The 64966-nt window shown below is 43.9% G+C and overlaps 1 protein-coding gene across 1 annotated transcript; it reads right to left on the minus strand.

Annotated features, from left to right (window-relative positions):
* Nucleotides 1–16972: 16972 nt before the first annotated feature.
* LOC147684545 (extracellular calcium-sensing receptor-like) lies at nucleotides 16973–51718 on the minus strand. Its single transcript, XM_086939704.1, has 4 exons — nucleotides 51071–51718; nucleotides 37388–37615; nucleotides 24963–25086; nucleotides 16973–17892 (listed from the first exon to the last, which is right to left on the minus strand). Exons 1-4 carry the CDS (start codon nucleotides 51716–51718, stop codon nucleotides 16973–16975), a joined length of 1920 nt encoding a protein of 639 aa, XP_086795830.1.
* Nucleotides 51719–64966: the final 13248 nt, after the last annotated feature.

Genomic DNA, 64966 nt, shown 5'->3' on the forward strand with positions numbered 1-64966 from the left:
TCAAGTTTCTATAAAGTTGTATTATTTCTTTATGAAATGGACGTAAGTCTGCTTCTGGCATTGAGTCAATGTCTGGATGCAGTGTGTAAGCCGCTAGGACTAGCCAAATTGCTCCACCTCTTCGGAGCGCACTGAGTCTAACTTTATGTGTTGTGCGTGGAAGGGCACCTTTAAATCAGTTTATAGGTTCCTGGGAAGTGAGCGAAACTTCAATGTCCTCAAACGGACAGTATTCGTCTGGTGTTTCATCTTCAGTGTAAGAATTAAGGGGCATATTACCAACAAGTAGCAATATTTATTGCTAAATAGGCTTAGCAGCGATTTTTTTATCGCTGCCTATCACTGGATATGTTAGCGGAGAAAACCTGCTATTAGCAACGTTTTTCTCCATTGGGCTAAAATATCGAGCGATAGCGACTAAATGCTCTTAGCCATGTTATCCACCTCCCATTGGATAACATGGCTAAGAACTGGTCTGAGCAGGCGTTCGTTTTTGGCGATAGCGGGAATATTTCTATCGCTACGCCTGCCTTGCTAATAGCCGATAGCGACGTTAGCGACTGCTTTCAGTCGCTAACAGGTTGGGTACGCCCACTTTGCATGTCATTAGCGATAAATATCGCTCACATGCAAAGCGGGCCCCAAACCGCTCGCTAACGCCTAAAAGCTGTCGCTAACATCAGTTAGCGACAGCTTGCTAATAGAGCGATAGAATTGCTGCTTAGCGGGCGAAAACGGCCGCTAAACCGGCGATAATTGCCTATCGCCCCCTTGGTAATATGCCCCTCAATGTATTTGTGCGTGCATCTGCTGGTGCAATACAATACCTCTATTCTGTATGACTTTCGTGCCTCAATCACGAAAGTTACTGTCCCACCCCTAGCTGTGACTCCTTATTCTGCTAGTTTTAAAGTAAGGACAGTTCTTAGATTTTCTGAAATGTTTATTTCACCCTCCTGCTCTTCCTCCCTTGCTCTAGTTACACGTTGTGCTGGCGCAGCGGCGTCTTCATCAGCCATCATTGAAAAAGAAGTTTCAAGGAAACTGAGATAAGGTTTTATATACAACAGGAAACTATTTGTCAAGCTTAATAGATAGGATATGTCTACTTTGCTGTGGCGGATTGTTCCCTTCCCACTCCGGACTTCTCTGGGTAATTGTGAGTAGGGGTCTCTGAGAGAGCACGACTGAACTATTCAGATTTGACAGTTAAATAAGTACCAAATTAACATTGGCGGCGCAATGTCGGTTAGTACTTATAAACTTATATAGGATCTGCACGTTTAGACAACATACACTGTGGGATTGGTGTCCAGACTAATTCCAGACACCCCCACAGAGTGTGTTAGCCTTAAAACCAGCTAGCTCACAGTGCCACTATAAACCCCTCTTACCAAGGAGAGAATAGTTCTTGGCAACTATTGAACATGACAACTCTGTCCAGTCAGGGGTCGTGGAACCAGTACAGTACTTTTCGCTCTTGCTCACTTCGTCCCAGAGAATACACAGAATAAACTGAGGGGACATTTTTCAATAAGCATTTATTGAACCAGTATCATTCTAATGTAAAATAGGTGTGATGAAACAACAATAAGACAGAGACAGATATAAATGATTTTTACATACCAATAGAATGAAAGGTTCCTACCATAGTGCTAAAACACTGAATACAGGCAAGTGTCATTTTGGACTAGGATAACGGAAGGAATGACCCTTATACGTAGTTAATATGGTGGTTATGGTAGTCCTGCTGAGATTCCAAGAATCCTCATGTCATTTAGGCATTACCGTAACCTGGTAAAAGGTCAGTACTAAGAACCATTATGTAGTGTACTGGCATGCGAAATGTAGGTGAAAGGTTTATTTACTACCTGAGCCTATATCGGGGCACATGTATGCAACTTAACAGATTGATAGAGAAAGGGGCGGGCCACGAAGACGTCTCAACAATCCCATAGTGTAGGACTTACTGAAGATAACAGGTGTAGTTGACCCATAAGGATGTCCTTGGATGGATTATGGCCCTGGGGACCCCATCCCCCAAGGCAATTATTTTTCTTTTTGTAATTATTATTTTTTAGTAAAGGAAGGGAGGCCTCATGGCCCCATTTTCCTTGGCCGATTTTGCCTCCGGGGATCTCATCTCCGGGGCCAGCCCTTAATTACTTTTTTTTCCACATGGGGGGTTCATGTGACCCCTCCTCCCAGGCCAATTTCAGACCAGGAATCCCATCCCTCTCGGCCTTGCCACCATACTGGGTGTCCTGTCGCACCAAGGGCACCCAGTTGCTCATGTTGGGGACTGCAGGGGAGCCTGAAGGATTCAGTGTCCATATCGGCTCCCAGTGTCCTGCGAGAGCCGGCATTGCTTTTGGACAGAGCAATCTGCTAAACATGCAGCTCCCTCTGTCCAAAAGTAATTCTGCTCCATCTATGCAAGCAACAGCTTTTTTAATGCTCTTGCTTGTTCAAAGCAGAGTGGAGCAAAGTTTGCTATGGTTTGGTGGGAGTGGTGCTCCTGCCAAGCCATAGCAAACTATAAAGTCCCAGGGGGAGTTCACCCTGGGACATTGCAGGAGTTTGCCTGGGTGGTGGCGGTCCCCAGGGCCATCTATGGCTCCAAGGAGGGGGGCTGCACAGCCTCCTCCTTTGTTAGAAGTTTGCCCATAGATATGGGGGTCCCTGGAACCGCAGGGGTCCATACCACATTTTCTCTAATTAAGAATCCGGTAAGGTGGTGGTCCCTGGTGCTGTGGGGGGTCCACGCTTTACCCCGCATTATCTCTAATTAAAGCCCTGGGTAGGTAGTGGGCCCTGGGCTGTGGGGGGATCTACAAGTAATGCCCCGGGGAGGTAGCGGACACAAGAACTGGAGGGGTCCAAGATGCCCCCCATTTATAAAATTATAAGAGATGGGGAGGTGGTGGTTCTCGCCCTCATTGGCATTCTCAATAAATAGCATAAAACCTATAAAGTATAGTCAGGCACCCCTGAACTACTCAAGGAGGAAGTGGGCAAAATTCTCCTTGGAGGATTTTACTCTAGCACTGACAAGGGAAGGCCAGCCTGGAGGTGTGGACATTGAATCTGCTGTTTTTAACCTGAACAGGCGCATCACTGAGGCGTTAGATCAGACAGCGCCACTCTGCCGTACATCTGAGGGTGGTCGCAAGGAAAGATCTGCTCCTTGGTTTAATGGAGAGCTGCGGCGGACAAAGGCAGAGTGTAAGCGTGCTGAACGAGCCTGGAGGGTATCTTATGATGCTCAGGCCAGGGAACTGTTCTTAGCAAAGAGGCGGCTGCATCACAGACTGATCAAAAAGTCGAAGGCAGCCTTTTATGCAGGGAAAATTCTAGGGGCAAAAAACTCTGCTAAGGAGCTCTTCAGTATCTATAAGTCATTGACCACAATCGATTCGTCCGCTGACCCGAAGAGCTGTTCGATTGAAACATGTGACCGCATCGCCAACTATTTCTCCACCAAAGTCGAGAAAATCTACTCGACCTTCCCAAGCCTCCTCCCATGGGAGTTGAGTTTGAAGTTACTGCACTGGGTATGGAGATCCCGGGATCCCTCACAAATGTCATCACGCCACCACCTGAGGAGCTGGTCAGGACGTGCCTCTCGGTAAAATCCGGCTCCCCTATGGACCCGGTGTCTCCTAAGCGGTTGGGGGACAGTTTGAGCGTCCTGGAGCCTTACATAAGGCACGTCTTGGATATCTCCTTCAAATCTGGCACGCTTCCTGAGGGGTGGAAACAGGCGGTGGTACTCCCCCTCCGAAAGAAATCTCACATTGGTTTTGAGGTGTTGGAAAATCTGAGGCCCATCTCACTCCTACCTTTTCTGTCCAAAGTGGCTGAGAAGGTGGTGAACACCCAAATCATGAAGCATGTAGAGGAGGTGGGTTTGCTCCACGACACGCAGTTCGGTTTCAGACCGCGTCATTCCACAGAGTCCGCCCTTCTCATGGCAACCGAATATCTGAGACAGGGCATAGACGAGGGGCAAACCATGGCCTTGATCCTGCTTGACCTCAGCGCAGCGTTCGACACTGTAGCACATTCCACCTTGCTGCAGTGTCTGAGCAAAGGTGGCATCGCCAGCACCGCGTTGAGGTGGATCCAGGCCTTCTTTACAGGAAGGAGCTTTAAAGTGAGGCAGGGCGACTACTACTCCAAAGGGGTACCTTTGGGTCAGGGCGTGCCTCAGGGCTCGTCCCTGAGCCCGACCCTTTTTAACTTGTATGTGGCGCCCGTTGCATCGATTGTGGAGAGTTATGGCCTCCAATTGGTAACTTATGCTGACGATACGCAACTGGCCATCTCCCTGTCGCACACGCCCTGTCTTGCTGTGGATGGCTTCCAGTCGTGCATGAAAGATCTTGCCGATTGGATGGCCATGAATTGTTTGAAGCTAAACGGCAGCAAGACAGAGGTGCTGGTGGTAGGGAGAGCCCAGTCGGCTTGGTCGTCAGCCTGGTGGCCATCCTGTCTTGGACCAACTCCTACCCCCTGTCAGGAGGCCAAAAACCTGGGCGTTTGGTTCGATGCGGCTCTGACCTTTGGGCCTCAGATCAATCGGGTGGTAGGAGTATGTTTTGGGGTCCTGAAGAGACTTAGGAAAGTTCTAGACCTTCTGCCATTGGAAGCTCGCCAAACCTTGGTGCATGCCTTGGTGACCGCAAGGTTTGACTATGCGAACCTGCTGTACCTTGGGGCACCGAGTAAAAGCGTGGCACGTCTTCAGGTGCTGCAGAATGCGGCGGCACGCCTGATTCTTAGGCTGCCCAAAAGGGCGCCCTCGAAGCTGGCATTACAAAAATTACACTGGCTACCGGTAAAGAGCAGAGTTGAGTACAAAGCTCTCTGCACATGTCAGCGGATTCTGTATGGTAGGGCGCCCCGACCTTTGCAGAAACTGATCGAAGCCTATGAACCTCCTAGAGCGCTTAGATCTGCGGGTGGAGGACTGCTGAGGACTCCCAGGGTAAAGAAAGCTCGAATGGGAGGCAGGTCCTTCAGGCACCTGGCCCCCAACCACTGGAACAAACTTCCAGTGGACCTTCGCTTGGAATCAGCAGAAATGAAGTTTCGAGCTAAGTTAAAAACCTACCTTTACACCAGATAATTTTGACCTGCTAGCACTGTTTTCCTTGTCTTATGCTTTTCTCACTGTCAGCGCGGGGACACGCCGGTGCGCGTAACTCAGCGCTTTACAAATGCCCCTATTATTATTATTATTATTATTATTATTTCTCAAAAGGAGCCCCGGGAAGGTTGTGGTCCCTGGGGCATTAGTAACCCCCAGGAGGGGGCCATGCTCTCCCTCTTATATGTACATAATCCCCCCAGGACCTGGCCCACTCGGGGTACAATAATAAATGAATTTGCAATTGTATTTCACAGTTAATCTTCACCTTTATCAAATATAATCCCAACATGAATAATGACAATTCATTTTGTGTGTGACAAATGTAATCAAATTTACACAAGCAATTCATATTACTTACCTCTCACAGATGGGCATTAATTTGAGGGTGAGTTTGCCATCTTTACCACATCTGACATTGGCTGTGGTATCCCAATGCACCCTTTGTACCAGACCTATTAGGGCCAGATCAATTCCCATACTGGCCATAATGGCCTTAAGCTTGACTCTGTTAACCAAATCAGAGGTGCATAAATGCAAGGTGAATGGAACCTCTCTTGCCCTTGACGTATTTATCAATAATCAACTGGAGGTTTAGGCACTTTTCTAATGTGCCAATCCCTGGTTGGAACCCATAATGGACTCTTGAGAGGGCCTGATTTTTCTCAATCCATGCCTCAAGTTTGGCTGGGAGCTATCCAGGAGTGAAATTGGATGAAAACAGGACAGGAAATATCTGTTCCACTTTTTAAAAGTGGGAACAACTTTTGTTTCTCCAAGTTGGGATGAGTTCCCCCTCTATAGAGGCCTTTAAAACATTGTTTAAAATCGGAGCCCAAAGTTCAACATTGTCTTTAAATAGGTCCAATGCTATTCCATCAGGACCAGGAGTCTCCCATTCACCATCCTTGAGTCCTTCCAGATCGTGTATCTAGAGACTTCTCAATTGTCTCAGGGCATCAGCTGTTTTCTGGAGTAACTTCTTGTATGTCAGAGATGTGGCTTTGCATGGTGTATATTCGTCTGTCCTCTAGTGGTGAAGACTCCAGTAGCATTGCATCCATTAGCAAAGCTGCCCTTAGTGCATTGCGGACCTGCATGTAACAATATGTTTTGGTAGACTCCTATTGGCAGTCTTGTTGTAGGTCTTCAAAGGGAATGATGTCACCCTAATGCCATAAGTTTCCTACCTGGGGGAGACCAATTAAGTCCCACTTATCAAAGTATGGGATCTGCACCAGGGTCCCCAGGGCAGCTGTGTCCCAAAGGGGTGGCCTGTGTAATTTTCCCTTTCCAGCCCAAAGCTCGAGTGGCTGCATGCCAGCTGTCAATTACTATTGCTGTGGCTCTGGATTTTCAGATGCTTGGGAGAACCACAGAGGGCCCTAATGTATCACCCCGGATGCAGTACGAGCCTGTGCATCTTGTAGTTGGTTGGATCATCCAGGGGGGTGGAAGACTCAGCCATTGATGGTGGATACCTGCACCACCCACTAATACTTCTTGTTGTAGGTCTTCAAAGGGAATGATGTCACCCTAATGCCATAAGTTTCCTACCTGGGGGAGATCAATTAAGTCCCACTTATCAAAGTATGGGATCTGCACCAGGGTCCCCAGGGCAGCTGTGTCCCAAAGGGGTGGCCTGTGTAATTTTCCCTTTCCAGCCCAAAGCTCGAGTGGCTGCATGCCAGCTGTCAATTACTATTGCTGTGGCTCTGGATTTTCAGATGCTTGGGAGAACCACAGAGTGCCCTAATGTATCACCCCGGATGCAGTACGAGCCTGACATCTTGTAGTTGGTTGGATCATCCAGGGGGGTGGAAGACTCAGCCATTGATGGTGGATACCTGCACCACCCACTAATACTTCTGAATATCTGGTAGGGCCACCACACCATCATACCATCTCCTCATTAGTTAATGGTGGGCAATTCGCTCTGGGACGCCATCCCACATGGGTGCTCCAATCTCAACCTCTATAGACTTAAAGTACTATTTGTGCACCAGGTATGGCATGTTCTGCAAAATATCAAGGAAATGGAGCAGGGACATCATTTTAAACAGGGCCACCCTCCACAAGAGTGCCGCATATAAAGAGATTTTGTCCTCTAACTGATCAGTCCAGAGCAGGCCTCGGCGTAGTGGGTATTGACTGATCCAGGCCGTCAATGGCTCCAGGGCAAGTGCAAATATCAAAGGAGACAAGGGGCAACATTACCGCATGCCACATTGCAGCCGAAAGATCTGGGAAGTCCCACCATTTACCTTTAACTGTGCAAGCAGGTTGGCATATAGAAGTCGCACCCAGCGGATAAAGTACAGACCAAAGCATATTTTAGGCTTGCACCTCAAACATATTCACCGATTCCATGGAGGCAAATGCCATTCTGGCCTTCAACGAGAAGACTTGGCAATCCTCTTATATCTGGGTAGCCCTGCCCAGCACATTATGAAGGTGCCTCAAGTTTAGGGTGATGCTAAGATAGGGCATAAAACGAGATTGATCCAGATGGATCAGGCCCATGATTTGGTGAGGCGGGGGGCCAGGACTTTGGCCAAGATGTTGGCATCAGCATTAAAGAGAGATATTGGCCTATAGGAGGCACAATCCTCAGGTGTGTTTCCCTCTTTAGTTATTACCACTATGTTTGCCAATCCATCGGCTCTGGCCAATGTGCCTACTCGAGGTCTCTCCACAACCATCTTAAAGAGATGTTGGGCCAGTTTCAAGCCCTGTAGTTTGTAAAGTTTGATTGGTATCTCCTGTTAGGGCCAACCGTCTTGCCTTAAGTCAACTTTGCCCACATTGGTGAGTGATCCGTCATGCCTCTTACCAGGTGATGAGAGTCTGAGAAGAGGTGGAATTGATGTGCAATGGTGACTTGATAGTCAATGTGTGAAAGACTGCCATGTGCCCTGGAGTGAACAGTGAATTGCTGCCCGTGGGGGTTATTATAGGATGACCAAATATCAGTAAACTCTAGTGCCATAAGGAAGTCAGACAGTGGGCATCGAGGAGTAGGTGCCTGTTTGGGAGGGCAAGGATCTCGTTCCTCACTCGTCAGATTGAAGTCACCCCCCATTATGAATTTTCCATCTGGTAGTCTGAGGAGAAAGAAGCCCATGTCAGGCAAGGTGATACTGGTATTCGGCTGTTTTAGTGGCCCCAAGGAAATGTTTTGTTTGTATAAGGAAAGTTTTCTAGGCCTAAAGAGAAGCGTTCCATGCCTAAGCCAAGTTTTATATGCCTAATGACATGTTTATTCTCGCCTGATGAAATGCCTATCTTGGCCAGATGAAAGGTTTTATTCTTGCCTAATAAAATGTTCATTGCTGAGTAATGAAATGTTTATTCGCCTAATGAAATGGTTATTGACACATGCAGTATTGATGATTGAAGTGCTCCCTTTGCTCCCCTGATGAAATGCTTTATGAGTTATTACTACTGTGATTATTGCTTTGCTCTAAATGATTTACCAGCCGTGATTTTGATTCTAGATAAAAGAGTATTGTTTTAATCAACCTCACTGGTGTGGTGTCAGTCATTGTGTGCGTTTCCAGTCTCAGTGGATGTGAGTGCTGTATGGTCGCTTCACACCTAAGCTTTCGGGTGCCTACCTGCTCGCGCCAAGCTACCCCCCGGGGAACTGGTGACCCCAGTTCCTACAAATGGCCACTAGTTTGAACTTATTGCAGATAACTTTAAATCCACGAGCAGCACCATTTGAAGATGAAAGTATATCTGGTCTAGAACAATAGATCAATACTTAAGCATAACCAATTATCCGAATCTGGCAGCACGCTATAAATCGCAAGAAAATGTGCATTTGGAAATAATGAACAGTAGGTTAGGAAATGACAGATTACAATGCATACCCCTACCAGGATCTGTAGGTAATAAAGCAACAGAAGCCAAAAGTTACTACGAATTAATCAATGTATTTCCAGATCTGAATAGTTACAAAGTACTATAGAGCAGTTGAATACTAAATCTTTTTCATATGGTTCCAGCATTACGAGTTATTACATCAAGTGTTGGTACATTAGTATCACAACATCTGAATGATCTCCATATAATGGGTATGGTCATTCTCCCGCTTAATAATATCAAAAACATAAAAGAAACAGCAAAGCCATCCAATAGTTGTATTCGTAAAATAGAAGTGACACATTGGCAACTTGGGAGAGATAAAACTAAGCCCATGGGAACTACAACCAAAGACAAAATGTTTGCAGCTGAAGGATTTGAAAATGTAAATATTACCATGAACCATTGTGATCCATGATTATTTTGCCACCCAAACTTGAGTCAGGTGACTGAGGAGCAAGCAACAAGCATCAATCAAGATTGGGGATAGTTATGCCAGGAAATGGGCGGTAGATCCTCAAGTAAAGTTCTGGAGGTAAGAAAATTAATTTGACAACATGGAGTTATCCATAACAAGGCTGGGCACTGTCATTGACCGAAAATGGGCCTGAGGGCTATCATGAGTATTGTACTGCAGCTATACGTCAAAAAAGGAGTGGATCGAATCGGGACCTGGCAATTTATGTTGCATGTAATTTAAAAATGGGAGGTAGTTCAATGTTGTACGACAGTAGTGGGCTCTTATATATTGCATGTTAGGCTTTTTAAACCAAATGAGGAAGTTACTTCAATGGATATAATTAAGATATATATTCCACCAGGATGGGGGGAAGACGTGCAGCTGATATTGCACAATATGATGAAATATCTGGAGCCATTAAAAAGCCAAAGCTCCACTAAATCTGAAGCAAATGAGGGTGAAACATTTGTTTTTGATTTCTGGGGTTTTTAATGTTTGCTCAATGGATGAAATGGCAAACAATGCGAATTTAATGGATGATAGCTGTTTTTTCAATGTACCGGACCCCAATATTGTTTGGGTCAAGCCAGGTAGAAAAGAAGGAAACATTAGTAAAAGTGTTATTGTCACTGGGACTGGGAACCCAAAACGGCAGAACCACCTCTGATAGTCCAGTGAAAAATAGATACAGAGCTGGTTAAATGAGCTCACTTATTGACTATGTCTTAATTACCCTTGAGAATTGGATCAATGTAAGTGATATGCTTGTAGTGAGATGGGCCGAAAGTGACCACGATCCTCTCACAGTGAGTCTTGTTCTCAGCCACCGCAGCAACTGGACCCAGACATATGCACGGAATGTTTATCTCGTTTCAGTTGAACCATCTAATAAGAGGAGAAACATCCGCTGGAAGCCTGATAAATATCTAGCTAAGCTACCACAGTTAGTAGCCCTCCTAGATAGGGCGGGAGAGTTTTTTTTTCTCCAGGCAGGAAATAATATTAGACACATGTGAAATAATATTAGACACATTTCAGGCACTGCTATCAGAGATCAAATTAATGTGAACATGCCCGGTCAAACATAATAACTGAGGGCAAGTCAATAAGCCCATGTTTGCTTGGTAGAATGAAGAATGATATTTATTGCTTCCTAAGCTCTTATCCATATCCACTCAGATTGGCAAAGTAAAATGTATTTCCAGACCCACAGGTGGGCCTACAAAGTAAAATGTATTTCCAAACCCACAGGTGGGTCTACAAGCAACTATTGAAAACTAAGAAAACTAGTCGACAAAACTTGTTATGGGAGGAATTGAAGGAGGCAAAAGATGAGAAGAATATTAGTACTTTTGGAAATTAGTTAGTAATGTTGAAAGGGCAGGGGCGGCCTTAGGCATGTGCAAGCTGTGCACCTGCACAGGCCCGCCAAACCCCAGGGGCCGCCATGCCAATATATATCCTTAATATAATATTCCTCTGAGGATGGATACATATTTGCATGGCGGCCCCTGGCAGGGATTTGGCGGCCTCCGGCTCTGTTCCACTTCAAAACACCCAACCCCCCCCCCCCCCACCCCCCTCTTTACTGGCCTCCGCACCTGCGTTCCTCCTGGTTCCTGATTGGCTTCTTTTTTTCCCTACCCACTGCTGGCCCGCTGGTACAGGCGTATATAACATTGCCAGCAAAACTAAGAGAATTCGAGTACACAAATCTGGTTATTCGAAAGTAAAGAGAAAGGCAGCTCAGCAGGCTTTTGTAGAGTCACAGGAAGGAGCAATCCTGAACTTTATCACCCAAGGGAAACCTAAAGATGGAGAATCCTCCGGCCAGAGTACTGCTGATCCACTAGGTAAAACAGGCGCTGACGATCATAAACAAGAACAAAAAAATGATGATGTCCATGAGCAGAATGATACTCGTGTCGCCCCATGGCAGGTATGTTTCCGGGCAAAGAGCCCACTGATTCTTTCTCTGTGGGGAGGCTGTGGGTCCGGAGCCCCTGTCATGGCCCTGCACTGCAGCCATCTGTACCAGTCCCTCACGTCATGTGTCACAATATACCCTCCTCCTCCTAAATGTTATTGTTCTGAGACAAATTCAGAAGGGTAGGAGCAGCCGCAGGTATTGGTCATCTAACACCTTTTGTGGACGTTTTATTAAAACACCTTCCTGAGCTCCGGGGCCCCCTACCTACGCTCCCTGCCCAGTGCCGCCATGAGCCTACAGCTGCACCTGGAAAGGGGAACCACTAATCAGCTAAGTTATCACAGAGATAACTGGCCAGTTGATGATAACATCAGTATGTTTTGTTATGATAGCTTATGTATGCATATTATTTTAATGGCACCACCCTTAGGCACCCCAGTCTCATGAATGCCCGGTTTCTAAAGTATTCTTCTGTTGATGGTTAGCAACCAAAGTGAAGTTAAAACAGTATAATTTACCGAACGTGATTTCTTGGTTTCTTGGTGCCATATTATTGTAAAGACCACATATGCCAGTGCACACTGAAGTCTATTGAGATAACTAGAAAATCAAATCGATCACTAAGTTTCCCTCTTGTATAAAACTCTGCAGTTGATTAATTGATTAGATGAATAACTGAAGCTGGTACAGCTCTCTCTTTAATGCATGCACTGCACTCTTGCAGGAGAAAAATATCTCACATTACCCCTAGAGCTTTGGAAGAAAGACCTGCCAGCACAGAATCTGCAACATTTATGGCAAGTATCTTTTTTTACATTATGGCGTGTAATTAAATCTGCACCTCTCAGAAAAAAACATCTTTTTACATTATATAGGTCATACTGGACCCCAAAAAGACTAACAAGGATGAACAAACAAGTGGTAAAAGTTGTCCAAAATGTGGTGAAATTAGGGCTGATGACATCCACATGTTTTAACAGTGCCCCAATATCAGACGTTTTGGTCCAATGTGGGTAAGATTAGAAGTAAAGCCATGGGACAAGACATTGAGGTAAGCACAGATATAATTAGCTTCAGTACCATAGGAGAAAGTGGGTCCCCACCCTCCTTAAATGACAAGCAACAACATCTATTGTTTGTATTAATCCTACTTGCCATACAGGTAGGTATGAAATGGATACTTGTTACCCCCGACACTTAAGGAATGACTGTCCTCAATAAATAAGGTTAAAAAGCTGAAAAAATCCAGAGGGAAAAGTAACAGGACAAAGTTTTAGGGCCCGTGGGATAATAATAAAATCCAAGACTGAGAGTACAGGCGGGGTAGGAAGGGATGTCCAATGATTACACAAAATGCAGGAAAACAAATCTGAGCTTTTCACCATGGTGGAATCACAGGTGACCTGCCCAGTGAGCTTGGGGATCATAAGACAAAATCACACTGCTGGTTATTCCCTTCTTCCGGACGAGGTGACAAAGGATTAAATCCCCAGCTGGCAAAGTTTCCAATAAGAGGGATATTTGTCTACCTATACCTCATCTTTGCACAAATGAGGACAAAAAAAATGCACTGCACTATAAACCAGTTCTATTGTTTATTATACTTGCCACTTTACGACTTAGCGCATTATACCAAGTGGTGCTCTGGATGGTGCATGGTAATTTGAGTTAAGTTATAAATGCACTACTCATTGATCCCGCTTCTTTGGCCACCTATACGATTGTGTACTAGCATAGTTTAAAAGTGTCCATGGCAAAGACAAATTGGCTGTTCCCCTGCACAGTGCCGAACCTGTAATTTTGGAGATATATGCTCTGCTTGAAAGTTTTTTATGTCCTTGTCCCTCCAAAGTCTACAAACTGTAATTAGTGTTATGATTTTTAAGCTTTAATTTAATTTGTTTCTGTGCTCTTCAGATATAAATGTAGTATTGTATTAGCATATACATGAATAAAACATAGGATGATCATTTTACATATTTTAGAATTTGGAGTACTTTAGGGATACTCTATTTTTGCATCTATGTAGTAATTGTTGTAAATGACCACTTCATAACTTATTTTAATTGACTCTTAGGCTTTCTTGGCTGATACAACAAATATTTAATTATCATATTCAATAGCTTTCTTCGAAGCCACCGTGATACATAGGTATTGAAATTGGGATCACTGTTTAGAAACTTAGGGCCCCATTAGGATGGCGGGCGGATTGCCCTGCCAGGCAGGCGGTAGTCACTGCAAGCCTGGTGGGAGCAAACCGCCCGCCATCCTTGCTGCAAAGACCCCCGCCATATTTAAATGGCTGGGGGTCCGCGGCAGACGGAAAGACCATCCACTGCTTTTCCGCCCCGGTCGCCTTGCGACTGGGGCGGAAAAGGGTTTATATGGTGGCGGTGTCTATCAGACACCGCCAGCCATATTACCATGGGTTTTTTCAGATGCCTTTCCGTGGTGGCAATGCCGCCACGGAAAGGCATGCAGAGTCTGCTTTGGGGGCTTAATGTGGGCCCCCATGGACTCCGAAGGGGTGGGGGTGCACATGGGGGGTACCTATGGTACCCCCCAGTTGTCAATGCACAGCATGGCAGGCACCGTGCAGTGCTTGCCATGCTGTGCATGGAAGTGCACAGCATGCCTTCCTGCCAATGGTAGGAATGCTGGATGCGCCCGCCACTGTGGAAAGGGACTGTGTGTCCAAAGGTGTCACTGTTAATGAATTCAGTTTTGTAAATTTGAAATTTGCTCTTCAATTTTATCTTTCTAGGCTTAAAGTAGCATAATTCAGTTCAAAATTGACTGATTAATAAATATTTTGTGGGAGGTAGTTTCTTTTTTATAACCGTAGGGGCTTATTAATATGAGTAAATTGCAGTTGAACTGCAACAAATGATGGACGGAATGCTGAATGATTCAGCCATTCTCCCCCAGTCAAGAGATCTGGGTAAAACCATTGTTCATTTGCCCACTACGCCACCCAAGTTTGCACCCAGCCATATGCAAATCAGTTTTGACCCTGTGCCTCATAGGTACAGTCCAGACTGAACTGCCAAGCCAGATCCTCCCTGGACCAGAAACAATGTTGCTAATTAATGTATCTATTTAAATGCTAAAGTGTCTTTATGATCCCTATGTCTATAGGACTAATGTACTGAATTTGACCGTATTTTGACCTTTGGTATTTGCATTTAAATTTTAATAAACATTCATGATTTTTTATAAATTTACTGATTTGAACATCTTTATGACTCACGCTTTATAGTTTACTGAACTTTTGAATTGTTCTTTTGCTTCTTAACACTAATGACACATTTCCTTATCTATTCAAGAGTACAACACCATCCTTCAACCAGCAATGGCTGCTATGACTAATGTACCAATTATCTTAGAAATGACACCCCAATAGCCCCAATCTTTTAATCAACTAGAAATTCTGTTGTCCCTTTTGTAAGAATTGACAATGAAGTTCAGATTTAGATCCTTCTCCTCATCCTTCTACACAGCTGAATTGTTCCTCATGGATCACCATTATCTCTGGCTCCATGACATGCTTTTAGTTCCCTTAGTCATGGCTGTTAGCTCTATTTTGACACATACTACACCATGCATGAACATGTTAGAACTGCTCCTACAGAGTTTTTTGGTTGAAAAAGATCATGATTTTGGAAGTCTTCTTGGAAGAAAAACAATTGATGTCATGACATGGCAGATGTGTTTCTTTTATCACGCTGTCAGAGTGGATGACTGCTGTGCAAGTCTTTTAATGAGGTCCAATTACCATAAGCTAATGATCAGTATGGAAATGTTAGTGTAATGATCAGTATGAAAATGTAACACAGGAAAATATACAATAGGACCGCACAGGCCAGGTTGTAGCTATGTGAGTATGAAGAAGACGAACAACAATTCAAATGTCATTTTCTATCTGACTCAATGGAATGCAACAAACAATTTTGAAACATCTTAAGACACTTTGGGCCTCAGTACGATGTGGGGCGGATGTACCGTTGCGGAAGAGATACCGACCGCCCTCCGGTTGGCGGTCCCGACCCCCGTATTAGGATGTGACTGCACATGGTGGAGTTGCATACTCCCATTTCTCTATGGGAGCTTGTGCTCCGTTGTCAGCTCAAGCTCCCATTTAGAAATGGGAATTTTTGTTTTGTTAATCCCTGCACCACTCTTTGAGGGATTGACAGCGGAGCACTATATGTGCCCCCCCCCCCAGTCCCCCAACCGGAGGCCACTGTTGCAAGAGGCCCTGCTGGGGGCCCCCAAAGTCACTTTCTGACGGGCTTTTCATATCAGATCTGATAACAATTAGGGCCCGCTCTAATCAGTAGGGCTGAGCCAAATACTATATAACAAAAGGAAAATGCCAATACTGATAGTTGGTTTACTAAATAAATTCCAGATGTAAAGACCACAGTTCAATACATATGTACGCTACTGAATAGCAATTTATTTGAAAACGTTTTGTTTGAAAACACTTTTAAATTAATCATGAGGTTCAAAAGGACAATGCAATGTATAAAGGAACAATCAAAAGAAGGACACTAAAGTGGAATAAAACACCTCATACAAACCGTCATTCATAATTTTCAAACATCTCACAGTCATACCTCTCACATTCAAGCCTGATATGAAAAGCCTGTGGGAACTGGGAAACCGATATCGTTATCCCAATGGCAGAAACACAGTCCTTAAGGGATTACGTGCCTGTTCTCACTGGCCAACGGGCTTCTTGAGCTCATTGGAATCCTGCTGGAATGACTGTCCGATTTCAACTCCGACCGTATATTCGTAATACAGCTGTCGGATTTGAAACTGTAAATGTCAGTTGGCCTATATCAAAATCAAAGGCCCTGATTTTGATGTCGGTCAGAAAGCCTCCAACCTTTGGTCAGAGGCTTTACGTTCAAAAACTTTGGTTTCAATTCCGACCGCCGTATTACGAATATGGCTTTCCGACTGACATCAAAATCAGGGCCTTTGTGGCTGGCTCATTTTTTAACCACAGCACTATATGCATCAGCATTTTTTATCTAGCTTTGTGAAAAAAATTACTTTTAAGTAACAGGATAAAACACTACAAATTGCTGAATTATCTTGACTCACTATACTGGTATTGTCGGCCTGAATTGTTGCTCACTTACTTTCAGCAGATGCTTGAGGTAAGTTTACAATGGATATTAAATATATATCTATTACATGGTAGTCAGCTTTTACAAAGTCAGAGCATTCAAAATAATTTTACTAGCAGACAATTTCTTTCCTAAATATCTTTTATTAACTTTTATCCCACCAATATCATATCCTGTGACCTAACCTTGAAGCAACTTACCACCTGTTATTTTGTCGTAAACCATCTTTGATTATATTTAGAAGGTTTTTGAAGGACAGTTTTTAATTCTTAGATAGCAAGATTACAATCTGGAATAAAGTGTCAGAAATGAATTGTTTCTGTATTTATGTATACAAAATTTAATGAGACTTAGGTTGTAAAAGTTAAATGAGTTTTGTGAAACCTAGAGTTAAGGCTCAGACAGCAAATATAACATGCATTCTATTTATTTTTACCAGATAGTGTTGATTTTGACAGTAAATACTGCCTAGTGTTTATTTCCGGTCTCAGGAAGATGATATAGATTTTGGGATAAAAAATGCTGTACAAAAGACCAGCACCAGAGGATAGAATTGCAAAGATTTCAACAGCTACTAGATATTTTCCTTTTGTGCTGAGATATGCTGGGATAAAAGAGAGCCAGACACTGACAAACATCAGCATGCTAAAGGTGATGAACTTGGCTTCATTGAAGGTGTCAGGCAAATTCCTTGCTAAGAAAGCAACTACAAAACATATACAAGCTAACAGTCCCATAAAAGTCAACATGCAGTAGAACATTAAAATAGATCCCTCATTACATTCTGCTGTCATCTTCCCATGGATAGCCTTAGTGTTAATTTCAGGGAAAGAAGGTGAGGTCCACTGCCAGATGGCTCCAATAGCAGACTGGGTCAAAGAAGAGACAAGGACAATGGAGGTTGAAGTCCTGGATCCTATCCATTTCTTTAAGTTGCTATTGGGTTTTGTGGCCTTGAAAGCGATGACCACTGTGGTTGTTTTGGCCAATAGACAGGAAACACACAGAGAGAATGAAATGCCAAAGATCACCTGCCGGAGCATGCATGTCACCGTCCTAGGCTGTCCAATAAACAGTAGGGAACAGAGAAAGCACAGCATGAGGCCAACAAGTAAAATATAACTAAGATTGATGTTGTTGGCTCTGACCACTGCAGTGTGACGATACCATCTGAAGAGCCACAGGACGCAGGTGGTATTGAGAAAAAGGAAGACAGAGATCGAAACTAAGACAAATCCCAAGGGTTCCTCAAATGACAGGAATTCAGTCTCCTTTGGGATGCAATCATCTCTTTTCCTGTTCGACCACTTGTCATCCGGGCACTTCAAACAATTTAAGGAATCTGAAGAAGATATAAAATAGTTTAATCTCTACAAAAAGATGAGCTGAAGCCACTGATAGTTTTTAAGTGCTGATAAAGATAGCATGCAAGCACATGTATTGCTACTTGTACAGCAATTGAATGATACATTTCACAGGGTTAAGACAGATGAATAGTTTCTTCAATTAATGCTAAAATAGTTTTACTAGGAAACACCATTATACAATAATCTCTAATTCTATTTATGTCTCTGAACTTCAATTGTGTCCCACATTCTTTCTGTAGAGCCATGGAAAGGCATTGGCACAATGATTTAGCGTCCAGAAACAAGCATGCAGTCTGCTTCTTTGTGGGTTAGATTCATAAATGAAGTTGAGTTGACTCCTTGCCTAACACCAAATGCAGTATTAGGTGATTTTAAGGATGTGTCCAGGTACTGTATGGCTACCCCTCTTGCAGGCTCAACACCACAGCCTGGATTATGTAGTCAATCAATCAGTCAATCAGGGAATTTGTATAGCGTGCTACTCACCCGTTAGGGTCTCAAGGCGCTGGGAGGTGGTTGCTACTGCTCGAACAGCCAGGTCTTGAGTTGCTTCCTGAACGCGAGATGGTCCTGTGTCAGCCGGAGGTGGGTGGGGAGGGAGTTCCATGTCTTGGCTGCCAGGTAGGAGAAGGATCTTCCTCCGGCGGTCGCTTTGTGGACACGTGGGACGGTGACAAGGGCGAGGCTGGCGGAGCGGAGCTGGCGGGTTGGTGTGTAGAAAGCGAGGCGGTTGTTGAGGTACCTGGGGCCCGCGTCGTGGAGAGCCTTGTGTGAGTGGGTGAGGAGTCGGAATGTGATTCTCTTGCTGACGGGGAGCCAGTGCAGATTCTTCAGATGGCCGGAGATGTGGCTGTGGCGGGGGACGTCCAGGATGAGTCTTGCCGAGGCGTTCTGTATGCGCTGTAGTCTATTCTGGAGCTTGACTGTGGCTCCGGCGTAGAGGGTGTTTCCGTAGTCTAGGCGACTGGTGACGAGGGCCTGGGTGACCGTCTTCCTGGTTGTGGTCGGGATCCATCGGAAGATTTTATGGAGCATGCGCAGGGTGTTGAAGCAGGACGATGAGACGGCGTTGACTTGCTTGGTCATCATGAGGGAGGAGTCCAGGATGAAGCCCAGGTTGCGTGCGTGGTCTGTGGTTTGGGGGGCGGTGCCCAGGGCAGGTGGCCACCAGTAGTCGTTCCAGGCCGAGGGGGACGGTCCCAGGATGAGGACTTCAGGCTTGTCTGAATTCAGTTTCAGGCGGCTGAGCTTCATCCATTCTGCGACGTCCTTCATTCCTTCCTAGAGGCTGGCTCTGGCGTTGTACAGGTCGTTGGTGAGGGAGACGATCAGCTGTGTGTCGTCAGTGTAGGAGATGATGTTGAGGTTGTGTTTGCGTGCGATGGCCACGAGGGGGCTTATGTAGAGGTTGAAGAGGGTGGGGCTGAGCGAGGATCCTTGTGGGACGCCACAGATGACTACGGTAGCCGCGGACCGGAACGGGGGGAGGCGGACTCTCTGGGTTCTACCGGCGAGGAACGAGATGATCCATTCCAAGGCCGCGCCTTGGATTCCGGTGTCGCTGAGGCGTCGTATCAGGGTGCGGTGGCATACGGTGTCGAAGGCTGCTGAGAGATCCAGGAGGATGAGTGCGGAGGTTTCCCCGTTGACGAGCATAGACCTGATGTCGTCGGTGGCTGCGATGAGGGCGGTCTCGGTGGTGTGGTTTGCTCTGAATACGGACTGTGACGGGTCGAGGGATCCGTTAGTCTCGAGGAAGGCGGAGAGTTGTTGGTTGACAGTCTTCTCGATGAATTTGGCGGGAAAGGGGAGGAGCGAGATGAGTCGAAGTAATAAAATACTAAACACACCCCCAATAATATTTGCATCACCATCACTTTAAGCACAAGTAATGAATAACAAACAGATTCCCTCCCAAGCACTCAATTAAATTAATTTGTAATTGAAAAATTCAAAAACCACTTCAAATCCTGATTGGCACAAGCACAAAAGTCCAAATTCAAAGTCCGATATTCCGGGATATCGGATTTTGAATTTGGACTTTTGTGCTTGTGCCAATCAGGATTTGAAGTGGTTTTTGAATTTTTCAATTACAAATTAATTTAATTGAGTGCTTGGGAGGGAATCTGTTTGTTATTCATTACTTGTGCTTAAAGTGATGGTGATGCAAATATTATTGGGGGCATGTTTATTTTGTTCAATATAAAGTTTAATGCAGCATTGTATCCGCTTCGGACTGGTGCCAATTTTTGAGAAGAAAAAGGAATAAAAGAATGGAGGGAATCTGGTTTGTTCAAGCACACACAATGCATGGCATTCAAGATGATATAATTCATGACTGCTGATCTCACAGTCAATCATTCAATCATTAGATAAATGGCACACTTTCCATTTCTCAGTAAAATAGGGTATTTTAATACTTATAAGTTATCCCTAATATAGGCTCTAAAGGATCAGAGCAGGTCATGAGTGCCTAGGGTTTCCATCTCCTAACAGTGAAAAACCATTAACACCATGTTCTACTGCTTTAAGGCCTATCCCATTGACTATCACTTTGTTAACTTATTTCATGTTATAAGAGATAACGTTGGACTACAAGCAGATAGAGGAATGCTCTTTATGGTCAAAATCATTATAAATTTAAATCCTCTTTAATATTGAGGTCAGATTTTGAGTCACAATTCTAAAAATGCCACTTTTGGAAAGTTGCATTAAGAATACTTGATGGACAGAATGCTACAATGCCAAACATTCACCCAGTACAGAGATCTGGACCTAAATCCATAGTTTATTTGCTCCTAATGCCATTCCAGTTTAAACTCAGCATCTTGACTGGCGGTGAATGTTTGATTCATTCAGCATTCCGTCCATCTATTGTTGCTGCAGCACTATTCACCCTAAGTGGAATGAGTATGCCCAGACATGTGTCCATTGCTAGCTGTGCTACTTGATTCAAGCTAGCCTGACTGATGAGGGGTGTTACCCCGAAACCGGTCTCAGGATGCTTCTTTCCGCTCTAGGGAGAACCCGGCTTGGCAGTTCGGGCTTTACTAATCCCATATGCAACAGGCCCAAGACTGATTTGCATATGGCTGGGTCCAAACTGGGGTGGCATAGTGAATAAAGGAATGATGAATGGAACCCAGATGCCTTGACTGAAGTTGAATGTTTGATTCATTCAGATTTCCATCCATCATTTGTTGCTGCAGCAATATTCACCCTAAGTGGGAAGGGTATGCCCAGACGTGGCTTGACTCAATGAGCTAAAGAACAATGATGGATTGAACCCAGATGTGTGCCTGGGGGTGAGTGTCTGAAATGTTTTAGCTCTCGGTCCCTCATCTCCTTGTGTTTGCTTTGTTTGCCCCAATTTGGCAGGGTATGCCCAGATGTGGGTCCTTTGCTCACTTTGCCACTGGATTCAAGCTAGCCTGGCTAATGAGGGGTATTACTCTGAAACTGGTCCCGAGATGCTTGTTTTCGAGGTCCAGGGAAGACCTGGCTTGGTAGTTCAGGCAGGACTGTTCACCTAAGAAACAGGGTCAAGACTGATTTGCATATGGCTGGGTCTGAGCCGGGACGGCAAAGTGAGCTAAAGAACAATGATGGATTCAGCCCAGATCAGTGATTGTGGGTGAGTGTCTGAAAAGTTTCAGTGCTCCGTCCATCATCTCCTTGTGTATGCTTTGTTCGCCCTAAATTGACATGGTAACAGGGTCAAGACTGATTTGCATATGGCTGGGTCTGAACTAAAGCACTGTTGCATCTGAAAAGAATCACATAGAAACACACCAAAGACATAACACTTAGCCAATTCACACACAAAGCCTAAAGGTTTTGTGAGCTAAACATTTTTCTCAAATGCCTTCAACATTTTCAAACTGCTTTTTTTCTCCTAGTCAATTTTCAAAACTCAGTCCAGACCTAGATTTTAAGGGGCTTACTTACATGGTCCTTGCCTTGCCGTGTGCTTCACTTTTATTGACTCACCAGCAGCAAAATGGGTTTCCCCATATTTACAAGGCCTTGTAAAGTCACACGGCGTGACTTTTCATGGGCTTGTAAATATGTTTCCCTTACCTGCATAACTGTGTGAAATGGGTGTTCCATGGGTGTTGCTGTGGGTGTTCCAATGCTACATCCATGAAACTTGCCAAATTCCCAGATTTACAACATTTTGTCAACCTCGGGAAGCATCAGAATCCTACACCTCCCCGGGGGAGGCGTGACGTGGAGAAATACTTTTATTTCTCCTCCTTTTTTCCTCTTTCTGTAGCACACATAGAAAGACGGAAATTACTTTGATGATTCTTTTTCTGCAGGAAATTGTCCCTTCCTGCACACAAATAATCATCCTCTAAGCGCTGGCACCCTTCCTGGGTGCTCCAGAATCTACCCTGAACAAGTGCAGAACGCGGCCGCCAGGCTCCTGACGAGCCTTCCTAGACGTCAATCTGCTCGCCCTGCATTGAGGGCGCTGCACTGGCTCCCTGTCAGAGAGAGGGTCAAATTTAAGTCACTCTGCATGGCCCACAAAATTCTGCAGGGGAAAGGCCCACCTATCCTAGGGGATATGGTCCAGCCTTACAAGGCCTCCCGCTCCCTTCGTTCTGACCATCAACACCTGCTGCAGGTCACGAGGGTGAGGAAAGCAAGAACCGGGGCTAGAAGATTCTCCGTAAATGTGGCCACGCTGTGGAATTCTCTCCCTTTGCACCTACGCTCGAAAACGAGCCTTCTCCGGTTTCGTAAACTTTTAAAAACTTATCTATTCACTGTCTAGTTCGGGTGTCTATAGTGGCAGTGTTTTCTTCTGGATCAGCGCGGGGATGCCCAAGGGTAACCAGGCGCTATATAAAATTCATTAATAATAATAAATAATAAAAGGACGTAAGGGGTTCTGTGCTATTGCACCGCTGCTGTTTGTGCACCAGCGCAGGGGAGAAGCACAGGAATTCACTGTATCTTGTAGATGCAGCATATTCCTGCCCTTTTGGCGCAGCGCGGTGCATCTGGAAGGCTTGCTGTGCTGCCATGCGACAAAATATTGTAAATGAGGACAATAGTCTTTTTCAGTGCTACCATTCTTTTGACCTCACACATAGAAGGAAGGAAACTGAGCTGTCCCATGATGTGTGAGTAGGGAGGATCCAGTGCACTGTCCACTGACTGTCCATGTTCAGAGTCACTCCTGCCTGGTGGTCATGGAGCTCTGGGAAGATATTACTTGTAACTTGCCATGGCCGCTCAGGGTCTTTGTCAGTGACATTTTTGGAAGCCTCTATCCCGCTATTCAGCCTTTCCTAAAAATGTACATGCACCTATTTATTGATGACTTATGATAGATGATGGCCATTGACTTGCTTTTTGAAAATATATTGATTTTGCAAAGAACTCATAAATGTAACCATCTGTCGCAGGAAGTACAGATATTAGCAGCTAATAGTTTCCTTGCCATCTGGGTGTAAACTGAGGTGGAGGTCGTTGGAACGAGTACTGGCTGAAGTTCTCCTTTTAGGGATTACATTTGTTTCAGGCTTAAGGGTTGGGGAGGCCAAATCAGTGACAGGAGTTTATTCAAATCATGTACACTCTGTATGATATTATTCTGCATCATTGCATGAGGTGTTATAAAAATGTTACTAGTTTTTAAGCATCATCTTAATTATCAATTATTAATTTAATATTTTTTACTCTTCATCAACCCCCTAAAGGTCTTTTCATAGCTTTTACAGGCGTAGATTTCTGTAAATATTTTCTGACACCATTCAGCCTTTGATAACAGCAAGGGGTATGTTCAAGGGACTCCTTTTGAGAACCAACCAGGCCTCACAATTAGTTGCCATGCAAATAGCACTTACATCTCTGTGCAAATTGTGCAAATTGCAAACAAAGTAAATACTGATTGCAAAGGATTTATCAGATGCTCAGTAGTGTACCATTCGGATTCTTGCAGGTTACAATGGGTAATAAATACCAATCTGAGGTCTGCAAATCTGCATGTGTGTTATTTGCCTGACTACTTTAAATGGTCCAAAGCAGGGAGATGAAATCAACAATGTGCACGTAGGTTCCATCATTGAGTCAAGCCTAAACAGTAATGTGCACATGAATATTTGCAAAACCAATCAGAATTGAGCCAAACATAAGAATTACAATAATGTCTACCTCTTTAGCTTGCTAGTGATGGACAAAATACATCTGTGGTTTATTCTAAACCTAAACAATATGGCCACCTCCCCCATGATCGTCTGCAAGGAACCTTCACCTTGACAAACCTTGTCAGTATTTTAGCTACACATTAATAGAGGGGCTCTCATTCAGGTGGACCATATCTTCTGGCAGGGCATATTCCCTAATTTGTTTTTATCTAATGGTCCAAAGTTTTTCAATCCTATCTTATATAATCCTCCCTTCCACACGAGCTGCCTTACAATACTTGTTTGTCACAAGTGAGAACTACCGTAACCAGTCTAATGTTTCCTTGTCTTTTTGTGTTTAGTTAGCAGAAGGTATCCTCCATATTTACGATTAAATCTATTCTAGGCAGTCATCATGAGGATTGCAGGCATAGTTTATTCAATAGCAATGCCCACTTCAATGTCTCATCCAGTTCAACACCTTGGAATGGTCATTCTCTAACCTTGTACCTGTCTAATGCTAAGAACCACCCAGTCTATGTCTATCTGGTGCTTGAAACGATGATGTAACAGCAAGTAAATATCAACCTATCCCTGGTATTGTGTGAATGTATTGATATGATAAAAGTAGGATGAGATTGTATTGAGCAGCTGAAACATGCCCATGCTTTGTATACCATGTTCATTAGTATGTATTATGTGTGATGGACATGTTATCATCATTGAGTAACATGTGCAAGAATCACTGTGTGCAAAAATATCGGAATACAAAAATATTCTGTCAAAAATAATATTGTCTAAAAGATCTTACTCTTATAATTATAACGTAAATTGCAAAAAAATAGTGTCAAAAATGTTTACCCACTTCTGCTTTCAAATATGTTTTAATAGATATTTACACTCACCTGTATGGTTGGAGGTAGTCCCCTCCGAACAGGGTAAACACTGGAAGCAGCAGGAAGGGCGACCTGCAATGGCTGATATCCTCTCTCCCGGGGTACAACTTTTGCTGCAGACTGATGTAGGGGCCTGAGAGAGCGAGAAGAACAGAGAAAGAAAGAGAGACAGTAAGAGTGGAGAATAGTTAGAAAGAGGGGTGATAAAATATGTCCATCGAAGCAGTCTACCTGATGAACAGATATCTCTTCTAGTAACTCTGAAAGACTTTTATGTTTAGGTAAACATGTATTATTCTTCCTAAAGTACCCACAAGACTATACATGGAATTTATTCACTTGTAACCTAGAAACCAGGTTGGGTTTTGGCAGTAACACAGTGCTAGCACAAGGACCATCCTACAGGATGACTTCCTGTTATATTCAACCCAGAAAGATGGGAGGTTGATTCAACAAACTGCAATGATCATTTTGAGCATCGGATGATATAGATAGGTCCATGCTGTTGGTGCCTTAGCCTGCTGAGCCTTTGATGGTTGTACAAGAGTGACATTGCTTTCCACTAGGGGGGTTGCCAACTTGAGTCCCTCCAGTTAGACAAGCCTTCCGGCCAAAAAAGAGATCTCTTTATGGTAAAATCTAATTCAGGAAGAAATCGACAGTGAATTCCAACTACCGGAGTCTCTGTGGGTCCCCCTTATTCTCGGCCAAAATGTGCAGGATCTGTGGCTGACATCTTGTAAGGTTCTGTGGGACATTGTTAAGCCTGCTTGGCTTCGCAGAAATCATCTTTTTGCTTTACACCGGGCCTACTATTCCCCACAGAGGCTGTCAAAATTTTCATTGGGAGGTCCTGTGGCATGTGCCCGGTGTGGCTTAGAAGCAGCCCCGGATGCGCATATGTTTTTTGGGCTGCCCCCATCTAGCTTCATTCTGGGGCTCAATAAGCAAAACACACTTACGTCCTCGCTGGGCTTTCAAGTGTTGGTTGATCTCCCTCTTGTAATCTTCGGAGTTATAGATTTAGCTCGGAGCCCAGCCAAGAACCTTTTGTTCTATTCCATCTTATTGGCGAGAAGGGAAATCTGTAGAAGATGGAAAGATCCCACCCCTCCTTCCCTTAACAATTGGTATACCTCAGTTTTGCATGTATCAAAGTTGGACCTGGCTAGGGCTGGAAACCAAGATAAGAGAGCTTTCTGGCATCTGCTCGACTGGGTCCATTAACTTGGCCGGGTTTTTTTTTGTTGTTCTTTCCCCCCGAGTCCAATGATTACGCAGCTATAGTTTAATCTTCCTGCTTTGCCTTTTTCTGGTTGGAATTTCGGCATACAATGGCAGCAACGGTTACTAGTTCCTTCCATAGGTTTCCTTGGTGTTGACCTCCACAGATAGCGTCATTGCTGTTAGGAGTTGGAATCACTCGCAAAAAGAATCCCTGCCAGTTTTGATACTGAGGCAGCATGACATCTTTTTATTTCTGTTGTCATCACTTGAAACCATGGTGGTTAATGAGGACCAAAAAAAAAGAGTGACATTGCTAGCATTTTCACATATTATCAGTCGCAAACCAACATTCTGGTTGTTGGGATCCTGATCACCTAGAATTGAATGTTTAGACTTTGAAATGGCAGAAGTGGTACAGAAGTAAAGAAAGTATCACATCTCGTAGTGATCCGGAAAGGGAATTGTAACATAAGAAGGTATGTGTAATCCAGCTGGTCTCCAAGTAGAAAATAAATCTAGACTCCTGCCTTCAGAGTCTTCCTTTCTAGTCAGAGTCTGAGCTCATACATGCAGTGTGTGACATCACATTGTGTGAAATCACAAGCCCTTCACATGGGGACTTGGTTCTTTTGCAGGACCTGCCTGTGTGAACATGGGACATTTTGGAAAAGAACCACCAATGGTTCCTAGAGAGCATGCAAACCATGGAAAAGGTGTGTGATCTTAGATGATCATTGTTGGAGAATGTTGTAAGTAAGTGGATTCTTTGGGATGGGCAGTCTGTGGTAGCTATGGCACATAACACACATGCTAAACTGAGGGTAATATGTAAAGTATTTGCACCAAAACAGTAATAAAGTCAAAACATCAAAAATCCTACACTGAATTAGAAAATGACACCTAAAAAACAAAAATCCAATAAGGGAAACCTGCGATGTGTGTTTTTAACTATCTTAAGTAGAAAGAGCGCTAAAATGCACTAGCTAAAAATCACTAAGGGGCCAATTACGATGCGGCTGGGAAAGGGTCCGACCATCGGTCGGAGCCTTCGAAGCCGCATCGTAATGGACTCCTTGGTTTACTTTCTGACCACTGCATTATAATGCCTACAGTCAGGAAGTAAACTAGAAGGTGATTCCAGATTGTTTCCAACGGGCTCGAGGAGCCTGTCTGCCAGTTGGAAGCCGGCCTGCAATCTCAAGGGCGAGCCTTTCCGTCCTTGAGATTACGTTGCACGGTTTACGACATGGAAAGCGTATTTGGAGGCCCCCACCAGGGCCTCCATGCGTGCACAGCCTCCGGTTGATGACCAAGGGTCCCCCTGTTGATACCTGCACCCTGTAGCAGGCACCTTGAGGTGCATGCCACGGGGTGCAGGGATGAACCTGACCTCCCATTTTCCTATGGGAGCATGCATTATGGCCTGTTTGCGGCCATAATGCATGCTCCCAAAGGGGAAATGTAGGGATGTGACCAAACAGTGTTTGGTCACATCCTAATGAGGCATTCAGGACCGTCGACCGGGTGTAGATCGGTCCCAGGACAGAGTCAGTGTTGGGCGGGTATGCCCAGATGTGGGTCCTGTGCTCTCCATGCCCCTGAAATCTAGCTATCCTGGCTGATGAGGGGTGAAACATCAAAACCGGTCCTAGGATGCTTGTTTCCAATCAAGGGAGGACCAGTCTTGGCAGTTCAGGCTGGACTGTTCAAATGGGGCACAGGGTCAAGACTGATTTGCATATGGCTGGGTTCAAACTGGAATGGCATGGTGAGCAAAGAAACAATGGATTTAGGCCCAGATCTCTGTACTGGGGTGAATGTATTACATTGTTCTGTATTCTGTCTATCAACTGTTCTTTTTGCAATTGTCACCCCAAGTGAGTCGAGTATGCCCAGACATGGGTACTGTGCTCTCCATGCCACTGGAATCAAGCTATCCTGGCTGATATGGGGTGAAACCCGAAAACCAGTTCTAGGATGCTTGTTTCCAGGCTAGAGAGGACCTGTCTTGGCAGTTCATTCTGGACTGTTCGATGAGGCACAGGGTCAAGACTGATTTGCATATGGCTGGGTTGAAACTGGAATAACATGGTGAGCAAAAAATGATGGATTTAGGCCCAGATCTCTGTACTGGGCTGAATGTATGACATTGTTCTGCATTCTGTCCATCAACTGTTCTTTTTGCATTTGTCACCCAGAGTGAGACGGGTATGCCCAGAGGTGGGTCCCGTGCTCTCCATGCCACTGGAATCAAGCTATCCTGGCTGATGAGGGGGTAAACCATGAAACCAGTCCTAGGATGCTGGTTTCCAGTCCAGGGAGGACCTGTCTTGGCAGTTCGGCCTGGACTGTTCCCATGAGGCACAGTGTCAAGACTGATTTGCATATGGTTGGGTTCAAACTGAAATGGCATGGTGAGCAGGAAAATGATAGAATTAGGCCCAGATTTCTGTACTGGGGTGAATGTATGACATTGTTCTGCATTCTGTCCATCAACTGTTCTGTTTGCAATTGTCACCCCGAGTGAGACGGGTATGCCCAGACGTGGGTCCTGTGCTCTCCATGCCACTGGAATCAAACTATCCAGGCTAATGAGGGGTGAAACCCCGAAACCGGTCCTTGGATGCTTGGTGAGCAAAAAAACAATGGATCTATGTACTGGGGTGAATGTATGACATTGCCCTGCGTTCTGTCCATCAACTGTTCTTTTTGCATTTATCACCCCAAGTGAGACGGATATACTCAGAAGTGGGTCCTGTGCTCTCCATGCCACTGGAATCAAGTTTTCCTGGCTGATGAGGGGAAACCACCAGAAACCAGTCTAGGATGCTTGTTTCCAGTCCAGGGAGGACCTGTCTTGGCAGTTCAGGCTGGACTGTTCCAATGAAGCACAGGGTCAAGACTGATTTGTATATGGCTGGGTTCTAACTGGAATGGCATGGTGAGCAATAAATCAATGGATCTCTGTACTGGGGTGAATGTATGACATTGCTCTGCATTCTGTCCATCAACTGTTCATTTTACATTTATCACCCTGAGTGAGACGGGTATGCTCAGACGTAGGTCCCGTGCTCTTCATGCCACTGGAATCAAGCTATCCTGGCTGATGAGGGATGAAACCCCGAAACTGGTCCTAGGATGCTTGTTTCCAGTCCAGGGAGGACCTGTCTTGGCAGTTCGGGCTGGACTGTTCCCAGAAGCACAGGATCAAGACTGATTTGCAAATGGCTGGGGTCAAACTGGAATGGCATGGTGAGCCAAAAAACGATGGATTTAGGCCCAGATATCTGTACATGGGTGAATGTATGACATTGTTCTGCATTCTGTCCATCTACTGTTCTTTGTGCAACCTTCATCATTAAAAGCACACCGCATTACCTTGGTCAGACAAGACTGGGCAGGACCACACCATTTTAAATCTTATAGTAAATGGACTAAGTGGATCTGCGGTGTTTCTGAACTATCTTTCGCAGCAAGGTCAGATTCGATTCTTTTGTTCCCTAGCAATTATGGGGAAGTGCAAAGCTGCTAGGGGGCTCTCACCACAGGCCTCCCTGTTTCAATTGACAGTATGCTTGAGAGGGCTTTTTGTGGTAACCGGACCCACAGCAGTGGGCCCACACTGATCGATCGCTCCTCCCTGAGGTGAAGGACTTGGCTTTCCTTATGGAGCTTTTCCCCTACAGCCACGCCTCCCGCACCCAGTTCTGTAGGCAACTCAAATGTCTTGATTACATGCTCACTGACTACTTGGGGTAGATCCACACTTACATGATAAAGTGGCACTATGAAGTGCTGACGGTCTGCGCATTGATGGTCAGGTATAAGCTGGACCCATTGGATGGGGGTGGGCATACACACCCTGGCCAACTCTTGCTCAATGGAGATCTTTCACCTGAGGGCGGAGATTAAATTCCCACTGTGATATCCCTCACATTGTCTGTGAGTGCTCCTTAATCCGGTCCTTCTGGTCATATATTGGGGACACCTTGGGAGCGTCCATGCCACCGAGACTCCCCCTCACTCCCACTTTTATTATCCTCTGTGACACCATGGATTCTCCAGACCTCTCCTATCGGCAGCGTCATCTTCTTCACACAGTTCTGGCGACTGCCAGTAGTTGTATACTTTGTCACTTAAGTCACCTGTTCGACCATCCCAAGAGGATTGGACAGTGGCAATGATCTAAACTGTGTCGCTTGAGCATGTTATTTACAAACATCAGGACCAGGCAGAAGTCTTCACATAGATGTGGGCCCCTTTCCTAAGAGATGATCCCTTAAATGTGAGACACAATTCCCACCCCCCATTGCACCCCATCCAGAGCCCTAGGGCTGATATATTTTCAGGCAACAGTGGTAACTCTTGACATATCTCTGGGAGACCCTGTGTGTATCCCCAGCATACCCAACCACACCTCACCAACCTGCCTTTTGTCTCCTCCTCGGTTGTTCCCCTCCCACTTCACTACCACCTTTTCCTTTCCTTGCCCTGATCCATCCTCTCCCTTTGCCCTTTCTGCTTACCTCCTCTCCAGCCTCCCCTACAATCCTAACTTCCCCTGTGTAGGAAGGTAGATATCTGATTATCGTTACCCCCAACTTTTTGACTAGTGTTTTAGCTGGTTTTTGACTTAGTTGGCCTGGGATCCTGCTATTCAGGGCCCCAGGCTATCTGCTCTCTCTGTAAAATGAACTCCATGCACTTTAGGTACATACCTAATTGGGAATTGGGTCACCTTTGTGAGCCCCTGTAGAGTGTATCTTAGGTACCCAGGGCATAGGTGCATCCAAGGCCTACCAGGGGCTGCAGCATGTATTATGCCACCCCTGGCTGGCTATCCAAACTGACACCACTGGCTGATCACTCAGCTGGGGCAAAGAGGTCCCAGACAGCCTCTGAGCACAGAAGGAGAATATCACTTTCCAGTGAATCCCATCACTCTGGTGACTCAATGGGGTCAGATGCCTCGGCTCTCAGGAGGATGACTTCCCCTGAGAGGAGAGAGCATAAGGCTAGGATAAGAGAGGTAAATCTCAGAATCAAGAGGCAAGAAATTGCCCTTGCCAAAGAGACCCTGGCTCTTGCAAGAGAGCAAAGGTTAAGTGGGTTAGAACCCACGGGTGGCGGCAACATCCCTAGGAATAGGGAAAGGTCAAATGACCATAAAAACCTAAGTAAAACTGTCCCTCCCTACAAAATTGGGGATGACATCCACAAGTGGATAACTGCTTTGGAGAGGGCCTACAAAGTACAAAAGGATCCCCAGAGTCAGTGGGCAGCTATACTATGGCTCTCCTTTTCAGATAAAGGCAGAGATCAGCTCCTCACATTCAGTGATGAGGATACTGATAACTACACAGTCCTGAAGAGTACTCTGATTTATGGGTTTGGCTTAACCCCTGAGCAGTATAGGTTGCTGTTCAGGGATACCCATAAGACACAGACTCAGGACTGGACTGATTTTGTAGATTGTGATACTAAGGCTCTAGGAGCTGGTTATTGGGCAGCATACTACATGACTATGCAGGATTGTATAATTTGATTAAGAGGGAGCAGATCCTTAATAATTGTCAAAACTAGCTTTTACACCAGCACCTGGTGGACTCTGATCTGACCTCTCCCCAAGAATTGGGTAAGAAGGCAGACAAATGGGTCAGAGCCAGGATTAGACCTAAAAATCAGGGTGGTGACAAGAAGAAATATTCTACCAAGCCTCAAGAGAAAGGTGGGGATAAATCTAAGGACAAATCCACTGCAGGGCCCCAAAAAGCCTCTGAGGGGGGTGGGCCCTAAACTCCTTCCTCTGAAACTAAGAAACCTTATTGCCATGTCTGTAAACAGCCTGGCCATTGTAAAACTGACAGCAGTTGCCCCAGGGCCAGCAATAAGGAAAATATTCCTCCAAGTAATACTCCCAAACCTCCTGTTACTATTAGTAGTATTCCCCCAGGTGGTGGGAGTGCCCCAAAACTGTGACTGGGTATACTTGGGGAACTCAGGTGGACTCCGGCCTAACCAGGTCCCCTAATTCAGAAACCCTAGTCTTTGAAAATGGCATGGGGTTGTCAACTTCACTGCTTGTCCCAACACCTTGGGCAAGTACAGACAGGAGCTCCTCATCAATAGTCAGAAAGTTGAAGCCTATAGAGACACAGGGGCTAGCATCACTATGTTGACTGAGAGACTAGTCCCCTCAGGACAGCTTCTACCTGGGTACACGCACCAGGTGACCAATATTGATGGAGTGCAGACAGATCATGACATGGCAGTAGTAAATCTCAGCTGGGGAGGTGTCACTGGCCCAAACAGAGGGGCAGTGGCCACAAACTTGCCTGTAGATTGCTTACTTGGCAATGATCTAGAAATCTCAGCCTGGGATGATGTAGAGAGAGAAACCCATTCCACAGTGGTAGGCCTTCCTGAAAAGGTTAGTGGGGCTGTGTTAGTTGCAGCCCCAGCTCAAGCAGAGTTCTTCCCTGAAAAGGTTGGCAGGGCTGTGATGGTCACAGTCCAAACTCAAACAGATTTTAGTATTGTGAAGCCTTAAACTATGGATCACTCCACTCAAACAGAGAGAATTGAGGAGAAAGAAAATTCTCCCTCCAACCAGACAATAGGTGAAGGTCAGCCTCCTCAGGGAACTGAACCTACCCCTTGTGAAGGAACTGCCCCAGAGGTAGTCAGGCCTGGCCTGGCAGAGCCTCTGATGTCAGTGGACTCTTCCAAGGTGGGACCTAGTCTGGAGCAGGTAACCTGCCCCTCTCTACCCTGCCGCAGTCAGCCCAGGGCTGCAGAGATCAGGGAAAACAGTGAACCCCACGGGCCCCCTGTCCAGAGGAACCCCCATCAGCAGATTAGGGGCACCCAGTCTAGCAGCCCTAGCCAGGTGGAAATTCCTCAAACCTCTGAGGGATCTCCCTTACCCATGGGTGGGAACCTCCCCCAGATGAACCCTGTTGGGCACAGGTAAACCTGGGACCCAGTGGCCCCTAACCTGACCTGTCCCTTCAGTGGTCCAACCAGAGGGACCCAGCCTCCAGCTGTAGGCAGCCAGAGGATGACCCTGAGAGCACAGTGCAACTCAGTCATGGAAATAAAGGCATACATGGTGGAGAGTGATTGGAGGAAGCTGGGCCCAACATTAGTGGAGCCTCACTTCAGTACTCCATCCCAGCACCTGCCTTTTGCTTTGCCAAAAACACTACAGGTAGAGATTCCTTATGGTGGAGACCCTCTGATACCCTTAGGGTGAGGGATTGCTCAGTGGACCATGAGACAGGGAGTAACCATGCTAGTGCAGGTACTTCCTGATATGGCCACTTAGGCAATAGAGGCAATAGAGGCTTACCTGGTCAAGGATAGCCTTATCTACTTTTGTTGGGGGGGGGAGTTGTGTAAGAAGGTGGATATCTGACTATGGTTACCCCCAACTTTTTGCTTAGTATTTAGCTGTTTTTTTTTAATTAGTTGGCCTGGGATCCGGCTTTTACAGACACTGCCTGGGGCACACAAGGTGCTCCATGCATAGCCCTGTTCAAACTAGTTGCTGGGGCACTCCAGCCCTGCTCTGGCGTGAAACTGGACAAAGGGAAAGGGGTGTAACCACCCTCTTCCCAGGTTCCACCCATAGGAGGGACCTAGCAGGTAATCCAGCCCCTTTGATTACTATAAAGGTAGGAGGTGGGTCTAGAGACTTTAGATTATCCTGGAACGAAACTCTGATACAAAACTCTTGGACCTTCGACATTCTATCCAGACTAGAAGACTGAAGATATCTCTCTTGTGGTCAAGGAGTGACCACCCTGTGCAAACGGGCACCACCAGTAACTTGCTGGTTTGCTTTGTCGAGGCTCCCGCCGGATCCCGAAGACTCAGCGATGCAGGACCTGGACTTCCAGACTTCCCTGACTCCTACCCACTCCCACAGTAACGCTAAGACCCATTTCGGACACAAGAGACGTGGGACCGGATTCCATGGACATCCTGCATTTTGCTAATTATGCAGCTTCTGAGGTACCCTCAAAGTTTTGCATTGGAGTTTGAGAAGCCCCAGACCCGAGCACCATTTGCACCGACGCACAGCCCTCCCCACTCCATGAGTGCCGCGTGGGGTCCGTGCTTGCATTTCAGCTCGACGCGTCTTCCCGGTTGCTAGCCCGTTGGCTAGTTAGCCCTCTGAAGACTCCATCTTGAATCTACACTGCTTGCCTAGTTGCTTCAGATTTGCTCCAGCTTCCCTGCAAAGGAGAAGCCCCTCAGACCTTGCTGGTCTGATCTGATGCCAATCTTCCCTTCCGGCGTAGATTGCATTTGGCAAGGCTTGTTGGGTCCAGTACGGATACCGACACCGCCGTCAACTAGATCCTTTGTGGGGAAACTCGAATGCAAGTCTTGGTCATCGTCGACACCTCCTGGTCCTCGTGGCTGCAGAGACAAGCTTCACCTTCTTCACCTGAAACACTCAACATCGCCTGGTTCCTTCCTGGTCACTGGCTAGTGACCCAGACTCTGTCCCCTCTGCTTTCAGGTTCTTCACATCTTCGATCCACCCTTGGATCCACCCAGACACTTCGCTCCTGGTCACCTGCAGCACTTCTTTGCAGCTCTCCATAGGAAACAGCGATGAAACCCGACACGAAAAGACACCTATGCACCCGGCTTCCCTGGCTGAGGTAACTCGAGTACTCTGGTGCTCCCGTAGGTATTGACTATCCAAGTGTCCTAGTTTAAGAGGGTTTTACCGTAGTCCACCTGGAGTGTCCAGAATCAACTACTTTGTAACTTTTACGTTCCCATTCTAAGTCTATGGTAACTCGCATGTGTGTTTAGACACTGCACACGCTTCCCGTGGGCCTCCTACTTCCAAGCCCTTGGTTCTTCAGTGTAGCCTCAGAGATTCCCTAGGCCCTAGGCCTATTCACTGTTTCTGAAGTGGTCCTTATACCACTTTCTTAGTATATGGTTCGTGAGGCCCCGAGGGCAGAATTGTATTTGTGCAACTTATAGTATGCTTATACAGTAACTTGTGCTGTATCTCGAACTCTGACCTCATAAAGGAGTCAGAGGGGTTGTGTTAGTAATACATACATATATATTTGATATATACCTTGTGTGTTGTCCTTTCATCTGGTATTCAAGGGATTATATATGTTAAAATAGCTGGCTTCACATGCTCTCTGAAGTTTAAGCCTAAGACTGCTTTGTCCATGCTACCACTAGGATAGCTGGTCTATAAGGGTGACTTTACAACCACCATCATAAGGGTCGTTTAGACTGGTGCAAGGTGCCCACTAGAATAGTGGACAACATATGCCAGGCTAACTTCTCACATCCACCACATCCCCCTTCCCATTCTCCCCTCTACCAGCCGCCTTTTCTCCTCCCCATCCCTCGCTTTTTTCCCTTCCCCCGGACATGTAGGCATGTGGACCCCTTCAATTTGGGGAACCACAGCTTCAATTCCGCCCATCCTATCCACATCCTAGTGGGGACCTCTTCCTCCCTCTCTTGGCAATGTGCTACGGAATTTGCTATCCCGATACTATGGGATTCCTCTCCTTTCGCCAATGCGCATCCCCTCCAATTCTGTTGCCCACCCCATCCAGACCCTAGAGAAGTGTCCTCTCCCCTATCCCCAGGGACTGGTTGCCTGGATCCATACTCTCCTCCCCCTCCTCTGTGTGGGCTTTTAATCCGATGACTCTTTAGCACTCGACGCATAAGGAGAAACGCAGTACTGGTAAAATTGTCTATAGTAGTTCTGAGTGTAAAGTGCTTTCTCCCTTTTCCATTAATCCCCTACTTCATTTCATTGTATTGCTTAATGTTTCCATACTTTGTCTCATACTGTGCATACGCTGTATGCTTCTGTTTCAATAAAAAATTGTGACACAAAAAAATGAAATTGAATTGGCAGAGCGCAGACTCTCTTTGGAGCACAGGTTATTGCCAGTTCATCACTCCCATGCCGATACGCTTTTTGGCTCTCAGAGGGTGGTAAAGGTCTATCGCCAGGTCTTGTTTGTACCAGTAATTGTACTGATACAGTTGATACCACTGTAGCCAAGCCTGAGCCTGGCAAGCCCCCTATGTTTCAGTCTGGCACTAGCTTAGCATTTAAGAAGAAAAGGCAAACAGGGAGGAATTTGGCTACAAAGCAAAAACAGCTTCCCATTCATCAAAGTAATAAATATCAGCTTCTCTATTGGGACAAGCCCTCATCACACTCACAAACACAGTCTTCCACAAGTCAGACTTGCAATTCCCTGTCACACAACCCGTTGCTATTAGATGTTTTATGTAAAAAATGTAGCAGTACTCTTCAGGTTAAACAACTGACCGGATGGAAGGTCTTTTGGTCAACACCTCTCAACATCCAATCACTGAGTACTTGGTGAGCAAAGGTAGTGGCCTATCTGCACATGAACTTACAATTTTACATAACTCTACATGTGCTAATTTGCAGGTTGTGGGTAGGAGCCCTAGCATAAATTCTCTGGGCAACAGTGGATTATCATTAAACACAACCATTAGGGGCTCGGACACTGTGAAGCCCCCAGCCTCAAGCAACAGCATTCAGCCTACTTCAGCCTGCACCTGCCTGAAAAGCTCCAATTCATTTCCTCGGGACACTGGCAGTTCTGCTCTTACTTCTTGTGAAGACATTTTGAGCCCCCCCCCTGTAGCTTGTCCCTATGTCCTAATTGTGGCTCGGGATCAGCTCCAGAAAAGGGCTGCTCACTGGTTGAGTACAAACTTTTTACGCATGGGCCACAACAAGATCATAATGGTGAGGATGGTGGCCTGGCTTGGTCAGTCAAGGAAAAATATTTTGGTGGACTGTATTTTTGTACATTTTTGATGACCTATCTGCACACAGAATATATTGAGAGCAAAGGCATTTACCTGTTCCACTGAAATTAATACAGCTATAACTTTTACTTATCCTCTCATTGGGACCTATGGCAAGGCATTGCCCATTGCAAGGAATTGGGAATATCCTGTTGCCATTGTGACCAGTCCTGGTCCAAGTTTAGTCTTCACAAATTCCATGCCTATTTTTGTATTACTGACTTTGTGAATAAAATGTTACTTTGCTCATCTCAGTCTTTACACTCTAGAACAGTGCTAATGAGAAAAGAGTCACAAACCAATAGCAAACCAGTCTGAAAGTGGAGCTCAGGAGAATATCACAAAATTCTGACCTCAGTGTTCTTTCCACCCCAGTGGATGCTGCTGATGTTGATAGTCATTTGGTTACCAGCTGGGGCCTTTCCATCATAGGTGCCCACATGGACAAAGCTGCTGGTGTTGCTGGATGTCATGTGCCAGTACAACAGATCAAGAAAAGGAGGTGAGTCCCCATTGGCATCGAATAATGTCTCACTCCCAGCATTGTTCTTCATGTGGGCATTCTTCACATAGTGCAATAGCTAGATACAGATGAAAACATATAGTTAGGAGTGATGCTTGCCTTTTTATCTGTTCAACAATGTTATTTATTCTAGATGTATGTCATTTTAATTTCACAAAATATCAACATGCCAAAGGAAAAAAATGTCGTGGTAATCCCCACTCAATCTACAGCTACCATTAGGTACAAAGCTAAATATAAATGGGACAGCAGGCATTTGCATATTTAAATGACACCTTTTAGCATTTTGAGAATCAAGGATATAATAATGTTTTTGATAACTGTCAGGTTCATTGACAGTGCTTGTAATCCAGGTCACACAGTTCAAAGATTAGCAGTTTAGCCACATACAATCTGCAAGTGAACAGTGACAGGTCTGTGACATTCACATGCTACATAGTTACATTCATTGGGGTCTATTCCAGTGGCGGCCGGCACAGGTAAGAGCGGTGCGCAGGGCAGGGGCAGAGCGAGGTGGGGGGTCTTGGAAGTCAACATGTGTGTGTGTGTGTGTGTATATACATTATGACTGAAAATAATTAATAATTGCACAAGCAAGAGGAGTTTGCGCCTTCTTTCTTGCCATCAGGGAGGTTAAGGAATGCTATGCAATTGGATTCGATATATATATAATATATATCTATATATACATACGAAGTACGCTGGATGCAGAGTGTACAAAGATATATATATATATATATATATATATATATATATATATATATATATATATATATATAGCAAACAATCCTTCGAACAAATCCTTCCAGGAAAATGAAGGAGGCGGACCACGAGAAACCAGGCAGGAAGGTAATTTATTTTCCCCTCGCTCTGCTGCGATGCGTTTCGAGCACAGCCGTGCTCTAGCTCACACACAGTTATAGCAGCAATGTGGTACATTTAAATTTCATTTCAACTGCCCGCCCATTGTTCACATGATCACGTGATACTTTCAAGCATGGACATTGAAGACATACTAGTGCAGATTGGCCTCCAGTTATCTCAGTGCAGCGAATAACAAACATGTGTAAACATAAACTCTCGCATTCGGCTTAAATGCCTTTAACCTTGCATTTTGACTCCATCTTATGTCAAGAACTATTGTGCAAAAAACCGCAATAAATATAACAGTGCACTTTGTAACAGCTTTCCCCCATACTATAAAATATGTGCAGGATAGCCTAACACTAAAAACTTTAACATTTTTATAAATATAGTTAATCTAATAAAACCATGAATATACACATTTCTAAAAGATTATCTGCCAGATTCATCAAAGACCCGTTTTGCGAGTCTTTAATAGCGATTCATAAGGAATCGCTATTACAGGCTCGCAAAACGGGATTCATGTAGGAATCGCAAAATAAAATGCGATTCCTACACATTCCTTATTTGCGATTAGCAAATTGCTAATCGCAAATAAGGAATAACTCCCCATTCATTCCTATGGGCCTTTAGGCCTATAGGAATGAATGGGGAGTTATTCCTTATTTGCGATTAGCAATTTGCTAATCGCAAATAAGGATGCGATTTCAAGGGTGCTAGGGGTGTCCAAAGGACACCCTGTAGCACCCCTGAAATGTAATCTACATTGGTGTTGCGCACACACATGTCCAAATGACATGTGTGTGTGCAACATGCAACTTTGAAAAATGCATTTAAAAGCATTTTTCTAATTTTTCGCTATTTACCACTAGGTTTGACCTCGCGTTAAATAGCGGCCCGCAATTGCGAATTCGCAATTTATAAATGGTTAATGAATTGCATTTAAGGAATCTCAAATAGAGATTCCTTAAATGTAATTCCTCGCAATTTAGCGAAATCGCTTTTACCGATTTTTGCATTTGGGATGATGAATCCCAAATGCAAAAATTGCGCTCGCAAAGGGCCAGATTCTCAGAATCTGGCCCTTTGCGAGCACAATTAAGCTTCATGAATCTGGCTGTATGTTCGCTAGATAATTTGGTTTTGCGATACATCCTTATGTATCTAAAACATGTTACAAAGTGCAATTTTGTCACAAAACCTTAATGCTTTGGAGTATTAAGCCTATTATAAATCGCGAGAGTTAATATTACTGCATAAATGCAATATGCTGCGCACTGTTAAAACGTACTAAGAGACTGCTTAAAGTGCTAGTGAATTATAAAGTGCTAAAAGTGCCGAGCAAATTTTAGTCTTAAAAAACATACCCCCAAAAATATATAATTTTACATACTATGTTAAAATTCCTGAACAGGATAGGAGGCTAACTGATTATTTAATGCATTAATTCAATATTTACATTTTCTGTTTGTCTGGAAAGTCTTTCATTTTAAAGTACTATCTCCTGAATCAACTTATATTGTCTTAGGATTCCTATAAATAATGATGTAGATCTTCTGTATTATTTAACCCATTGGGATTCTTGCTGTCTAACTCAACTATCATTTGAGTTTCCAGCCTCCTTAGTAGTTTTTCCCTATCCCCACCTCTACGTAGGGGTGCTACTGCGTTGATAACAAAATAGGATAGACAATTCAGGTCATTGTTATATGTTGTTCTAAAATGTCTCACCAGTGGGTAAGCTGTGTCGTTATTGACGATTGCCCTGAGATGCTGCAATATTCTGACATGCACCTGCAGCTTTGTACTACCCACCTAGCGAAGTCCACAGGTGCACGTCAGAACATATACAGCATACTCAGTGCGGCATCCATAATTTCCCTTAATGGCTATACTCCTATTTGAAAATGGGGTGGTATAATGGGTCGTATTTATACGGAATCTACATGCTCTGTAAGTTGAACATTTAAAGAATCCATTTCTCTGCTTGAGCCAAGTCCCATCAGATTTTTTTTCCGGGCTTGATTTAACCAATTTGTTTCTCATTGATCTTGCTCGTCTGAAAGTAATTGAAGGAAATTCTGGTAGTCTACTAGCAAGCACACCATCAGTTAATACAATAGGCCAGTTCTTTTTAATGATGTCTTTAATTTTTCTTCCTTGCTTACTAAATGTGGTTATAAGTCTAGGACTTTCTCTATCATTATTAACCACTGTATTTTTATCAGCCAATAGTGAACCACGGGAATGATCCTCAGTTTTACACCAGGCTCTCAAGAGGGTGATTTTAGAGTACCCTCTATTGCTTAATCTTTCCATCATTTCCCTTGCACATTCCTCATAATTTTGTTGGGAGCTACAAATACGTTTTAATCACCTACAGGAATGCTTTCAATAAGATGACACAGGGATGGCTACTGCTGGCATGCAAAATGCTGTTACCAGCGGTTTTCTTTCTGAACAGAGTTGTTTCCAAGTTGTTTTATATATGTATATATATGTTTGGCTTAGTCTTTGTTTTTAATTTCACATAACTACACTGATCACTGTTTTGTCTATTTATTTTCGTTGCAAGTATGGGCTTAAGGGTAAGATAACTAATTCTTTCCGATAAGTTTGATCAGGCTGGTTTTTCTTTTGTTTTGTTCAGGCGACAGAGCAAGCAAGATATGACATTGTGGAGAACAACAAACAATTGGACACTTTGGAATGAACAATCAAATTGACCTTTAGTTATTTGTTGATTAACTGTGTCAAATCAATATTTTTCCCACTTGGGACTCTTAGAATTATTTTCATTTGTGGTTTTGACCGTGACACTATGAAGAACAACTAATATTTGGACAATTTGTTTTTGAACAGTCATGATGATGTCTCAAGTTTAGAGTTATGACTCGGATAATATAATTTCCCACTTGGGACAGAAGGTTCAATTATCACCCACTGGAGTTAACGCAACCACAACATTGTATGATTATAAATGGTTTCTTTCAATTGTTGACCCAGAACGATGAGGTACAAAAATTCAAAATTCACTGTATACTGTTAATTAATTAGGAGATTGTCACTAGTTATTGCTAGCTCCGTAAACATGCAATCGCTTAAATATGCGTATTAGTATTATTCGGAAGAGGTCATACAGTGAAAATTGTACTACTTTCGCAATTGAAATACTGATTGTAAGAGTTTATTTGCAAGTCTTTGACTCCTGATGTTAATAAGGTGGTTATTTTATGCCATTTATTGAAATGATGTGCAATCGGTCCGTCTAGTATAACATATTGATGAATATGTGTTACATACAGAGAACCCCTTTCAAAGATGGCCGCTGTTTGCAACGATGCTTATTGTGAAGTCCTTCATCTATGTTGATAAATTTTCTGTGTGTGATGTCACTTTGAATGAACTTTATTTAACGAATTGCATGTGACATGGATGTTACCTGTGAGCAAGACGAGCTCTTCGTCGAAACGCGTTGGGTGTTTTTTCCATCATTTTTGATACACCATGCATACACCATCCATACACCAGTGGAGAAGTGTGGCTCAAGTGGTTGGAGCGGCAGACCCTGATGCAGAGGTCTGGCCCGGACCAGGGTTCAATTCCCCGCCTCGGCGGGTCTTGGGCTCTATTTCCCCGGACTTGACAATTCTCACCTCGGTGCCTATTCCAATCATGGAGTCCCACTCTGTAACTCTGGGCAATAGCTTGCTTAATCTCCACAATGGCCCCTTGCAGCGGGATGCCTGGCTTTCACCTTGGGGATGCCCAGTAATGGGTTATCTCGCAGGGGAATACCAGGACGGGTTCCCTAAGCAAGCGCTGGGACGCTTTCGGGCAGCCATGCGCTCTACAAATCAAATTTCATTTCATTTCATTTCATGCTGAAATCATGTGTTGAATAAACCCCCTTTTCTGCAAACACAATCTTGGAGTGGTGAAACTTCTTTGGAGTGGAGTCCATCAGCACTTGTTTGTGCTTTGGGAAACTGTTACTATATATATATATATAAATATATATATATATCCAGTTTTCACACAGCAAAAACACCTTCTGCCAATGCACTCCACTCCGATATAATCACCACTTCCACGTTCTGTTATATATATATATATATATATATATATATATATATATATATATATATATGTATATATAGTAGCTGTTCCCGGCCACGCTTTGCTGTGGCTCACTCTGGTTAAATGGAAGAGAAAGAAAATAGTAAGCACACGTTTCTAAAATGTTTGATTTCACAATGCTTGTGGGTATGCAATATGTTTCTGTCCAACTCCTCCCCCTCCCTCCACCCACTTTCCGGTCTAATGGGCTAATGTTGCAAAGTGAACCAACTCCTCCTCCCTCCACCAACTTCCCGGTCTGTCATCCTGACACCAACTGTCCGTCCTAATCTATTTTGACTATTGTGTCCATGAGTCCTTTCTTAAATTGCAAAGTGTGCTAACTCCTCCCCCATCCCTCCACCCATTTCCCAGTCTGCCATCCTGACACAAACTGTCCATCCTAATATATGTAGACTATTGTCTATAAGCGTCACTTGTATTTGTTGTGCAGCAACCAGCTGTTCGGCCTTTAGATTAAAAACACACGCGTATTGGACACACGCATATTTGAATCCAACGTTGTGTATATATAAACATGCGCTAATGTTGCAAAGTGTACCAACTCCTCCCCCCTCCCTCCACCCACTTTCCGATCTTCCATCCTGACACCAACTGTCCATCTATGAACTTGTTTTATAGGCATATGCCTTATGCATTTTATATACAATGCTTTTATGTTCTAAAGAAACAAAGTAACATATAAATTGAAATTGAACACAAATACAAATAAATGGGAACATGGCGGCCATCAGCTAAGCCTCCTTAGGCCTCCCTGCTCCCTCTCTGCTTTTCGGAACTACCTCTCCCCCGTATTACCTTATCTGCTATCCTCATCACACATTCCTGTTTGTTGTCCTGTCCCATCTTCCAGACGATAGCTACAGATCCGAGGGAGGGATCCCACGTGCTCTTAGCCCAGCAGTAGGAGAGCGCAGCTCTAGAGTTCACTGCTGCATTGCAAACATCTAGGTCCTGGTTGGGATTGGCAGAGACAGCACCAGAGACAGAGGCAGGCTTGAGATCTTTGCTCCAGACCAAAGCAATTTTTGGTTGAAGGCAGGACAGGTCTCAGGAACGGGCCATCTGAAGGTGGTAAGATGGTCCTGGAGGCGGCTGGAGCTGCAGGGGGTTTGTTTTATTTGGCCTCATTTAATGGCACCTCATTTATCCACCTCTTGTTACTTCCCTGAAAAGCCTTGGTGGTCCCCAGCAAGTGGTGGATTTAGGAGGACGGAGGGCCAATATCCTATGGAGAGTAGTAGAAACCAGCAAACGAGATCCAACCTCTCTGCAGGAAAAGTGTGTAGGTTTACGCTTCGCACAAGGGGTGCACAATCCATCTCTCTCCAGAGTCGACAATTCAGGAGCCCCCTTCCACCAATAGCATGGGCAATATTAATGTATCCAGGTCACCTGAGGGTCAAAAAAAGGAGAGGAGGTGGGGAGAAGGTGGAAACCGGCTCAGAGACTGTTGAATGAGGCCCGCCAGGATTATAGGATCAAGTTAGATCAGAAGTGTAAAGCACAATGTTTTCCAAAATTCATGCAGAATTTTGAGTATGGGGAAAAATCGGGTGCGCTCTTGGCTTGGAAGGCTGGAGTAGGTTGGTCTAGGAACTATATAAACCATCTAATAGTAAATTATAATGGAAATACCTCTAATAAACTTGAGGATATGCAAATCTGTTTAGTTACACTATTTTATGAGTTATATAAGGAAGAAAATTTCCAGAATCCTGAGGCTCTTAAAGCCTGGCTAAGGGAGATATTCTTAACTAGTTTAACATCATACAGCCCTGAACTCCTTGATGCTCCAATAACTAGGGAGGAGATTCGTCCGAGTCTTGTTAAGAGATAGAGTGGTAAAGCAGCGGGCACACATGCAATCCCTAATGAGGTGTATAAACTCTTGATAGAGGAGCTAGTGCTGATATTATAAACTTTGTTTAATTTGGTCTTTTTACCAGGGGGTCAAGTTCCTAGGTCCTGGAAAGAGGCAGCAATTGTACGTATCTTGAAACCCTCTAAAGACCCTTCGAGAGCAGATTCCTACAGACCAATCACCCTGTTAAATGTAGACTTTAAGATCTTTATGAACATTTTGGCAGGGAGATTGGCCAAGCTCGCCCCACAACTAATACACTTAGACCAGGAGGGTTTCATCCCCAAGAGGTATATCCAGGAACAGACCCAGCAACTAATTGGCACTATAGATCGTGCCTCTGAACGAGCTGAGCCCTTGGCCGTGGTGACCCTTGACGCAGCCAAGGCGTTTGATAGAGTGTGCTGGGAGTACCTGTGGGAGGTGTTGGGAACAATGGGATTTGGACCTATTTTATTATATACTTTAAAAAAGTGGTACGAGGGTTCCTCAGCTAGGATATTGTTAAATGGGACTTTAACATCAAGCTTTAATGTATTGAGAGGGACACAACCTATTTGGAGAAGATGGTATAATCAGTAAGTGACTGAAGCGCCCACAAAGAGGGTTACTGGTTACTGCTGATTCTGATTGTCCGAATGGAAATCTGCATAAAATGGAGGGACCCCCTGCCCCCGAAGGTGGAAGACAGGGTTAAGGCAGCCATTAAAATTGCTCATTTAGACCAGGCAGTGGTGAAGGAGAATAACCCAATATTTGGCTTGATTTTCTGATATGGAGCAGATCCTTGGGTTTCGAATATTTTCCTTTGATCCAATGATTACACCATGACACCAACAAAGGTAATGGTCTAGTAATGTTTGCAGACCAAAGCAAATGCAGTGGCCACAGAGAACACAGTTTAGTGGACGGCTCCATAAAGTATTGCAGATGCTTTTTCGGTGATATGAGGATAAAAAAAAAGAAATTGAAATTGAACAACATCACAGAAAGTTTCCAGTTATAGTTATCTCAGGTAACTGTAAATTGTCCGGTAAAATAACTATAACTCACAGGCTTGCCATACACTGCTTCTACACTTGCATGTTACATCTCTCATTGCATGTTCAATGTAATGGAAAACAATATTGTGAATGATGGGGTGCAAATTGAAGTTACTTTAGGGAGCCAGTCTTAGTTACAGCTGCCATATACTGTGAAGGATAATGTAGATAAAGTTACAAAATAATGTGGTCCTCCATGGAATGTAATCCTAGTTGTCCTGACAATTGTAAAGCTCATCAGAGTGGTTTGTTGGCTAAGATGATGTTGAAAAAATCCATGTTTCCAAAGGAACCTTGAAATATTTTCCATATTGTTGTCTTCATTGAGAATATGTGTTTTTCTATCCTGCATTTTGTGCAATAAAAACACCCAAACATGTAGTGTGTGTCTGTGCATGTGTGTGTGTGTGTGTGTGTGGATTAAAAAGTATGATGCTGAGGATTCAGTTGCAGCATTCCCCAAACAGGCTGGTGTCAACCTAGTAGAAATCAGTGCTTTACAAATTCAATAAATGAATAAACCTCGATACCCGCTAATTACTTGCACAGTTGTCGAATGGGGGTACTCGCCATTAGGAATGACTTTATTTAGAAAGAATATCCAAATGTTAAGTCTTTGTGGCTGTAAAGGGTGAAATGGTAATTTGATTGTTTAATGAGGACAAACAGACCAGGGGGCAGATGCATCATCACCATCATTTGCGATTCTCAAATAGCGATTTTTTTAGAAATCGCTATTTGAGAATTGCAATTTGTGATGTATGTAGAAAATCGCTATTTTTTAGCGATTTCTTAAAATTCCTTAATTGCGATTAACAAATTGCTAATCACAATTAAGGAATAATTTCCCATTCATTTCTATGGGCCAGGAGGCCCAAAGGAAGGAATGGGAAGTTATTCTCAATTTGCAATTCGCAATTTGCTAATCGCAAATTGAGAATCATTTCAAGGGTGTCTTAAGGACACCCTGGTGCACCCCTGAAATTTACATGTGTGCACATATGGTGCACATACATGCCCTAAGGGCATGTATGAGCAACACATGGCACCTTTACAAATGCCAAAAAGTGCATTTGTAAAAGAATTCGCAAATTACCACCAACTACATGGTAATTTGTGATTTCTTAGTGTGAAATCGGAAAACATTATTGTTTCTTACATAGCATTTAAGGAATCCCTTTTTGCGATTCCTTAAATGCTTGCGCAAAATTAAGGATTTGCAAATTTTGTGATTCCTTAATTTTGCGATGCGATTTTTTCATACACCGCATTTTCCGATTTTTTTTTCGCAAACGCTGCTTTTTTGAGAATCGCAGCATTTGCGACAAAAAAAAGGATGATACATCTGCCCCCAGAAGACTAAAGGGAGTTTATGGTGTAATAAAAGGCTTAGAAATGTGCTGACTAGGTGACAACACAAAAGTGTACAACAGTTGAACACTAATTATTGGAAGGGTGGATTTTAGCTTAGGAGATTTATGAGCCTAGCATTATGAACATTTGCCATTTGAAATACTATATATTTTTTTTGTGCTTGACACAAGTAGGCCCGAACCTGGCCTCAACCCCTTGATTCCTAATGCATCCATGATAAGTGTTTTCATTTCTCTGCCAATTGAAAGTAACCAACATGTTCACTATGTAATGCTCTCTGTATTGACATGCTGTTATAGAAGAACCGTGGAGGAAGTATTTTGCTACATTCAAGGCTCTTTCTGCCAGAAATACTGTATGCCATTCACTTTTGAGATTCGATTTTTTGTTAGTTAGATTGCTACTGTCACATCCAATGGCATTACGTCAGACTAGGGGGGAATCAATGTTCTTGTAGGGGATAGTACTGAGGCGTTGGAAATAAATGATGTTGTACAATTCTGAACTGTAATTCATTTAACTGTGTATGCCTTATACTGACTGTGTGATTTCCATTGATTTCAAATGTGAATTTTCCCTTAAAAGTAGGTACATTCTGGAGGTGAGCCAGTTTACTTTACCCTGAATCTATGAGAGAAGAAATTTGTCAGGCTGACTCTTAAATTGGACTTAGAATAGTTTTGCTTTACGACTTAACTTTAAGTAAGACTATTTGCCACATCTGATTGAGGCTATACATAATTCCTATATTGATTTACCAAGCTTCTGACTAACCTTGTTTTTGCCTTCTGCATTGCTAGTTTAATTTTAAAAATAACCTTCTGGTTTCAAAGTTTTACTGAACACCATACTTTTTGATTTGAGGCTTATTTGGTTGACTATACTGATTATTTGTTTGCAGAATTGTAATCTGTTGGGACACATTTATTCATATTTTCTTGAGGTTTACACCATATGTAAACATGCCAAAGCATTTTATCTTAGAGCCTTGCATAAGATAGTGTCAGCAGTTTAACTTCTTAATCTTTCACTGTATGATTTAATGTGTACAAACTATACCAGTTAACATTAAGTTACATATATTGATAAAGCATTAGACAATTAGTGAACTGCTTATTGACCTTAAGTGCGGTCAATTAAAGGTGGTCACCCAACCGCCACAGAGTCATCGTTTTTCAGGTGCCAGGTGGTCCGCCTTATCGAGAGCCGTCCTCCCAATTCATATCAAAGCGTTTGATTAGTGTTTTACAATTCTTTAAAAGATTTTTAGTTGATCTTTTTTTTTACCCTTACAGCCTTTAATCATTTGGACAACCACATGGTTTCACATGGTTGATGGAAATTTTGAGCAGCATAAAGAACCAGCAGATATCAGTAAGTCAGCAGTAAAAATACTGTACAGCGATCACACAGTTACTTGGCAGAAGCACCAGGAGTAGTGATTGTAAAATTATAAGGTGATGCTTTCTTCATGTTCTGATGGACTTGCCATTTACAACGGTTTACAAAGTTATATAGCTCAGTGGTATCCCCAGGTGATGGTAAATTCCCTTTATCAGTTGCCGAAAAAGTAGATCCAAAGATGGAATCTAGGGTGTGCAAGCAGACTGACTGAGACTGGACACAGTTGTTGGAGGTTCAGGTCTTCTAGCATACTTTAAAAGAAATTAAGTTTGAAATAAGTTATATTTGTTAAACTTCGGCAATGATGAACAACAACTTTGTTCTGGCACAAAGTAACAAAAAGCAATTCAAAGGAGTATTTACTTTCCAGTGCAAAAGGTGTTTTGCGTGGAATAGAGCATGTTTCTGAACACAATTATCACTTTGTGCTACATTAGACCACTTTGTGTCAGGCAGATTTTATTTGGGTGCAACTTGAGTGGAGCTGTGCAAACCTACTTTATTTTTGAAGCCCAATCTACAAAGACAGCCACTCTGGGCTCTGCATCAAAATCCAGCGCCTTCTTGAAGCCAGTACTAACGTTAACTACCGCTGATACTACCAGTGTGCCCAAATCGCTTCCCGTAGACCCCTGGATGTCAAGGTCAGATTCTGAACTTTCAAATCTGGATAATAATCTGATCCCTCTCACTCCAGCGCTATCATATAGCCATTTGCTGCGCCACACACCACTGCCTGTAATAACCTGCCCCACCCATAACCCTACCTAGCCTGGCTCTCTCAGGCCAACATGTTTCCAGCAATATCCTCCTGAACACCACCCCGAGACATCCCTCAGCCTCAAGTAACCCTGGGCATAGTGGGCATAGCGGGGCTATGTGGAGGTCCACAAAGTTGCAAAAAAACTCTGTGGAACTCCGCTTCGCCACCCGCCTCCAACCCCCCCCAATATTAACAAGTAAATCTACATTACTTACTGGTAAATTAAAACCACTTACCTACCATGCTGCGTCCCTGGGCTGCCCTCCTCCTCTTCCCCGCCCTATTGGTAATCCTTGAGAAAACTGTGCATGCGCGCATGCCTGCGAATGCACATTTCTTGCGAGAAATGCCCCTGCGAGGGTGCATGCGCAGTTTCTCAAGGATTACCGATAGGGTAAGGAAGAGGAGGAGGGCAGCCCAGGGACACCTCATGCCAGGTAAGTGGCTTTAATTCACTATTAACTAATGTAGATTTACTTGTTCATTTAGGGGGTGGAGGCAAGAGCTGGCCAACCCCGTTCTGCTGCGGAGTGTGTGGAGATTTGCCTTCTCCGTGTTCTCCGCGGAATGCGGAGGAAGCAAATCGCCAACACTCCGCGGGTGGAGCGGAGTTCTCCGCCCGGGGTTAGCCTCAGGTCTCTGATCCCTGCACCTACTCCTCAATTGGACCCATATTGGTCGAGATCACCCTAGCAATTCAACCACTCAAGGCAGATATTCAAAGTATTTTACTCCTCACCTCTGAACTGGCTAATAAGGGGCGACTAAGCAATTTTTCAAAAGCAAACATTCACAATCACGCCCATCCTACTAACTACTACTCCAGGCCTCCATCAGGTCACACATTCCCTTTGCCCTCCCTTATCCTGACCTCCCAACTCTCTAGATGGAAAACCTCTTCCCTCCCAAAAGACCCCACATGACCCATTAGAATAAATGACTCAATGACTGATATCGATATTCATTCTCTCCTATGCTTTTATGACCCAACGTGTGTGGACAATACACATAATAAGCGTCAAATTGAGACAATCTCAGCTGACCGGCACAGAGAACCCAGTGTTAATCCCAGAGCCTTAAACAAGAAAAACCTTACACGAGTCACCACCTCCCATGTGACTCCAGCTGACGCCCACTCGAAGCTTAAATGCATGTTTTTCCATCGTAGATCTGCAATAAGACACGCAGTAGATATCGCCACCCTCACCCTCGATCACGATGCGGATCCCTTAATGTTGACTGAAACCTGGCTTCGTACCATTGACAGTAGTGAGAAAATGTGACAGTCTGAGGACGCCTTGGGTGTTTTAGTGCAGGTCATGTATTTAAATCCATGGAACCGAATACACTTTGCAAAAGGCTGGTCAGAAGGAGTTAAAAATCATGTGTGAATATTAAAAACTCTGGTAAAACCCTACATTTGAAGAGACTATCTTTAGAGATAAGAGATGGATGAGAAACAGCCTGAGTTAGATTGGTCTATCAGGATGACATCCAAGTCAGCATAGCGATGGTCAAATAGATTAACTTCCAACAACTAAAATAGGGTTACAAATCATGGTGACAAAATATCCAATTGGTCAAGCAATTTCAGTGCTATACCAACATAGACATCAACTGCAATCAGAGATGCGCCAAAATGGATACAAAGATATTTTCAGTTCTTCTATGAGAGAAACCATCAACCTGGTTGCTATCCATATGCTTACTATTTTCAATAAACTCAGTAAACTTGACAAACTCAATGTGCACCATAATCCTTGCAGCCACAGAAGCAAAAGAGGGTCATTTATGCTTGTGGCTAACAATAAGGTCAGGGAATGAGTGACCATGTAGAAACAATGGTTTATCCACATCAGATAATAATATGGTATGGGAAAGAAATATCCTGGATCCAATTGAATTGGAATGGTTTTCCTTTAACGTAGGATCACTATTGCAATTGAATTCCCATATGAATCATTCTAGACTAAAAAGCCTGACACTTGTGCTAAATTCATATGTTTACTATACAAATGCCCTGAAGCAAAATTCATTTAACTCTTACACTAGTGCTCGCACCTGCCATGGTTTGTATTTCTGAGGATCCGCACATGAATTATTGGCAAATGGACCTTCCTGTGGTTTGCAGGACATCAAATCGTGGAGGGCTTGTGCCAAGGCATAGATGGCAGTGTATGCAGCAAATGTAAACTTTGCTCTAAGCATTGAAGAATCAAGCCCTTGTAGACTTTCTGCCCCAGAGCATTGTGTAGTCCAATTTAAAGCACTTCCTGTGCCTGTTTTGTTCAGCTCCCTCACCCAGGTGCAGCTAAAGACCTGCTCCCAGATCTTAGACAGAAATATGTCCCCTGTGTTTCTAGATGGATGGATTGCATAGATGAATTCTTTAAACCCGGGAATTTCTCTGTTTGACACTGCCACTCCCAATGTGCCATTCAGCATTTTCCATAATTCTCTTGGAGAAAACATAGGAGATGCCATCAAGCTTGTAATTCCAATCCACATTTTGCCAGAGAAGCCAAGCATAGACATTTCCTTCAGTACTGGGAGAATATGAACATCATAGGCATAGCAGACAATCACAGTGGCGGTGGATCGAAGCAGTATCCCGATGAAATGGTCTAAGGAAGCACGGCTAGGAATTGTTGGCAGGGTCTCAAAAAACTCAACACAGATCCTCCTTTTCTCTGCCTCTTCTTTAAGCATCTGGCTGCCTTGAAGACAAATATCATTGTTGGAGATCAAAATTCCAATCCATGTCCATCTAAATGTGAGCAAAAGCTGAACTATTGCCAAAGGCTGGACTTCAACACTTGACACTGTTCGGAGGAAAGATGGGAATTGGGTTTTGTCACTTAGGGCAGGGATTGTTGCTCCATGACTGATCTGCTTAAGATGAAAAAGATGTGATTTAAAACTGTTCAGAGTAAAGGGTTTAGAATGAGATTAAGTCATGAACACAAATCTGTTATAAACTATTTCTATAGGTAGTGCTTTTATGAGTCTCATGAAATGGAATGCCTTTGTCTAGTGTATACAGCATAGCATATTATTTCTACCCTTCTTTTTAACCACCTTATTTTGAAAATCAACATACTGTCATGGAAGATTCGATAATGACCATTAATTACACTATCAGACTGTCCACATTGCTGAGTTTGTTTCACTGGACACATAGCTTGGCAAACCAAACGTTCATACCCATGTCTGTGTGAAGGTATCATGTTTAGAGGAGCTTTCTGAGGCAGACTCCATCACATTGAGTCCAGCTTTCCATACCAGTTAAGGGACCAGACCTGGGTTGACCTCCTCCATCCTGTCCCGGTCCATGAACGTTGGAAAAGGTAGCTGTGAGAATGTGGATTATTAGTTGGGGTGGATGGTAGTTCACCACAAGTAGGTTATCTCACTGTTCATGCTAGGTCTAGGAAAGATTTCAGTAAAATAAATATGAGGTCAATCCTGGAAGCTAAGGCAAAGAGAAGACAGTCTTAACTTAAGAAAATGTGTAAATCATTTAGAAGTACAAGAACTGCTCCCGACAATAAGTATCTCTGTTTTGTTGGTGCTGAGTTTGAGGCATCTGTTCCGCATCCAGTTGTGATGCTTGTCATGCATCTGTGGTAGTTAGCTTTTGGTATTAGCAGGGTCTGAGGATAGGAGGATGATGAGCCTAGTATTCAGCTGCGGCCGGTAGTGGGAGTACCTGCCGGGCAGTGACATGGAGAGGGGGAGAGGCAGGGTGGGGGGTAGTAATGTATGGATTATGGAGCTTTACAGGTAAGTAAACATATAAATAAATAAAATGAATTTTGTTGCATGCACTGCATCGCATTTGGTGATGCATTGCACACAACGAAATTCATGTACTCCCACTACCGGCAGCGGCTGCTAGTATTGTCTGCATAGGAAATGATGTTCATGCTGTTGGATCTAACGAGGGTGGTCAAGGGAGTCATGTAAGTGTTGAACAGGGTTGGGCTCAGCAAGGATCCATGTGGGACACCGCAGATGATGTGGGAGAGGAAGAACGAGGAAACATGAAAAAGAGAATAGACTGTGTAAACGGAAGAAAAGTGGTTAGAGGAGTCTAAAAAGGAGAATTGAGTTACGTGGAGGCAAAGGAATACATGGAAGGACAAAGGTTTAAAGGAGCCTGGAAGGGAAAGATGCACTTGCGAGAGATAAAAGGTTAAATAGAAGGTAAAGGGTTAAAAGAGCTTGGAAAGGAAGGATGATGTTATGAGGACAAAAGGGTTAAATGGAAGGAAAAATGAGCCTGGAAAAGAAGGATGTAGTTAGAAGGTGAAAAATGTTTTAAATGGCAGGAAAAAGGTTATAGGAGTCTGGAAAGGAAGGATTGAGTTACAAGAGAAAAAGGGTTAAATGGAAGGAAATAGGAGCCTGGAAAGGAAGGATGGGTTTACGATACAATTGTTAAATAGAAGGAAAAGGTTAAGGAGCCTAAAAGGAGTAATGTAGTTAGAGGGGAGAGCGCATTGAATGGGAGAGAAAGTTTAATGCAGCATTAAAGTAAAAATCAAGTTAGAGTGTGGAATGGTTTGGGAGCCGGAGAGAGGGTGTTCAGAAGTTCCGAGGCTCTGCTAGCAGAGCGAGCAGCAGGAAGAGCTGGCCTGGAGACCTGCTCAATGGGGTCACGCTGTGACCTCCACTTCTAGGGATGGGGCGGTGCACTGTGCAGGCCTGTGGGAGGCTGCAAGCGGGAAGGAGAGGGAGCACAAGGAAACAGCCTGGAAGGAAAGCGGGAAAGAGAGATTAGGCTGAGTAAACAGAAGCAAAGTGGTTAGATGAGACTAAATGGTATAGAAGGCCTCGATGTTGATCCGATGCTTCTCAGTGTCCATCCCAGTGAAGCCTTATATGTTTGGACTTAGAAACTTGTCTGGAAGTCAGATCTCCTTCAGCACAGCAAGCTAAGACCAAACAGCAACTCAATCTCAATGGCTGTGACTTCAATGGTGACACTCATCTCTATTGGCTCTCCAGGCAGAAGGTTGACAAAAAGATTCCAAGTCCCTCTTCTGAAGTTTGCTGACCTGGGAGGACGCTCCAACACTAGAACACTTGAGGGTTTCTGTGTGCCCTACTTCAAACAATCCCAGAGTGCCCCTCTCTCCATACTTTTAACATGGCAGAATCGTTCTTCCCCTGTTTAGAGCTCCTATGCCCACCCTCGAAATGTAGCAAGAGAAGTAAGCAACTCCTTCTCTTTGGTCACTCAAAACTGGTTCTGGGTGCAGATCTTCTCTCAATGGAATTGGAGCCTGGCTGATGGCTGGGAAGACAAACTGGAAACAATGGGAGGGAGGCCCAGGCATGAGCTACATCTGCCAGTGACAGTACATGCATCCTTTGAAGATATGCATGGGCTGGACACAGCTCCCAGGCCATTCTGTCAAAAGAAGGTTAACCTGTTACCACACCAAGGTCTCAGCACTATGAGCCAATGTATGCTTCATGAATGAGCTATTCAGCTCTGAGGTAGCAGATGGAAGCTCAGGCACGTGGGCTTAAGGCAGGTTACATATGACTTTATCTATTTAGTACAAATCTGACATTACTAATGAATTGTATTTGTAAGAAATATTATAAATGATGTTATAAAAATTTAAAGACTCAACTTTTTATCTTGTTCCTAGACAGAGATAACATTATTTGCCTTTAATAGTGTTAGCCAATGCTCCAGTGAAACTAGCTGTTAGGGTGTTGTCACTGTAAGGGTATGCTTAACAGTAAGCTTTTATATGTTCTACTTTTAAATATCATGCACCCCGCCTTGGGGCCTACTTAGGGATGATCTATTCATATTTAAAAGGAGTATTTAGGCCTGTCAGAAGGTTTGATTTTGAAAGGCTGGTTATTTGTGACAGGCCTGCGGTCATGTTTTGCATTGTTACTTGTGTGATGGCACAATATGTGCTGCAGTCCACTAGTGTCCACTAGTGATATTTAAAACGTACAGGCCCTAGATACACGTATTACCATATACTAGGGACGTATTGGCATGGTTAATATGCAAATCAAGAGTATAACCAATTTCAACACGTTTACCGTCCACTGCACAGAATGAAAAAACAAACAGCATTAGTTAAAAAAAAATGGATGTGATTCTTACAATAGCCACATGGTTTCAGATGTATCCTTTCGCTGTGGACCATTGCAGTAAGTTTTTTGTGGGTGTAAGAGTTCCAAATTTTCCCCACCACATTTAATGTGGGGGCAATTGGCTTTTGTTACACCTGGTTCAAGGCCAAATGAGTAGCCACCCTGTGATGAGCCTGCCCAGAGGTATGATTAAAGGGAATTCGTTAATGTCCCCTGTATCACCCAGTAGTATTGGTAGCGGTTGCAAGGGGGGGTGCTAATGGTAATATTGCTTTGATATGTGAGACAGTGGCGGTGCGTCCATTGGGGGCGTTGGGGCGTTGCCCCACTAGCCATGGACGACCGTCACGCTGAGCCAGGATGGGATGTACATATTATTATAATGTGAGTGTAACAGTGGCGGCTGGTGACATTTGAAAGTGGTGAGGCATAAATATTGCACTGTGGCGAGCAAGCGCAGCGAGTGAGGCCGAACCACTTATGGGGGGTCGGGGGGTTCTCCCACAAGAACATTTTGAAAAATGTGGGAAAATGGTGCATTCTCAAGCACATTTGAGAAAGAGGTGGCTTGGAGAATACATCTCTGGGAGTAGCCAGTCTGCAAGTCTCATTGAGGGGATGAAGAAATATGATCACATCACCCCCATCCTGATTGAATTCTATTAGCTCCCCTTGATGGTCCTCTACAGCATCAAAACCAGCTGCATACTTTATGAACATTGCAAATGAAGCAGTTGTTGTTCATGTAGTAGTTCAGCAAAGCCATCATGACTTGCTGCAGCACAACTTTTATTGTGACAGGCAGAGCACGGTTATCTAAAAATAAAGGCTGTTTTGGGTCAGATCTGGAAGGGGTAGTAGTGATGTTCAGAGTGCCTCAATAGTGCAGTCATGCTCATTCTATGTTAGATTAGTGCACCCTTTTCTCTCTCTACTTCTTGCCTATATGTATATCTTATCTTCATAAGACTCCTTTCACTGACTCCGTAATGCACTACCCTGCATCTCCTTCACTTCACAAACATAAAACACACCGACACACCTGTAAGTACTGCATTTACATTTACTTCTGCATTCTCAATATTTTGCCAAATTCCTTCACACAAAGTTGCACGGAATCACAATTGCAACTGGAATAAGTGACCATTGCTCTGCTTGCTAGCAGGGAGGCCAATGACTGGATGACTAAGCAAGTATGCTGAACACCTTTTTGACCCAATAGACACCATGAAATATTTGCACTGCCTTCACGGCTTCACCTTTTGCTTCAGAGCTCTCAATGATGGCACTTCAAGTGATCTATGCATCTTATAAAACCATGTCGGAATCGTTTTTCCTAAAAAGTGTTTTTTTTTTTTAATCAGAAGGTAAAACAAAATTAAGCTGAACATTTGTTTGTTCACTACTCTAACAAATGGGAGTGGAAGGTTTGTGCTCCACCCCACAGCAACTCCCATGTGCAAACACCTCACAAATCAGGCCGGAGTCATTGTTGATTGATTTCTTCTTTGCCTCTGATCAGCATGTTTATTAGTGCAGATTAGAAGAGCGTCTGAATGAATCATTCGTTCTCCTTTGAGTGGCACTCATCGCCTTGATCTGGGGGGTACTTCAAAGGCAGGCTGTTCTACCCAGTCACACCTCCTGCTGGGCAATGCATGCTTGAAAATAATTCACACGCACTGCCTAATAGCGGGCAGTAATAGCCAGACAGGCAAATGCGTGGCCAAAGGTTGGCTGCAAAAAAACTCTGTTGCAGAAAAACCGTACCAATGAACAAACACACAGTGGCTCTCATCAGGATATGAACAGTTTGGAAACAGAAGTCTAGGCTATATACAGTGTATACATAATATACAATTCTTTTACACAGCACTGCATTGGCACAGACAGAACACCAAAATAGAGAGCTTTCAGCTGACATGAGACCACTGATTGCAACAAGCTTCCTTGCATGCCGCGTCATGACCCATAGATTCCCCTTCAGTACTAACCTTGGCCAGAGCCTACCCTCGTACAGAACCTAGATGCTCTACAGCTCTGTGGATTTCCTTTACTATCTGGCCAATATTTGCCATCATCATATTGCACCAAGGATGAGGCATATACAGGTTCTCAGCCTCGGTGACCTGTTATTACTATCAATATTCTTGCTGTCCCGTACCAGGCAGCTACGCTACTAAAGCTTAAGATCTAGACTAGTGTGCTACAGTGCTAACTAATTTCCCACGCACACCCACAAACTCCTTGGGGGAGTAACTATTCAGCAAAAGTGCTGTCTCCACTCGGCCACAACTGATCACGCAGCATGCTATTATTTAGATTTACCACCATCTGCTCAAACAACACAGAGTGTATATTTTATTCAGAGGAATCAACTTAGCAACACAGTTCAATGTGCCACAATCATCTGATCCTTGTTAGCACCACAAGTTAATATTCAAATACACTATTTTTGTGCTGTGAATACCAGAAGCACAGTTCGAAGTGCTACATAATTGTTATGAACGTTACACATTTAAAAACATTCACTTAGCAAATAAATGTACGGAAGATTCTAAGCACCATAATTACCAGCGCACTGATGAGCGGCAGAGAAGAGAGGCGATTCACTCTGAGCTGCGGAGGACTGACCGCTCTGATGATTTAGCCTCCGTCCCTCCTCACTCTTCCTCAGCCTCCTCACCTCCCCCTCCCCACTCCCCCGCGGCTCCTTCTTTCATCCCCTCCCAGCCCCCCTTCACGCTCCTTTGCCCCCTGCCTTGGTCTTTCCTCTTCCTGCTCTCTCACAGCTGGCCCCTCACTCCCTTCTGAAGTTTACCCCTGCCTCCCTCCTCACTCCCTCTTCTCGGTACCCTGCGCTCCCCTCGCCCCTCCTTTTATCTGCCAACACTACATCTAGGTAGATGCGTCACTTTGTAAACCCCTGCGCCACATTATACCTGTGCCAGGTATAATGTATGCAAGGGGGGCGTGTTGACGCAAGGAAGGGTCGTAGAAGTGACGCAATGAAATCTATGAAATTTCACTGTGTCACTTCTAGGATGCCGTTGCGTCAAAATCTTGCGCCTGCCTAACAGCAGGCGTAAAAGACTGACGCAGGCCCATTCACATGGGGCTTGCCCCATGTGAAAGGACGCATTGCTGGAGTTCCGTCACATTTGTCATACACACCACAGCAGTGCGTCACTTTTGCGCTTACAGATACGTCAGAAATACTGACGTATCCTTAACTCCTTGCGACATGATGCGTCATACATTAAATATGACGCATCAGGAATGTCGCAAGTAGTGCGCACTAAGAAGTGACGCATCGCTGCTTTCACGCAGCGACGCGTCATTTCTCATAAATGAGGCCCTATGTATTTTTTAATTTAGGCAGAAACTTGTTTGTCTTCAGTAAAGCCTCCATCTCAGTCTCCCGGTTCAAAGCACAAAAGGTTTGCTGTGCAGTCACTATATTTACTGAGACCATTCAGAAAACTTTTCTGTTCTTGAAAACAAACTTTGAAAGCCACAGTAATAGAAAAACAAATACCTTGCACACTGTGAGTTTTCTCTTTCTCTTGCAATCCCGAACAGGGGAAAAGTATGTCAGAAGGACGGCCCTAAACAGGGAGAATGGTCAGAGCTAATTTCCATCAGCAGAGCCAACACACGCTCTGCTGTGGGAACATGCCAGTGTCTCTGAATCTAAATGGAGCTGTGCTTCCTCAAGTTTGATAGATGGGATACATTTTTGTCATACTATCCAATATGCCATGCTTTAAATTTGGGCCGCAGGGCCTTATTTAATGTTTGGTGGGCTGCACTCCATGCAGTCAGGTTATTGGGGGATATGCTTCACTGCCCTGGCAGCATAGATTCTTCAGTGTACCTTCAGCACAGCATATCCTCTGAAGCAGTGAAGCTTTGCTAGGTGCCTGTCATGTTTATTGGCCCTAACACACTGGGAGTTTTCCTGTTCAGGACCACAGGGCTTTCCATCAGTATCTCAAACAGGCGCTGCAGTGATTTTGTGCCTGCGCTGCGCGTTCTATTGAGCGGGCGGGCCCTTACGGAACCACTCTGTCACAAGCACAGCACGCCCGCGGCGGCCTCCCCTCCCCCCTAGCCCCATGGTGGAATCACCGCTGCGGCCAAGAGGTTAAAAAGACCCTTCAGGACTGATTTGGAGTTTTTCGGATGAAATACATTGTCACAAACATGACAGATATTCCATCCTCCCTATTACAAGTGCATTATACCCTTTTTCACTTAAAAGATAGAGGAAGGGATAACTGGCATGCTTGTGATGGAGTATCCCATTACCCTATCTCCGAATCAGGCCCTTAATCTTCAAAGACACTGTTTTTCTAATTGTCAGCCAATTTGAGGTATCCAGACTTTAAAAGCCAGCAGTATCTTTCAACCATCAGCAGCTCGTCTTTTCTTTAATATGAACTATTAATTCTCAAAAATGTTCAGATTTCCATAGCCGACTGATATCCACCCTATTTCCTAACACTTCTTATCTGTTGATACCTTTTGTTTTTTTTCATAACACCACACTCTGCATGAGGGCATCAGACAAATCTTTACCAGAATAATTTTCTCTTGAAGTTATAAAGTAATATCAGGCTCAGATTTGCATGCTCATGCTTTCGTCAACATAACTGGCCCATCTGAAGAATATCCCCAAATGTCCTCTCTGTCACTTGGTTATTTATTTATGCCTGTTTTATTAAATTCAAGATTTGTCTCATACCTGAGGGATGCTGTTGACCCCTAGGACTCTGGCCATGGACATAGCGGATGTTGAGCGACTGTCTCCAATAAATCCAACTATCTTGGGTGTTGAGGAACAGATGTAGTTTGGGGTGGTCTTATTTCTGCCTGAGAGCAGGTGCAGCGTCACTGCAATGGGATCAGCTTCTGAACCACAAGAGTCGATAATCTTGAATCCCAAAGTTGTTTTGTGCAAAAGCTCTGCATTTCGATTGATTTCATGGGTGGCAAAGACCATGGCCAGGATCGCGAGGTAGGAGTCAATAGAAGGACTGACGATACAACAAGAAAGAAAATCAATGTAATTGAATTGAGTTTATGGTTAAAACCAGGCTGCTAAAAAATGTATCCCTTACAGTAACTATCTTTAAAACAGACAAGTAATGGACAAGGGTAATTGCCTTTAAAATGTGTACCTACATGAGTGTTTTCAACTTTAGACTGCTCATTAAAATGAGTGTTTTAAAATGTTGTGTTGTGCTGTTTCAAAACCATTAATAAATAAATTGACAATACAATACAGGCTGAAATAGTGTCCTAAATTTTGCCACAGGTTACAATATTAGCAATGGTTTTATCCCTTCATACAATATATTCTTTTACACACAAAGGGCCAGATTCACAGAACTTACTTAAGACAAAATCCTAAACTTACTACTTTTGGTATTCACAGAAGTTAGGATTTTGTCTTAAGTTTGTCTTAAGACAGACTTAAGACAAAATCCTAACTTAACTCTGTCATAAGTCTGTCTTAAGACAAACTTAAGACAAAATTCTAACTTCCGTGAATACCAAAAGTAGTAAGTTTAGGATTTTGTCTTAAGTTAGTTTTGTGAATCGGCCCCTACATGTAAAGTATTGGTGCATATATTGATTATTCTCTGTTACAACAACGCCTGTGCTGAAGTAATGAGCTGCGCATCCTGGGACAACAAAGTGGAAGTAAAACTCCGAATGGTTTGTGAAAGTGCATACTCCTTGCCCCAATGGTCTTTCACCTCTATGAACCAGATCTCATAGAAAACATACAGGAGACATATTAATGGATGGCTACGGCTAAATTATAAACTTTTAATAATATCCACTTCTTAGTTTGTAAAAGAATAACTGCTGGGGAGCAACTTTTCCATCAAAGCCCACGGCCGGCACTATTGAATATCAACATCCTGAATGCCAATGGTGCATAGTCTTGATTCTACCTCATGCCTCTTTAGTCCACCACCAGACACTCCCTGCCCCTATATCTCGCTCTTTAAGTTTCTTTTCATTCATACTTGCTCCTTTTTCAGGTTTTTTCTTTCTCTTAATCCTTCCTTCCTCCTTTCATGCTTTACCCTCTCTTGCTCTGGGTCAAAGTCTGATGAGCAAAATGTAAGTATCATTCCCCAAACATAAGTGCTGGTGGTCCCTTATCTGCAATGACCGGTTCAAATTAAGCAGTGGTATTAACCAGTATTCCAAATTTACTGTCAGACAAGGCACAGAAACAGTATTTCAATCCACCTAATAAAAGAAATCGGTCTTGACTTCTATATATTTAAAAGGCCTTGTAAAGAAAGTAAGAAACAGTGTCGATGCTGGTTTGAAGGCCTAGAGAAGTGGACCTGAAGTTGCTCTACCTGCCCTTTTTTGGTCCCAGCCGAAACGACACAGCATGATGCATCACCACACAAGGCTCCGCCTCGGAACCACTGCACGATGCATCACCAAAAAAAGGACTTTGCATCACAGTCTGCAGCCCCTCAGAACCTCTGCTATATGATGCATCTCCACATAAGACATCACCTCACCACCGGAGCCCCTCAAAAGCACCACTGTGTGATACTTCTCCATGCCAGACCTCACACCACCACCTCAGCTCCTCGGAGCTGCCACTGCGCAACACATCGCCATTCAAGGACCTCCCATCACCTATGCCGTGCGTCACATCATTGATGCAAGACTTTGCATTGCTCTGCTAACAGGATTGAAGGTACTTTTGTTCAGCTGGCCTAACTTGATCCTTGTGCCTGGCCCACACTCCTTCGCAGTCGAACTGAACTTATGACTTTGTCCCAGTCTGGCACGGACAGAAAAATACAATTAGTTCTTTGAGCTTTTAGGCACTATTTTCACTTAAATATTTGCAAATGTATCTCTCCAGATCTTCTAATAGGATTTTTGTCATTTTGTTGTCAAATAATTTATTAAATGTACCTTATTTATTTAAATTGGTGTGTGGTTTTTCTTGTGTTGTGTTTTTACTTTATTACTGTTTGAAGTGCCTTACACATTGCCTCTAATTTAAACCCTAATGGCTTGTGCCATGATATCAGAGAGTTAAGCATGGGTTAACTTGAGTTCTGTTTGTAATTTCACCATGAAAGGATTGTGGTGGCTGCTGGAGTAGGGTTCTACCCCCCTCACCAGTCACCCAATTTCCAGCAATTGCTTTATCTGTGTATTTGTTGCTTAAACACTGTTACCACCATCAAATGCTGTGCAGGGACACAGCAGAATGATACCTTTCTGGGCCAGCATGTCAGCAGGGGGATTTGGAGTTCTTAGGCATGCTATTTATTACCACCTCTGGAGGAAATGTAAATATATGTTACTCTCATTGTATTTGAGGACTACTGACTAGGCCTATCAATAGTCCAACCCTAAAGCTTTGAGGTAGGTAAAAGGAGGAAAACTGTATTGTCATCCGCACTAAAGCATTGACTGATATAGTTTCTGATTTGTTATTCCGTTTCTTGTAAATGTGGTGCACCGCAGCTGATGTTTGCAGCCTTAGGTCCATGCATACTATGGTAAAATCATTGCTCTCCGAAGTCTCACAATGTGGCTCTGTTTAGCATTCGAAAATTGCGAATTACAAGGGCTTAGACTCAGGATCCTACCAGTCTGTGCATAGATTGTGGAATGAAGATATGGTGGTCCTTAGAACAGCCTCTACCTAGCTTGATCTGAGAGATAATCTGAAGTTTGTTCTTTATATATTAAGAATTCATCATTTCTAGTGTTGTTTCTGGTCAATCATCCATCCAAGTCTTGCTCCTTAATCTGGTGAATGTGTTAACTGGTATTCTGGTCTTTTATGATATATCTCATTTATTATTTTTATGGGTTCTAGAGCACTTCAGGACATGAAATGGCATGGTACACAATTTGTCAGGTTTGGAACATTAAGTTAAATGAATGGAATACCTCTGGCAGCGTCTGGGAGCTGGGATGTCCTCGAACAGTAAATTGGAATCGGGGAAAAAGCTCTCCCCATGAAAGGGCACGACCCCCCCGAAGATGACATCTCCTTCCATGGAGTATGCCTCCATATTGAGGTCTGGAAGGGCACAGCATGTTCTGGGGGTCTCCGGAGCTGATGACTTTTCTATGCACCAGTTGAGCAACAGAATCACGAATAGCAGCGCCATGTTGGGTGATCTGTAATTTTGCAGCAACACCGGATCTAGAAATGGAAACAGACAGCGAATTCAGAACAGCTCATAGATATTTGTTGTTTTCTTACAGTACTGGCACAGAGGGTCTGGTAATTCACTGGAAAAGTGGCTAGAAATTCCAACGAAACTCCTTATGCAACCCTATTATACTATATTCAGGCTGCAAATTATCTCTTTGAAGTTCTATATATCGAGAAATCTTGACAAGGACAAATGTCCAAAGAGCTGGGTATCAATGCTAAACAGGTTCATATGTTAGCTCCCTGTCCATCTCTCCAAAAGTACTGGATGGGCTGAAAAAGAAAATGTATGACATTTATGATATATTGGCCTTTGCTGCATGTGCTCCAATTTCAAAGTAATATTTGGCTTTGAGCTGCACAAGTTGGGAGTTATGGTATTTTCACATTTTCGGGTCTCACAGTTGTTTATACCTGTTTCCAGAGTCTGGCTGGCACTTGCACTCCCTGCTGTTGTCAGACTGCTACTGGTCTGGGAAAACGAGTGCACTCATGAATAATACATAAAGATGACTTCATAGGACTTGACACGGGAACCTAAAAAATGAGGGGGCATATTACCAACAACTAGCGATGATTATCGCTATGTTGGTTAGCGGCAATATTAATATCGCCGAGCTCCGCCGATTTTTATCGCTTAGGAGCCTTGCTATTATCAAGGTTTATCTTCTAAGCGATAAAAATCGGGCGAAATGCATGAATATCGCTGTAAAGTCAGCGATATTCATGCATTACCGAGCTAATGCTCTTAGCCATGTTATCCACCTATTATTGGATAACATGGCTAAGAACAGCTCTGAGCAGGCGTTAGCTTATGGAGATAATCGTGCTTAGCACGATTATTTCCAAAAGTTGGTAATAGGAGATAGAGATGTTAGCGAGTGTTTCCAGTCGCTAACATCTTGGCACGCCCACTTTGCATGTCATTAGCGATAATTATCGCTGACATGAAAAATGGGCACATAAATGCCCGCTATCTCCTACTAGCTGTCGCTAACTGGTGTTAGCGACAGCTAGGTAATAGGGTGATACAATTATCGCCGCTTTAGCGGGACAAATTCCCGCTAAAGCGGCGATTATGCCCTTGGTAATATGCCCCAAGGTATCAAATCCAATTGAAAACTAAACAAGGTATTATAATTTGCAGGCGAACATTCCAAGGAGTGAAGATAATGCTAACCACCATGTTGAATAATCACTCACTTGCATTGTGACACTGCTCATTAGACACAGGCCAATGCCAGATTGTATCAATTTGTAAAAAATACTATTGACATATTTACTAAACAATAGATTGTCACTACAGTGATAATGAGCTACACATGCTCAAATGTAACTTCTTTGTCAGATCAGTTGTGGCCCAACATAAAAATAATAATAACTTTTTGTAAAGTTCAAAACACCACATTCCTGCCTTTTCTACTTGCTGTAAACAACAGAGGCTATGTGTTGTCTAGTTAGGGTCCTCATCTAAGGCTGCAGGAGTTTATGGTGCTCAGCATTGCTTGGTTATCTGATGAACAGGTCTGTAGGTGCTTTGCAGGCTAGTTGCAATGCTCAAAGATCACTCATGGCATCAGGTGCTTTGGGAGTCGTAGAGA

The sequence above is a fragment of the Lissotriton vulgaris genome, chromosome 10 (genome assembly GCF_964263255.1).
Source record: "Lissotriton vulgaris chromosome 10, aLisVul1.2, whole genome shotgun sequence".
In the NCBI taxonomy this organism is placed as follows: Eukaryota; Metazoa; Chordata; class Amphibia; order Caudata; family Salamandridae; genus Lissotriton; species Lissotriton vulgaris.

Coding starts and splice junctions, on each gene's coding strand:
- LOC147684545 (XM_086939704.1), bottom strand. CDS start 51,718: ATGCTTAAAGAAGAGGCAGAGAAAAGGAGGATCTGTGTTGAGTTTTTT. Junction 37,616..51,070: donor AGAAATACAAACCATGGCAG/GTGCGAGCACTA, acceptor ATCTGTATCTAG/CTATTGCACTATGTGAAGAA. Junction 25,087..37,387: donor GGGGTGGAAAGAACACTGAG/GTCAGAATTTTG, acceptor TCGCTCTCTCAG/GCCCCTACATCAGTCTGCAG.